Genomic DNA, 70,039 nt, shown 5'->3' with positions numbered 1-70,039 from the left:
CCGGGGCTCCCTGTGTCACATTCGGTACATGTAATGCCCCAGAGTGCGGCAAGCACACACACCCTGGTGGCCTTTCCTAGACTACTCAGTCTCTGTGTGTAAAAACCCAGTAGGGTTTTCAAGGAATGAGACGAACAGAGGTGGTTTTGCCATTGCCTTCCTCTGCATAGTGACCCTGGCATTCCTTGGTGGTCTCCCATCCATGTACTAACCAGGGCCGACCCTGCTTAGCTTCTGAGATCTGAGAGATCATGCTAACCTACCTAGCCATGTTGATATTGTCAAAGAAAGACATCAAAAATAATTTCCACAGTAAAAAGGTAAAGGTCCCCTGTGCAAGCACCTGCCCAGTCATTCCTGACCCATGGGGTGACGTCACATTGCGACGTTTTCTAGGCAGACTCTGTTTTATGGGGTGGTTTGCCAGTGCCTTCCCCAGTCATCTTCCCTTTAACCCCAGCAAGCTGGGTACTCAATTGACCAACCTCGGAAGGATGGAAGGCTGAGTCAACCTTGAGCCGGCTACCTGAAACCGACTTCCATCGGGATCGAACTCAGGTCATGAGCAGAGCTTTTGACTGCAGTACTGCAGCTTAACACTCTGCGCCATGGGGCCCATTGTATGACAGTAAGCTGAGATTCTGTAACCTTTTTGAGATTCTGCTTTGCTGTCTCTTATCGTATGACAGTAAGAGACAGCAAAGCAGAATCTCAAAAAGGTTACAGAGTCCAAGCCCATTCTATACTTCCTATAGATGAGCATTTCAGTAAGAGACAGCAAAGCAGAATCTCAAAAAGGTTACAGAGTCCAAACCCATTTTATACTTCCTATAGATGAGCATGCAAAGGGAAGGCAGCATGGTATTTTTGGAAGTAACAATGTCTAGCATGCAAAGGAACTGAGAAGAAGACCCAGCAGGGGGCGGGCAATTGGTCAGCTAGATAGGGCTGTAAAGTTAGAGACCCTTCCATCCTTTTGTGTCACCTCTTGTCTATCCTTAGACTGATAATCTTAGGTCTAATTTCCTACTTCTCGGAAGTCTCCTTTCTCCCTATCCTTAGCCAGTTAGACAGCTAGAGGCTCTCTGTCTCTCAGCTTTCCTATCTGAAATGTAGTTCCCTAATAAGCATTTAACTTTATCTTTAATCAGTGAGTCTGCCACTTCTCTGCGTAATTAGCACTCTGCCAACAGGTAAAGCCCAATATCGTCAGATCTCAGAAGCTAATCAGGGTCAGTACTTGGAAGGGAGACCACCAAGGAAGACTCTGCAGAGGATGGCAATGGAAAACCACCTCTGCTTCTCTCTTGCCTTGAAAGCCCCTGGCTGGGGTCACCATAAGTCGGCTGCAACTTGGCGGTACTTTACACACACACTCAGGTGGGCGTGCATAACTCAAACCTAAAAGTAACATTTTCCATTCTGGCCAGACTTTCTGCTAACTTTCTCAGTAGTTAACTTACACGCTACTTCAAATCAGTTCTTTTTAGTATACCCCCCATTGTGTTGCCTCTTCAACACAGCACGTTCCTTTTTTGCCTACATGACCTCTTCCATCCAGCCCTAGTGGAGACTTCAGCAGACTTAACATACCTGAACTCAGGCTAAGACAAAGTTTCTTCCACAATATGACAGTGAATGCACGCACATCCTGCCTGTGTACACGCGTTAAATGTAACATGAAGGTGATTGTAAGCTAGTTTGATTTTTCCTTAAGTGGTAGAGAAAGTCGGCATATAAAAACCAACTCTTCTTCTTCTAACTTGCGGACAGGGCTTCTGGAGCTTGCCTTCCTATGTGTTCTGACCTGATTTTCTATATTTTCTTTTCTGGCTGGCTCCTAGCCTCATGCCTTGGGCCTGATTCTGCAAAGACTCTGAACAGATGGCGCAGCCGTACCTCAAGGCATCTTACTGCTGTGTCTGGCTAGCAGCCATTTCTCCAGGATCTTCAGTAGGGGGAAGATCTTCCCCAGCATCTGCGACCTGAGATCTTTTAACCAAAGATGCTTTCCAGAGATGGGCCCCATGGCTTTCAGCACGTGATGTGCCCTAGAACAACATTTTATTTTTATGGGGTGTCATTTGGAGATGCTTTTAGAGGAACAGCAGCTAGCTCTGTTCCAAGAACACTCTCCTACACTCATTTTGTCTCTATGGAAAGACTGAATTAGGCAGATTGATTTGGAATAACTGCACAATGCAGCAGCTAAGAGACTCTCACAGAATAAGGTCTGCATGAATAAGGACTTCTGGAAGTAACAGCAGATCTCCAGCTAGTACCTGGAGGTTGGCAACCCTAGTCATTAGCCAGGTGAGAGCCAGAAGCCAAAGGAAGAGAGACAAAGTTCTCAAAGGAGCAGCTGATAGGCAGGAGGACAGAGGCAGTGAATACAATTCAGGTGGGCAAATGATGAGGTTGCCAAAATAGTAACTACTGAAAGAAAGGGAGGAAAGGAAGGAAGGAAGGAAGGTAGCTGGTGGCTGGCTGGCAAACAAACACCGCCTCTGGCCAGACATTCTTGGCAGAAGATGAGTAGTCTGACCAACCAGGGCAGAGGCTTTACAGACATGGGGGGCAGAGGGGTTGCAGATGGGGGGAGCAGCCTTTGTTCCCTGGGTCAGCTGACCAGAAGCTAAGTCAGCTGCTGGCGGGGTTGCCAACCTCCAGGTGGGACCTGGCAATCTCCTGGAATTGCAGCTGACCTCCAGACTACAAAGATCAGTACCCCTGGAGAAAATGGCTGCTTTGGAGCTGAGCTCCCTCCCCTCCTCAAACCCTGCCCTCCTGAGGCTCCACTGCCAAAATCTCCAGGAATTTCCTAACCTGGAGTTGGCAACCCTAATTACATCTTTCAAAATAGTGGTGGTGGAAAGCGCCAGCAAGTCACAGCCAACCTATGGCAACCACAAAAGGTTTTCAAGGCAAGAGACGGTGGTTTGCCATTGCCTACCTCTGTACAGCAACCCTGGACTTCCTTGGTGGTCTCCCATCCAAGTACTAACCAGGGGCAACCCTGCTTAGCAGCAGAGATCAGACAAGAGCAGACTAGTCTGGACCATCCAAGTCAGGGCAAGATTAATGCAAACACAATTTTAAAATAACTGCCAGGTTCTTGTCAATCATCCTAATGCCTTTGTATTCATTGGCCAAAATACTAGAAGGTGGGGCATCTGCTTCATACTGAATACCTTGATAAAATTCTGCCAGCATGTTTCCCCTTGTATTGTTGTCAAGTAAAAAGGCCAATTTCTTTTTAAGTTAAAGTTGAAAATCTAGGGCCTGGAATACAACTATGAGGACCAGCCCTGCCCCCCACAGCCCCTAATTCTTAGGGTTGCTCTTCACCCCCGGTGGGAAGTTTTTGGGGAGGAGCCTGAGGAGGGTGGGGTTTGAAGAGGGGAGGGACGTCAATGCCATAGAGTCCAATTGCCAAAGCGGCCATTTTCTCCAGGGGAACTGATCTCTGTCAGCTGGAGATCAGTTATAATGGCAGGAGATCTCCAGCTAGTATCTGGTTGGCAACCCTACTAATTCTGCATCCCCTCTCCAGGTTTCTAAGAATTAAAGGAATATGCAACTGCACTCAAAGTGCCAGGAAGCATGTCTCTCCTACTCTTACTGAACGAAGATGGGACAATGAGCCAGAAGCTAGAGAGGCGTAAAAAGAGGCGTTGGGAGTGGTGGGGACCTCTGCAGCATGTCTCTGTGTGTGGCAATCGTGTTTATCGTCAGCCTGAGTGGGAAGATCGGAAAAGGGAAGTAGGGCTTTTCTGTCATTGCAGAATAAGCCGTCCATGTGAGTTCTGGCAGCAAGCACATGTGGAAAAAACGTTTCCTCAGGAGCCACAGATCAGGCATGTCCCCCCCTTCACACCACACCTCCATCCTGCTTACGCATGGTCAGTTGTCCTTGGTAACTGCTCACTTTGCGTCATGTTAACCTTCAGGGTGTTTACACTAGGAGAATCAGAAGCTGGTTTGTGACGAGATTTGGGACCGCTAATAACATCAGAGCCCAGGCTAGCCTGACTTCGTCAGATCTCAGAAGCTAAGCAGGGTCAGTCCTGGTTAGCATTTGGATGGGAGGCCACCAGAGAAGTCCAGGGTTGCAATGCAGAGGAAGGCAATGGCAAACTATCTTTGTTAGTCTCTTGCCTTGAAAACCCTACTGGGTTGCCACAAGTCAGCTGTGACTTGACCACACTTTACACACTCACAATAAGAGCAGAGCTTCTAAACTGCATATCTAAGTGCTGTCAAGTTGCAACAGACTTATGGCAACCGCTGGAAGGGACTTTCAATGCAAGTGAGAAGCAGAGGTGGTTTGCCATTGCCTTCCTCTGCAGATTCTTCCTTGGTGCCCTCCCATCCAAGGACCCTGCTTAGCTTCCAGGCGCTGACGAGATCGGGCTATTCCATGCTGCCGTCCCTCCCAACCCCTTGAATACCCACCCATTATATCTGGGGGCATATGATACTGTTAACAGGAGCAGGATTATCTCAAGAAGGTAGAATACCCCATTCTATGAAACTGCCCAGTGACCTGCAAAAGGGGTGAGAATGAACCATACTGGACAGGGGAACGTAGAACAATTCTTTCATTAGGACCCAGGGATGTTTGCCAAATTGTATGCAATCATTTAAATGCTGCAGAATGCTTTTTAGGATCAGCGGAAGAGATTTATGCAACTTGGAAGCCTCTCTGTTTTCTGAACCGTGGTACTTTTTAATAAAGATTCCATTGCTCTCTGGGCAACCGGGCTGAAGCACCAGAAGCAGCACCTGAAGAAGGACCTACTGGCCAAACTGTGGGATGCCTAGCAGGATTATAAACTCCACCAGCTAAGGTTGCCAACTCCAGGTTGGGAAATTCCTAGAGATTTGGGGGGGGTGGAGCTTGGGGAACGTTGGGCTAGGGGAGAGATCTCAGCAGGGCATAATACGATACAGTCCACCCTCCAAAGCATCCATTTTCTTAGGGTTGCCAACTACAGATGATTTCCAGGCTACAGAGATCAGTTCCCCTGGAGAAAACGACAGCTTCAGAAGGCAAACTCTATGGCAGGGGTCCCCAACGTGGTGCCAGCATGGTATAGTGGTTAGGAGCAGCAGTTTGGAGCAATGGACTCTAATCTGGAGGGCCGGGTTTGATTCCCCACTCCTCCACATGAGCGGTGGAGGTAAGAGCGGTGGTTTAGAGTGGTGGACTCTGATCTGGTGAACTGGATTTGTTTCCCCACTCCTACACATGAAGCCAGCTGGGTGACCCTGGGCTAGTCACACTCTCTCAGCCCCACCTACTCCACAGGGTGTCTGTTGTGGGGAGGGGAAGGGAATGTGATTGTAAGCTGGTTTGATTCTTCCTTAAGTGGGAGAGAAAGTCGGCATATAAAAACCAACTCTTCTTCTAGGCACCATGTGCCCTTACCTGGACAGCACAGGCTAGTCCGATCTTGTCAGTGGAGTCGGCCCTGGTTAGTCCTTGGATGGAAGAACATGAAGGAAGTACAGGGTTGCTGCACAGAGGCAGGCAACTGCAAAGCCACCTCTGTTCATCTCATGAACACCTTTTCTGGTGCCCGCCAAGTGTTTTTAGGAAGTGGGTGGGGCCATGTCAGAATTCCAAATGTGCCCGCAGGTTCGAAAAGGTTGGGGACCCCTGTTCTATGCTATACCATAGATTTTGGGTAAAATCCTTCCCCAGACTTCCCCCTCCCTCCACTGGCACTGACCCCAAATCCCCAGGAATTTTCCAGGCAACTCTACATTTTCTCCAGGGGGACTGGAAAAAGTCATTAATTTAGCCCTGTTAACTTACTCTTCCCCAGCTACGCTTCTGTTCTTTGCCTCATCTTATGTTTATTATCTTTCATTAACTTTCAAGCACCAGATCAATACAGTTTGATTTGACCAGGCTTTAACTGTTTAGAATTGTTGTTGTTTTCAGCCTTTTGGCACGTGGGCCGTTCTTTTCATTTTGCTTTGGCTTTCATATTCTTTTACTTGCTCCAATTGTAACCTCATAATGGATTTACATTGAGGGATTGTGGTTGGTTTTAAATTATTGTGGTTGGGATTATATCTGCAGTGATGGTTTAAATTGTAGAATAACTTGTTTCTTTACTGTTTTTGCAGTGTTTAATTTCAACTTTCCCCAGCAGCTGTCAAGAGAGGAGGTGAAATAAACATTTTAAATGTGATACAATAATTTAGTGAGATAAAAAGAGACCAAATGAAATACAAATAGACATCAGTAACTATTTTAGTTGTTGTTGTTTTTTTACAAAAATCCAATCATCCCACACAATATATACCTGCCTCAAGAGGCATCCAAAGGGCAATGTTTTCTACAGGCAGGTGCCTCCCAAATGGCCCTTTATGCAGGGAAGATTTTGCCACTCACTAGGTGCATGGTTTTCTAAACCGAATTTTAAAAGCCCTATGCATGGGGGCTTCTTGCCCTGAAGAAATTCAAGGAACACCAGGAGTAAATGTCTGCCAAGAAAAAATCACTGTAAAAAAAGCGGAACGTCCGAGTCCATCCCCCCCCCCCGAAAATGCTACCTTGTGATTGGATATTGGGGTTTTTAGAATTACGTCGCCAGCCATGCCACAGTATTCTTTCATTGGATAAGATAGTGGAGCTTTTGGCGGGGGGGACCCTGCCCGTGGTTGCTGCAAGAGCTATGTGTGTTTGGTTTTTTGTAAACACTTCCTTGCACACTGTTCATTTCCCCCTTGCCTCCCTCACCTTTTTCATGGTTGCTTTCTCTCCTGCAAATTCCATTGCACATTCCTGGGGAGGGGGGGGGAGAACAGGCAGCAACAGTGGCCATAAAGCAGGAGGTCTCTGGCGGGGAGCTGCAGTGTTTTTCTTGTTGATGACGTTGTTGTTTTTTTGGTTTTACGGTGCTGGTTTATCGATACATCGCTACAACTCTAAAATATTAATAAATTGAGCAATATATCGATAAACCGGCACCGTAAAACAAAACAAAAAATGCTGCAGCTTCCCGCTAAAGACTTCCAACCCCATGGCCAACACCGCTGCCTCACCAGTCCAGCAGCAGTCTGCCCATACATTCCCAGCCCCCACCAGCCCAGCAACGGGATTCTTTCATTTGATCATCTTAGTTCCCAGAGATGTTTACACACTGCTGAAACTGACTATAGAAGATTCCTGTGGGTGGGGGGAGCTGGCTCCTTTCCAGAGATCCTTACGCCAAGCTCAAAAATGGCTTCTCTGGGAGAGCTTAAACGAGTGCAGGACAAGCGAGAATGGGCGGGAAAGAGAAAACCCAAAATTACAATGATGCATGATTTTTGCCTCGATCAGCTTCGTTTTGGGATCGAGGCAAAATTTAAAGTTGTGATAAAAGAGGTTTCTGAAGCAGCGGGGAAAGTGTGGGGTGGCCATGGAGTGATTCCTGAAGGAGGCAAAATTCATGAATAACTCAGAAAAAGCCACGGGGCAGTTCCGCTGGGGATTGCACAGCTAATAACCAAGTGTAAATGGCCTCTGTGTTCAAGAGATACTGCAGAGCAGGATGGTTTAGATGGAGAAACGGGGCCAAGGCCAAGAAGTCTGCCCCATAATGGCAAAAGTCAGCCTTCAGGAAGACCCACCCTGGTTGTCTGAACCCAACCGAGTTTGCCTACCTCTTCGAGACTGAAACCAAAGAAGAGGAAGAGGCAACCCCTGGCCTCCTGGCTGCTGCTGTGAAGCTTCTTCCCACAGAAAAAAATCCAACACTCAATCACCATAGCTACAAAAAGAAAAAAAACACCCCCTTCTATTTCCTGTAACAAAGGAGCTGTGAGAAATTGCATCACCTTTCTAAGCCCAGGCGGGTAATTACAACACTGACTCATCTCTGCCCAGCCACTGGCAAATTGTTTGATATTAACAGAGAGAGATCATGGCAGCTGTGGGGGGTGGGGGGGAGAGAAGTACAACACAGGGTCACAAATGAAAATCGGGACAGGCCTTTCACTCCCCTGTTCCCATTGCAAGTCATTGTACAAGCCCTCCACCTCCCAGGTTGCACACAACTGAGGGGGCTCTCCTCTGCTGACTCCACTATAGCCAAAATTTTATTTCCCCTTATTTAGTTAAAGATATATTAATAAAATATCGTTGTCCTGCAATTATGTTATCAGATGTTCAAAACGTACGGGCCATGGCAGTCTGATGCCTTGGTGTGCTGAAGACCAAATGCATCCACCCGTGCACGCTCAGAAGAGACTTTTTTGAGACTGGTAAGGTTTGCAATGTCCAGGTAGGGCCTGGAGATCTCCCAGAATTACAAGGGATCTCCAGACAACACAGATCAGTTCGCCTGGAGAAAATGGCTGCTGGGGGAGGGCGAACTCTATGGCATTATACTAGGATTGCCAACCTCCAGGTGGTGGCTGGAGATCTCCTGCTATTACAACTGATCTCCAAGTGACAGATCAGTTCATCTGGAGAAAATGGTTGCTTTGGAAGGTGGACTCTATGGCATTATACATTGAAGTCCCTCCCCAAATCCTGCCCTCCTCAGGCTCGAGATGGATAAAATCTCCAGGTATTTCCCAACCTGGAGATGGCAGCCCTACATTATACCCTGCTGAGGTCTCTCTTTTCTCCAAACTCTGTCCTCCCCTGGTCCCGTACCTCCCCCCAAACAAAAACGTCTCCAGGAATTTCCCAACCCGGAAATGAAAACCCTAGTCCCTAGGGAAATGAAAACCCTAGACAAAGCCCCGCCTGACAAAGGATGCCCCAAAGCCATCCAGCCTAGCAGAACTTCAGTGTGGACAAAAAATGAGGACAGTGATTTATCAAGCCAGGGTCAGAAACCCAACAATTGATTAATAAGAACTGTTGCAGAAGATGGGAGGGATTTTCTTACTTTGCTGTAACTTGGTGGGAAGATAAGTTGCTTAAAGCATGGTGAAATCTGGTTGGTTTTAATTACATTATAGTCGGCATGGTTACAAAGTTCAGCAAAGGATATGTTTGGTTTGTACCCCATTACTAAAATGTGTGCTCTCAATGTGGAGAACTTTACATCAGGAGGCTCTTCCCCGTCTTGGACGTGCCTTTAACCCCCATGCCTGCAAAGTGCTACTGTTATGGGAAATGAATCATCCTGTCTTGTTGAGAATGTTTACGCCATCTTCCAGAGAGTACAAGGCATCTCAAGGGGCATTTGCCTCAGGACCTATGGCTGCCCTCAACCAAACTCCACTTTCAAGGGCTGTGTTCCAGGTCAACTGTTCTCCTACCCAGTTTCCCTTCTCAATATGCCTCTGACACTCACCCTCACCACTGGGGATTTTTTACCTGTGGTGGAGCACACCTGAGACAGAACAACATCAGCACACTCTATAGTTTGTGGCACACCGTATTTCTCAGCAGATACTCTGACACTAAATCTAGCCCCCTGACCTGGATGACCCAGATTAGCCAGATCTCTTCAAATCTTGGAAGCTAAGCAGGGTCAGCCCCAGTTAGTATTTGAATGGGAGACCACCAAAGAAGTCCACAGTCGTTATGCAGAGGCAGGCAATGGCAAACCACCTCTGAACGTCTCTTGCCTTAAAAACCCTACAGGGTTGCCATAGGTCAGCTGTGACTTGAAAGCACTTTCTACCATCACCAAATCTAGTGCCTATTTCTCAACTACCAATATATCAATAGCAAATGGACCTACCAATTGGCAATAAGTCTCATAGAATTCTATAGTTTGGCTGGCCAGACCAAAATAGAACACAACTGACCGCCTAGATGGCATCAACTAAGTTCTTCACACAATCTGACAGAGCTTTGGCCTGGGTCCAGTCTTCTCCTCAAATTCATGGCCTTTCTATACACCATCCTCTGCACATTCTGGAATCATCTTCTGGGTTGGCCACTGCCCAGAGCTCAAGTTCTGGACAACATCTGATCTCAAGTTCTGGACGACATCTGTTCCAAGCTATAAAACCATATCTTGGCTTCTGGTTGGTTCTCTCTCCTGCCCTCTTTGATCAGTCTTACTCATTTGCCAGCCCTTCCCAAACACACTTGCTCCATATAACTTCAAAACATATTGTTTACATGAGTCATTTTTTTAACTAGGGGAAGGGCATATCCTGGCACAGTTATCATAGCGGAACACAGCTTGGCATATTCTAATCATACTTGACACTAGAATTAAGAGGCATTGTTTTATTAAAGCTTACTGAAAGCAAGTCACATATAATAAGCTGAGTTTCACATATTACTGCTTTGTGGTCTTTTCTTCTAGGGTATGGAGATTATTCTATGGTTTTATTCTTATCCCACATTTTGCAGCCGTTCCCATAATGTCTGCTCCCCTGCTTAGCATGTCCTCCTTGGCCTGTGCCAGTTCAAATGCTTTAGCTGAGCTGGGGATGATCAGAGGTCAGCCTCACTTATATATTCAAGCAGCCTTCCTACTCCCACTCTGTGATTTTTCCCATCTGCATGAGGTGGAGGTGAATAGAGTTCACTTATCTTTTCCCTCTCTTTTTTGCCCTGCTGAGAAAACAAAATGGCATCTTGGGAAAAGTGATTTTGAGCAGACCAGTGGCCGGAGAGCGGAGGAGGGAAGATCAAACAGCCCCTTCCCTTGCCTTCCCTCCCTTCCCTTTGCTGGATCAAGCAACCTTTCCTAGCTTCTTTTCCACAAGGAAGAAATTTGGAACACTGTTCATGTGTCCCCCACATAACATCTGGGTTAACCCTCAAAATAGGGTTGCCAGGTCCCTCTTCGCCACCAGCAGGAGGTTTTTGGGGTGGAGCCTGAAGAGGGTGGGGTTTGGGGAGGGGAGGGACTTCACTGCCACAGAATCCAATTGGCAAAGCAGCCATTTTCTCCAGGTGGACTGATCTCTATCGGCTGGAGATCAGTTGTAATAGCAGGAGATCTCCAGCCGCCACCTGGAGGTTGGCAACCCTACCTCAAAGTGTCAGACTCTGGGCCATGCTGCACCTTACAAAGTCCTCATTTTTTCCACAAATGACACAAAGACTTTCATCAGATGAGGAATGGGAGTTTTGTGCCTCCCAAATTCCGATGTGCTGTTCTCTTCATGGCATGCAGGTAGGAGCACCTTCAGCCTTCCCCCACCCCTCTGCACCATTTTTGTTTCCTCAGACTGCCCCATGGAGCCATTACTGGTTTCACTGAGAAGCTTACATGCCACGTAAGAAACATGATTGCATCTTGTGAAAAGTAAAGGGTATGCATGAGTCTGAGAGGCATAAAACTCCCATTCAGCAGCTGATGCCAGGGCTTATGTCATCCACCAACAAACACAAGGCCTTTATAATGTGTAGGGTTGCCAACCTCCAGGTACTGGGAAATCAAAGAAACCGCAGTAGGAAACCATTGCTTTGCAAACGTGTCAATTTCATTCACCAAAGAGCGTCTATAAGCTGGCAACGATTTGAAACAAAATAACAGTTGTATAAATATAACAATAATTCATAAGATGACAATACAAAAAAAGAATCTTGTTATAGCTGATGTAAAGTGCACTAGTTTCAACTGAATTGTCTTGTTTTTAGTCCCTTTTTAAGGAGACCATTGAGCATGTAGCTGTCAAACTTCTGCTTTTAGCTTGGAAAGAATTTTTTAGCTTGTAGCTTTATATCTTCTGTATTGCAAATATTATGCCGTGGTTCTGGTAATTGGACTCTATGGCATGGAAGTCCCTCCCCGAGTCTCCTCCCCAAACCCCGTCCTCCTCAGGCTCTGCCCCAAAAACCTCTTGCCAGTGGTGAAGAGGAACCTGGCAAAACTTCCCGACACCGCTAATGCAAGCAAGGCCTGGGCAGGGGTGCCTGCCCAGCACAAAGGCTGCTTTCCCTTGGTGCCATTTTGAAATGTGCGCTCGGGAATCTGCAGTATGTTCAGCTCCATATCACCTTTACTGTGATCTTCAGCTGCCCAGCCTTGCTAGAGCAGTGTGTTTAGCGTCTCTGAAAGCTCGTTTTTGGCATGCTGGTTTGTGCTTTTTAGTGGGCTGTAAATCAATATTTAACTGTGATGTTTTTATTGAAACTTTATTAGTGTTTATAATAATAATGTTAAGGGCTCTATAATAAAACATTATTTAATAATAATTTAGCTTCATCGTGGGCTATAAAATAAAATAAAAGCTTATCAGCTTGCAAATGAAATGCTCCGGCAACATAGCAGAGAATCTTTGTAGGAAAACCAGGCAGGAGTGGAAGAGATATGACAGTTCCATTCCTGGATCCAGGCCAGTATTTCAGAATGCCCCTGGGCTAACCACATACAGATTCACGCCAACCTCTACCTGGGATGACCTGAACAGTCTAAAGCAGACATCTCTGCTGAAATATTTATTTGTTTTGTTCTCTTCATTTATACCCCACCTTTCTCTCCAATGGAGACCCAGTGACTTACATCATTCTCTTGTCCTCCATTTTATCCTCACAACAACCCTGAGAGTTTGTGACTGGCTTAAGGTCACACAGTGAACCCCTTGTAGGGTTGCCAACCTCCAGGTACTAGTGGGAGATCTCCTGCTATTACAACTGATCTTCAGGCGATAGAAATCAGCTCCCCTGGAGAAAATGGCCACTTTGGCAATTGGACTCTAAGTCCCTCCCCACCCCAAACCCCACCCTCCTCAGGCTCCACCCCAAAAACCTCCCACCTGTAGCAAAGAGGGACCTGGCAACCCTAATCTCATGGCAGAGAGGGGACAAAATGTTTTTTATGATGTGGTGGCAAACAGGGCTCAGGCCGTGTCCTTAAACAGAAATCTAAATCCTTGGGTGTATGAATCTGACCCTTCCATGGCATGGGAGGGGGTGTGGTTGTAGCCCCTGAAGGCATTTAAAGTAGGGTTGCCAGGTCTGGATTGAGAAATACCTGGAGATTTTAGGGGTGGAGCCTGAGGAGGGCAGAGTTTTGGGAGGAGCCAGACTTCAATGGGGTAGAATGCCATAGAGCCCATCTTCCAAAGCGGCCATTTTCTCCAGGTGAACTGATTTATGTCGCCTGGAGATCAGTCGTAATAGCAGGAGAGCTCCTGCCACCACCTGGAGGTTGGCAACCCTAATTTAAAGGCACAGGGTAGCAAATCATGTTCTTCCTACACAGAACCAGAATTTGAGAGAACTCACCTCACTTGCCATGTTGCCCGTTCAGAGCTTTGGCCTGGATTAGGGTCGCCAACATCCAGGTACTAGCTGGAGATCTCCCGCTATTACAACTGATCTCCAGCTGATAGAGATCAGTTCACCTGGAAAAAATGGCCGCTCTGGCAATTGGACTCTAGGGAATTGAAGTCCCTGCCCTCCCCAAACCCTGCCTTCCCCAGGCTCCGCCCCCCAAAACTCCAGGTATTTCCCGACCCAGAGCTGGCAACCCTAGGCCTGGATGTTGTCAGGAAATGCTTATAAGCAGACACAGACTGATAGATGTTGCCTTCCCCTTCCAAATACTGGGACCATCAAAACTGGCATGTCTTTCCAAAGGACCCCTTATGGTTACCAGAAAGTGGGGCAGGATTTTGAGGGCTGCTATTAGGGGATTGTTCCCCCTTAGGAGCTCTGGGCACTCCTGGATTTAGGGTTGCCAGGTCCCTGTTCACCATCAGTGGGAGGTTTTTTTTTGGGGGGGGAGCCTTAGAAGGGCGGGGTTTGGGGTATTGGCAGAGTATGCTAAGTACACCGAGAAGGGTCAGACTGTCTGATTAAAGATAAAGTTGCCTTTATTGAGAGAACTACATTTTAGGATAGGAGAGCTGAGACACAGAGCCTCTAGCTGTCTATATAGCTAAAGAGGGAGAGAGTAGAATGACTTCCGAGGAGGAAATTGTCCCCTAAGAAAGTCTAAGAACAGACAAGAGGTGTGAAAAAAAGGGTGGAAAGGTCTCTAGCCTTACAGCCCTAACTAGCTGACCACTTGTCCGCCCCCTGCTGGGTCTTCTTTTCAGTTCCTTTGCATGCTAGACATTGCAACTCTTTGAACATGGGGAGGGGACTTCAATGCCATAGAGTCCAATTGCCAAAGCGGCCATTTTTCTCCAGGTGAACTGATCTCTATCGGCTAGAGATCAGTTGTAATAGCAGGAGATCTCCAGCTGGTACCTGGAGGTTGGCAACCCTACCTGGACTGGTCCCTGGCTGTCCACCCTTCCCTGAATTTGCACAGACCCTGTTGTGCCCCCTGCTCTTCACTGCCAGTAGCTTTGGCTTCCAGAGCAATCAAACTCCCTGGTTGCCCCATTTACTTAGAAATTGTATTGACTGCCTTTCCAGAGACCTGCTCCGGGCAGCTAACAAAATGAAAGAAACAAAATTGTGAAAACCGCATAAAACAAGAATCTATCAAATACTAAAAAAAAACTGGCATGAAAACTAGAAATATATTGACTAAGGACATAAAAGCAACATAAAACAGCATAAAATAGAATGAAAGATAGCATAGCTGCATTAAGGACATCAGTGAAACCATTCCAGTATAAAACAGTAGTCATAAAACAGGACTCCAGTGGGACATAGGCCATTAAAACAACTAAAATGATGGGATAAAAGCCTGGGTAAAAAGGAATGTTTTGGCCTAACATGGAAATGATAGTAAATTAGGCACCAGATGGGTTGCCAACTCCAACTTAGGAAATTCTTGGAGATTTGGGGGTGGAGAGGGTGGGCTTTGGGAAGGGGGAGACCTTAGCAGGATATGGCATATTCCACGGCAGCCATTTTCTCGTGGGGAACTGATCTCTGGAGATCAGTTATAATTCCTGGAGATCTTCAGGCTCAACCTGGAGGTTGGCAAGCCTAGATTCAAGGGTGAGATTCCACCACTGAAAAAGGTCTGTCTTAGTCCCTGTTCACCTCAGCTCTACAGGTGGGGGGACAGAGAGCAGATCTTGAGCTGAGGTAGATTGGACCATATAGAAGAAAGTAGTCCATATACCACATTACTTGTGTTCTCCCCCTCCCCAGTGTTTTCTTTAGACCAAAGCCGATGTAATAGAGTCAAGTTGAGAGAGGGGACAGTTGGGGCTTCTAGCAGCTTGCCCAATCTCAATTCACTTTTGGCAAGTTTTGGAAGGAGGATATTGAACCAAGTGCTGCTCCCAAGGAAGTTGGGTTAAATGTTTGGTGTGCTCCTTCCCGCCACCTATTGCTAGTCTAGGTCTGTGGTTTCAGTATCATATGAACCCATGATGCTGCCTTATACCAAATCAGTCCATCAGTCCATCGTGGTCAGTATTGCCTGCTCAGACTGACAGCAACTCTGCAGGGTCTCTGGTGGAGGTCTTCCGCATCACCTACTACTTGAACCTTTTAGCTGGAAACTCCAAGGATTGAACCAGGGACTTTCCACATGCCAATCAGGTGTTCTACCACTGAGCCATGAACACATGAAGCTGACTTATACTGAATCAGACCCTCAGTCCATTAAGGTCAGTATTGTCTACTCTGACTGGCAGCGGCTCTCCAGGGTCTCAGGCTGAGATCTTTCACATCACTTCCTTGCCTAGTCCCTTTAACTGGAGATGCCGGGGATTGAACCTGAGACCTTCTGCATGCCAAGCAGATGCTCTACCTCTGAGCCATGGCCCCTCCCCATAGATGTGGACCAAGGAAACCTGAGTTCCAACCCCTACTCAGCTGAACATGGCAAGTTCCGCCTGAGTTGTCTTCCCACTAGTTGGATCTCCTCCAGCTCCCTAGTGTGCCATGCACAGCAGGGGTCTGTTTGAAGGAGGGAGAGGACACCAGGCCACTGTCTATGGCCCCACGCAATTCAGTATGTCACATTGACACCAGGGAGTTTTGACAGACTGCTGATACAGACCTCCATTTTAGACTCCTCACCATGAAACTGCTCTGTGCACAAAGCAGATTTGTGCACCTAATGTGATACGGAGGTGCCCTGGCAAAGGTGAGCTCCGGTCTAGTGCTGGAAACCCCTAGAACATTGCTTCTCACAGATGTCTGAACCCCTGCTGAGGCTGCTTCAGCAGTTTATGCTCAGGTCACAACTTTATGGCTACCAATGACAACCCTGGGGCTGTCTCAAGTTACATAGGATTTAATCAGGAAGAACACCATCCCAGCCACGACAAATCCCTTGATGCCAAACACATTGTCTAAGAAAGGGCACAGAGTGTCGCAATAGGTTATCAGATTGCATCCCTGGCATTGTGGGGAGAAGAAGTACAAATGGAAGCCATCCTTTTGAAAATATAACAAGCAATAATTGATCAACTATCTCTGTATTTTCAATGGATTGTCTTCCATTTGGGTGCCTCTCCAGCATGCCAGGGTTGTGAGCTGATATCCCATAGAGTCATAGAATCATAGAGTTGGAAGGGGCCATACAGGCCATCTAGATCTTCCCTGACAAGTGTTTGTCCAGCCTCTGCTTAAAGGCTGCTAGTGAGAGGGAGCTCACCACCTCCCTAGGTAGCCGATTCCACTGTCGAACAACTCTTCCTGTAAAAAAGGTTTTCCTAATGTCTAGCCAGTACCTTTCCACCCACAATTTAAACCCATTATTGGGAGTCCTGTCCTCTGCTGCCAACAGGAACAGCTCCCTGCCCTCCTCTAAGTGACAGCCCTTCAAATACTTAAAGAGAGCAATCATGTCCCCCCCTTAACCTCCTCTTCTCCAGATTAAACATTCCCAACTCCCTCAGGCTTTCTTCGTAGGGCTTGGTCTCTAGGCCCCTGATCATCCTCGTCACTCTCCTCTGCACCCGCGCCATTCTGTCCACATCCTTTTTGAAGTGGGGCCTCCAGAACTGCACACAATACTCCAGGTGCAGCCTGACCAATGCTGTGTACAGCAGAACTACGACATCTTGCAGTTTGGATGTGATGCCTCTGTTGATGCACCCCAAGATGGCATTCTCCCTTTTTTTGTCACTGCATCACACTGGCTGCTCATATTTAACTTACGGTCCACCTTTACCCCAAGATCTTGTTCATACACACTGCTACCCACACCTTGCAGCCACACCTTGTGCCTATTCCAATCAGCCAAGCATCCAACTAAGGTTGCTAACATCCAGGCAGGGTCTGGAGTTCTCCTGGAGTTACAACTGATCTCCAGACAACAGACATCACTTCCCCTGGAGAAAATGGCAGCTTCGGAGGGTCAACTCCATGGCATCACATCCTTGCTTAGCTCCCTCCCCTCCCCAAACTCTGCCCTCTCCTGACTCTGCCTCCAAATAGAATTTACCAACTAGGAGTTGGCATCCCTACTAGGGTTGCCAACTGCCAGGCAGTAGCAGGAGATCTCCTGTTAATTCAACTAATCTCCAGCCGATGGAGATCAGATCACCTGGAGAAAAATGGCTGCTTTGGCAATTGGACTCTATGGCATTGAAGTCCCTCCCCTCCCCAAACCCCGCCCTCCTCAGGCTTTGCCCCAAAAATCTCCCGCCGGTGGCGAAGAGGGACCTGGCAACCCTAATCCCTATGCCTACAGACATTCTATGGAATGCACTTGAATTCTAAAACTTTTAATAGAAATAAAATGCTGACATGAAAATGACATGAGATACACATGGCTAATATAAGATTCCCTGTGAGACAGCTGGCAGGATTGGAGAAGAAGGCAATGAGGACTAGTAGCTTATCCTTACAGTCCAGGCCTGGTGGGAACTTTCCTGGCTTTCAGTAAGCCATAATGCCTAATCCCGTAATAAACAACCCCGTTGTGCAGGATGTGATGCCATTCCTAATGTCAGAAAAGGCGAGTGGCATTGTGCAATATGCGGATGCTTTCTCAACTGCACCCGTCTCAGTGAAGTAAACACCCTGCTCCGCTGACAAACAGCAAGGGGGCAGCACCAGCAAATAACATTCCAGCAGCCAAGAGCTGCACGAGCTTTCGGGCTGGTCATTTGGTGAAGCCCCCCCCCCTCCTAGCCAAACAACCAGTCCTGCCAGAAATACTCCAAATTCTTTTGTGTGCGCAATTGTTGCCCAACGTGCAAATTATACAATTATACCTAATTCAAGTATACTTGGAAGGCTTGAAGAGGCGAGTGGACATGTTCATGGAGGAGAGGGCTATCCATGGCTACTAGTCAAAATGGATACTAGTCATGATGCATACCTGTTCTCTCCAGGATCAGAGGAGCATGCCTATTATATTAGGTGCTGTGGAACACAGGCAGGAGGGTGCTGCTGCAGTTGTCTTGTTTGTGGGCTTCCTAGAGGCAACTGGTTGGCCACTGTGTGAACAGACTGCTGGACTTGATGGACCTTGGTCTGATCCAGCAGGGCCTTTCTTATGTTCTTATGTTAAAATAATCCTGAATGTTAAATTTCATCATCATCATCATTCCTTTATTGGCATACAAACACAATTCAAAAGGTTACAAAAGGAATGGAATGTTAAATTGCTAATCCTGAACCTTCAGCAGGAACAATCAAAAGTTTTTTTAAATCTTTTCAGAAATGATGCCTAGATTTTAAAATGTGTGTAATGTATTGGATTTTAACTGTTACAAAAACATGATCTAATGAGACTAAATACTGAAAAGAGATTTTCCCTCCTGGTCTTCCTCCCCCACCCACCCACTTTGTACTTAGGAACTGAAATGCTACCCAGCATTCTATAGCCAACTTTCTCCTGAGAAGTTGGGATGTTTGTGATCACAGCAGAGATGACATAGAAAATGCGAGTCAATCCACAGCCAGGTTGGGGGACCTATTAAATAGAGTGACTCTGTCTAGATTTTTCATAATCCACACTTAAATATATTAGCTGTGTGAGAACTGTTCCAGAGCTTGCAAAAAGTGTAGGTTCTACATCTGGATTTGGTTTGCCGCATGGTCCAGCCCGTCACTTCATGTTTCCCTCTCCCCTAAAGGACATCTACGTAGCTCTGTCTCTTCTGAGAATCCCAGCGTGTAACAGCAAAGATGAGGATTGCCACACTGCCGGGGCTGTGTAAGGCCCCTATAAAACAGTGTGTGTTGGGGAAGTTGAGGCAGGGGCCGTCTATCTCGCACAGTGCCGCAAGGCGAGGGTGCCAGCCACAGAGCTTCCTGCAAGGCACAGTTGGTCAGATAACGCCTCTGAGGAAGGCTTTTGCAATCACCTTGCTCTCAGTAACACACACACACACACAGAGAGAGAGAGAGAGAGAGAGAGAGAGAGAGAGAGAGAGAGCATGCAACGGAGAAACCAACGGCCCCATCTGGGTGGGTGACCTTTGCTTTTCATTCTGAGGAACATCGGGGTGGGTGGGAGCACATTGATTTGCTTCTGGTCGTCCGTGTGGAGCGTTCTCGTGGCGTCGGCGGATACTGAGTTGAGGTGAGTTGAGGGCGGGAGGAGATCCTAGTCCTCATGGTTTGGTTTCGTGACCGTAGAATGGGATGCAGGCTCATGCCCCTCCAAGCTGATGTCCAGGCAGGCAAGTGCCCAGGCAAGCTGCTAAACTGTGCGTGTATTTTGTACGCTCCAAGCCTTTTGGTGTTGAATGGGGCCCTAGAATTGTCGACAATTCTGAGGCAAATGGATTGTTACTTCTCTCTCAAATGGGAAAAGAGGGGGGCTGTCTAATGTTTTCTTCTATTGCCGTCGGTTTGAACCATCTGGATTGTTGCGTATGGGTTTCTCTAAAGGGTCAAACTACAAATTGCTCATTTTTCAACCACAGAAACAGCCACTGGGGATGTGGGGCAATTTGGTTCAGTGCCCTGGCAGTGGGGCGGGGGGAGTCAATCCTGTTCCCTGCACCATTTTCAAGAGAGAAATCCACATGCACACACACTTTGCTGGGCTGCTATTGTGTCCAGTAAGGAAAACAAGCACTTACATTATCTTCCACCCCCTTTCTAGGGGTGGATATCTGCCAGGATGAGTAGCAGCTGAAAGGGTGGACATCTGCCAGGATAACAGGATGGGGAGGTATGGATAACCCCCTCCGTTACCTGTCATTTTAGCCCTCCATCCAAATTGGACTCTACAGCTAATAAATACTTTGGGTGATCCAGTCACAGATTTCCTACATGACATGCAGTTCAAACCCAAAAGAGCCCCCTGACCATTTTTGTGGGCTGCCAGAAAAGACCATGCATGTTCTTTCATGAGTGGAGATACTTGGAGGAAATATTTGTGGTCTGAATTTGGGGAAAGGCAAAGAGAACTTCCATTTCCTTTCTTTTAATGGTGTGGCTTTATTGTTCAAAGCCTTAAGCCTAACCACCCTAATATACATGCATGCATGCATGCATGCATGCATGCATGCATGTACAGAGAGCTTAAATTGGCTGGCATGAGCTGAAACTGAGGTGCAGTAGACCAAAAATAGTGGCACTTTTGGACTCTGACCCATAATCTTGCTGTCTGATCCAAGACAATTTGCTTCTAATATACTCTGTTTGCAAAATAAATATATATATATATATATATGAGAAAGACCCCAGAAGTCTCCAAGGCTCCCTCATCCATGGCACAGCCTCTGCCTGAGCATTTATCTTCACTCAAGGAAGTGGGAAGAATACAACCATAATTGTCTGCTGTTCTCTACTTGTTCACATGAAAAAGATTAATTAGACAGATTGTATGTGAGTTAAGCCCCAGCACCACTTTCATTTCAGTTTTTTGCTTCCAAGCCCTGCCTACGTGGGGTAGTGGTTAAGAGCGGTGGTTTGGAGCGGTGGACTCTGATCTGGAGAACCGGGTTTGATTCCCCACTCCTCCACATGAGTGGCGGAGGCTAATCTGGTGAACTGGATTGGTTTCCCCACTCCTACACACGAAGTCAGCTGGGTGACCTTGGGCTAGTCACAGCTCTCTCAACCCCACCTACCTCACAGAGTGTCTGTTGTGCGGAGAGGAAGGAAAGGTGATTGTGAGCCAGTTTGAGTCTCCCTTAAGTGGTAGAGAAAGTTGGCATATAAAAACCAACTCTTCTTCTTCTACTACCTTGAGTTACTTCCCAGTTCTTATTGAGAAGCAGCTGGCTTACCTGGGGGGAAATTAAATGCTTCACACAGGGAAAGAAGAGGCAGGAAAGTGCAAACTTTAGCTCCCTTTGTTCATTTGTGTAAAAACACACACACCTTCCCACCATAGCATGGCATGTGGAAATGGGAATGGCTGGCTAATCATGAGAAAAGAGCAAGAGTCCAGTAGCACCTTAAAGACTAATGAAATATCTGGCAGCTTTCTGAGCTTTCGTGAGCCACAGCTCACTTCTTCAGAGTTAGACAGAGCTAATGGGGATTACTTTTAAACAAGACGAGAGAGACCTGATCCTTCTCTCAGCTCACCTGTCTGCGTGTCTCTGCAATAGACAAAGCGAGGAAGAGCGGAACATGGCAAGACCACTCTGAATTTGGGGAAAGGCAAAGAGAACTTCCATTTCCTTTCTTTTAATGGTGTGGCTTTATTGTTCAAATAACAATTTGGCTCTTGGGCTGCCTCTCCTGTCCCTCCCCCAGCCCCTAAGCATGGCTGCCCTGCCATCATATAGAGAATGCATGAAAGCAGGCATTTTTCTCCTGCCCAAAAGTGCCAGGCCTGCAGTGGGCTTCTTTCATTGTGCCACCAGAAAAATGGTCATGTGTGGCATAGCTGGTTTGGCTTCATGGGAAAGTCATCTGGATTAGTTATCATCTGATGTTGACGAAAAGAGCTTGCTAGGCTTGGATTTTGATTCCCCATTATCCTGATGCCTCTCCCTTCAATTTTGTCCCATCCTGTTGAGGAATATTAATTACCTTTCTTTGCATGTTCATAAATGGATGCTGTATTCAATGAAAAGGACTGGGCAACTTGCGTGCATTATTAGATCAACTCTGTCTTCGCCTTTAGGGCTGGGTTTAGTACTGGTTGGATTCATGGCCACAACAAAATGGCCCTTCACAATCACCAATTGCTTCAGAAAATGTCCTTGTGTGAATTGCAGGAAAGAAAAATGTCTTGGTGCCTCTGGATAAATTCCAGGTAACTCAAGACCTCCCAACTAAAAGCATGGCAACAAGAATGAAGCTCCCGAGGAGGCATCTAGAATGCTGCATCATCTTCCTTCTGCTTCCAGGGGGTATGTAGCCTGCTATGTCCTACTCAAGCCAGGCCCAGCCCAATAGCAAGACCACCTCTGGAAACAGATTTAGGGCACCGCTGCAGAATTGTCAGCAGAGGCTATTTTGTAGTTACCCTTGCACTCTGACGATTGTGGGATCTAAAAGATAGTTTCAGGTGGGTAGCTCTGTTGGTCTTAGGGTTGCCAGATCCCTCTTCGCCATTGGTGGGAGGTTTTTGGGGTGGAGCCTGAGGAGGGTGGGATTTGGGGAGGGGAGGTACTTCAATGCCATAGAGTTCAATTGCCAAAGCAGCCATTTTCTCCAGGTGAACTGATCTCTCTATTGGCTGGAGATCAGTTTTAATAGCAGGCGATTTCCCGCTAGTACCTGGAGGTTGGCAACCCTAGTTGGTCTGCAGTAGAAGAGCAAGATTCAAGTCCAGTAGTACCTTAAAGACCAATAGAACAACAAAGGGGGGGGACTCAACCAGATATGTAGAGGGAGCTTCAAAGGTTGAGCTAGAAACTATAAACTATAAGGCCAATACGATGTATCTCAGGTTGATGTACCCACATCTGGAAACACTGTTAATTCTGTACCAGATTGTGTGAACAACTGTCCAAGTGGCAAGACCCACAGTTTGGTTTAAAAGTTTACATCAAGCCACACAAGATATTAGATTTAAAAAATACCTCATAAGGTGTATTTCCAGATGTGTTTTTTAATTAGTTTCTGTATTTATGACCACTGAGGAAGGCCTATTCAGGCTGAAAGGCATATGGTCCAGTATTGGTCATTTATATTGAATGTATATCAACTGTGTACAAGAATTTTGCAACAGATAATTTTATATATAGCCTGTAATACAGGCCCTGTGTTTTTAACCATTTTATAGTGTACCCCTTGTAATAAATATAATTATTTTGTTGTACCTTAAAGACCTACAAGATTCCTAGGGTATAAGCTTTCAAGAGCAAAAACGTATACCCTGGAAATCTTTTATTTTATTTTATTCGATTTATAACTTTACTGGTGGTGGTGGTGTTTTATACCCCCGCTCTCCCCGGGCTCAGAGCTTCTTACAGAGAATAATAATCCATTTATCAATAAAAACATTAAAACAACATTTAAAATAGCCCTAAAATATGTAAACCAAATATTCTAAAACTACTTAGGCACCTCTAAGTGTAAAAAGTTACAACTAGGCAAGCAAATGGACTAAAGACAAGAGTGGTGAGCCAGGTTCAGGGCGGCTTGGTGGTGTAGTGGTAAAAAGCAGTGCTTTGGAGCGGTGGACTTTAATCTGGAGAACCGGGTTTGATTCCCCACTCCTCCACATGAGAGGCGGAGGCTAATCTGGTGAACTGGATTTGTTTCCCCACTCCTACACACGAAGCCAGCTGGGAAAGTCACAGCTTTCTTAGAGCTCTCTCAGCCCAACGTACCTCACAGGGTGTCTGTTGTGGGGAAGGGAAGGTGATTGTAAGCCGGTTTGAGCCTTCCTTAAGTGGTAGAGAAAATTAGCATATAAAACCAACTCTTCTTCGTCTTCTTCATCTTGTTGGGCAGCTTGTTGGTCTTTAGGGTGCTACTAGAGTCTGAAAGAGAAGCTGCCAATGGCTTTAACAGCGTGTCCACCACATGATGTGGATTTGTGTGCCCCACGGTTTGGAGAGGACTAGGGGCCTGGGGGAGGCAGGGTGGAAGTATTCAGGCCAAGCCCACAAGCCCAAGACTGGATCTCTGAATATACGGTAGATCTGCTCTCCCAGCCTCTGGATGCAGGCTGTGATCTTCTTGGCTTCCCTTGCAGGAGCCCTTGAATGTAGCAACCTAGCAGTGGACTCGCCCGTTGTTCTCTGGGGAGCAACAGTGACGGCTACTTGCACCATCTGGAGGAACCGCTGCCCCTTTCTCAAGGATGGAGAAATCCAGATGATGTGGAAACTTGATGGCCAGGTTCTCCATGGTGTCCAGTACAGCCCTGGCAATGGGGTGGAATTTTCCAACATCACCATTGGGCCCCTCAACAGGACCATGGTCAGTCTGGGCTGCTATGTGTTGAAGGACGAGAAACCACACCTCTTGAACTTGAAACAGATCCACGCTGGGTGTAAGCATTGGTCTACTTTTGTGCTAGGACTAGGGAATTAGGATTGGTTTAAGGTTGGCAAAGTAAGGGAGATTACAGATGTGCCCCCAAAAGGCACCTGCCAAGGAAACAGCGCCAGATGCCATTAGCAAATGAGCCAAGCTGCCCTCTTCAGAGGAAGGGAGAAACTAGGGACATTGATCCCTTTGCTTTAGGGGGGCATTCTCTCCTGTCAGAGCTGAAATGAAGCTGGACAGGATTTGCAATAGCTACATCCAACTCTGCTGTGAACACTGCAAGCTTCTTTGCTTCCCCACATACATCAAGATGAACAAGAATTTTAAATCTCCTGATATGCATTTAATGATTTTTCTGCTTTTATTTCTTGCTTTTATTTATTTTTCCTTCTTCTTTCACAAGCTTCCCCTCCACCCAGTTCCATACTCTATTTTACTCACGCCCACACCAGCGGAGAATAAAACCAGTGGGCATTAGAAATGCTCAGCTTCTCACCATGGTCTCAGTTATGCTGAGGGTGGGCAGAAGCAGAAAATTCTGGCAGTTAGGCTAAGAATGTTCATAGCCTATTAATTTTTCATAGCTTATTTATTTATTTTATATATCCCCTGCGGCTTACATCGTTCTCATCTCCTCCATTTTATCCTGGTTAGGCTGAGAGCGTGTGACTGGCCCAGGGTCACACAGCAAGCTTCCATGGCAGAGTGGAGATTTGAACCTGGGTCTCCCAGATCCTAATCTGGTACTCTAGCCACTACACCACACTGATTCTCTCTCTCTGTTAGAGTTGCCAGCTCCAGGTTGGGAAATACCTGGAGATTTTGGGGGTGGAGCCTGAGGAGGGCAGCGTTTGGAGAGGGGAGGGACTTCAATGCCATAGAGTCCAATTGCCAAAGCTACCATTTTATCCAGGGGAGCTGATTTCTGTCACCTGCAGATCAGTTGTAATAGCAGGAGATCTCCACCCCCACTGGGAGGTTGGCAACCCTACTCTCTGTGTATTTGTGTGTGAGAGAGAGATGTACTCTGTTCATGTGCAGAGGCGTTTCCTTTTACATGTCACACATTATAGCTTTCCAAGTTTGATCTTCAAAGTAAACCCTAGGGTGTAGCCCTAGCTTGGACCAATTAGAGGTCTAGAGAAGGAACACAGGCTCCACCCTTCACCTTCTGCTTTTGTTCCATGTGATCTTCATTCAGATCCTCCATCGCAGCCCCAAAATTTCACTTGTATCATGAATGCCACCACCAGGAACCTGAAGTGCCAGTGGGACCCTGGAGAAGACAGCCTCCTCCAAGTCCATACTATTCTGAAGGGCTTCAGGTAAAGAGACGGAATTGCTGGGAAGGTGGGTGCCAAATGAAATGTTTGTGTGGGGCGGGGGGGAATGGGCCATTTTGCAGAACTTCTTGTGTAAAAGCCAAACGCTTGGACTGCTTGCCAGCATCTGTTCTGATTTAGACTATGCGGGTATACATTTTCACTTTGCATGTCCACTTGAACTGTTCTTGCACAGGCATGCACACTAAGACTGTGATCCTAAGGACACTTTCCTGGGAGTAAGCACCACTGAATAACATGGGACTGACTTCTCAGTAGACCTGCTTAGCCTTTCTCCTTAATTTGTTACAAATTTCAGTGAGTCGGGTGCATGCACAGAATACTGGAAGTGCGACTCCAAAGTGGAGCAAATTACTCCCCCCCAGGCTCTTTTAGTTCTGGGGAACAGCATGGGGGGTAGATGCGCCTCCTTCCTCCATCCCATCATCCCAAGCTGACTCAGGCCCCTAGACATTTTGAGCATTCCTTTCCCTGCAGGTAACTGCTGCATGACTGCATGAAAAAAGCATGTCGAGTTTGGGTCTCCATCACCAGAATTCATAACATTTAGTTACTAACATGCAGGCAGTGCAGCAGTGTAGACATAAATAATAAAATGCCTTTGAGCACTAGCGGGAATGAGGTACCTTTTCTGTACCGGGCATGCAGGGTTCATGCGAGGACCCCACTTGATGGCCTACCACCCCTCTGCATGCATACACTGGGGCACAGGTGTGGAAGGTTTTCCTCCTTCCCATTTCCTTTAGCAGTTAGTTTAAGGGGTGGAACTTCATGCTATGTGTAGTTCTGTGAAATTTATTTTGTTTTGCTGAATGCAGCCACTGGGGCTGCAGCACCATTTTGAGAACATTCCAATCGTAAGGCAGTATATGTACTGTTTAAATAAATTAAATGTATTTCAAGGAGGAAATAGGCATGAGGAAGATGGGCTTTCTCACCCTTTCCTCCCATCACCACACCCAACCTGCTTTTACCCCACACCGGGGGTAAACTATTTGTATCTCTATGTGTCTGGACTCAGCATGGAATGCTGGTTATACAATGACTTGAGAGACCCAGATTTAAATCCCTATTCAGCCATGACACTCGCTGTATGACCTCTGGGCCCATAACCTGTGAGAATGCAGAGTGCGTACGGCACAGTGGAATATATGTGCCATATACACTCTGCATTATTACAGGTTAGGGGCCCAGAGGTCATTCAGTGAGTGTCATGGAGGGCTCTTTCCCACCCACTCACCATTGTCTTTCCTGAAAAGTGCTAACTGAGTGAGAAAACGTAGACTATTCCAGTGGTCGCAGCACATACCACAACCTGTGGAATACGATATCTTCCACACTGCTCAATCAGTTTGGAGAGTTGAGGTCCACAAATGCTGGAAGGCTGAGGCTACGATGGCCCCTCCCCACTGACTGCCTATTCTTTTGGTCATGCAGGAGTCAAAGTGGGTGTGCTGTCCTCCTGGATCCCATCCCAGACTGCATCCCAGAGGCAGACCCGAATTCTTGCACCATTCTTCGCCCAAACCTCCACCTCTACCAACCCATGGCTTTCTGGGTGATGGTGCACAATGGCCTGGGAGTTGTACAATCAGAGCTCCTTTGTGCAGACCCAGTGGACTTAGGTAGGTGATAGTGGTACACCCAGATGGGGTGCATGCGAGAAGAAACAAAGCATTTTCATTTAATTTGCAAGAGAGTTGAAATGAATTGTGGAAGGGGGAAAACGGCGAGCAACTTTTTTAAGACTTTAATTTCCCCATGACAAAAATAGAATGTAGGTTCTCTTAGTTCAACATTTCAACAGCTCTCCCAATTAGGAATTACCGTATTTTTCACTCCATTAGACGCACCAGACCATAAGACGCCCCCCCCCCAGCTGGCCGTCGGGGCGGGGAACGCTGGCTTGCGTCGTTCTGGAGCGCCCAGCCGCTCTGTTCGCCCTCCCCCCCGCCTCCCAGCTGGCCGTCGGGGCGGGGAACACCGGCTCGCGTTGTTCTGGCTCGCCCAGCTGCTCTGTGCGCCCCCCCTCCGCCTCCCAGCTGGCCGTCGGGGCGGGGAACGCCGGCTCACGTCGTTCTTGTGGGCAGGGCGCACAGAGCTGGGTGCGCCAGAATGACGCGAGTCGGCGTTCCCCGCCCCGACGGCCAGCTGGGAGGCGGGCGGGCCCGCTCTGTGCGCCCCCCCGCCTCCCAGCTGGCCGTCGGGGCGGGGAACACCGGCTCGCGTTGTTCTGGCTCGCCCAGCTGCTCTGTGCGCCCCCCCTCCGCCTCCCAGCTGGCCGTCGGGGCGGGGAACGCCGGCTCACGTCGTTCTTGTGGGCAGGGCGCACAGAGCTGGGTGCGCCAGAATGACGCGAGTCGGCGTTCCCCGCCCCGACGGCCAGCTGGGAGGCGGGCGGGCCCGCTCTGTGCGCCCCCCCGCCTCCCAGCTGGCCGTCGGGGCGGGGAACGCCAGCTCGCATTGTTCTGGCGCACGGGGTGCACAGAGCTGGCGCGCCAGAACGACACGAGCCGGCGTTCCCTGCCGATGGCCAGCTGGGAGGCGGGGGGCGCACAGAGCGGGCCCGCCCGCCTCCCAGCTGGCCGTCGGGGCGGGGAACGCCGGCTCGCGTCGTTCTGGTGCGCCCAGCCAGCTCTGTGCGCCCTGCCCGCCTTCCTTCCAAGCTAGAATGTGCGTCTTATGAACTGGGCTAGGGTCCATAAGAGCACATTCACTCCATAAGACGCACCCACATTTCCCCTCCTTTTGGAGGAGGAAAAAAGTGCATCTTATGGAGCGAAAAATACAGTATGTCAGATTTGGTTTCAGGTGGATAGCCGTGTTGGTCTGCAGTAGAAGAGCAAGATTCGAGTCCAGTAGCACCTCAGAGACCAACAAGATTTCCAGGCTTTTGAAATTCAAGGCTGCCTTCATCAGATTTGGCTTAGAAATGTGAGATGGATTGTTTGGCCTTTGGAACTAGAAGAATCTATGAGTGATAGGAACAAGGGCCCCTAAGCACTCCCTCCCACACAGAGAGATGCCCAGTGTCCTTGTTCTCTTGAAAACTGAGGGACAGGGGGCATCAGGGGCAATGGTTAGAGCAACAGTGTGTGGAGGGGGGAGTTGAGCCAAATACAATTTATTGTTATTTAGAAGATTTATATTCTGCCTCTCCAGAGAACTTGCTTGAACTCAGTTTATAGCCTACTGTGTGGTAGCACCAAAAATGGATTTGTTTACTACTGCGGTGTCCACACAGTGTCATCCAGCTATGCTGATCTGAGCTGATTTGAGCTGAAGGAGGCTTCTTACATCTGCGTACCCAGGATCTAATAGCTGGTGTCTCAGAACCCCATGATGACTAGTTTGCAGAAGGCTTTACAGACTGAGTTGATTGTGTCCATTCCAACTTGGACTCCACTTTAACTGCAGGGATTCTAGATGTTCAGAGGCTTCAATTAATTTTCTATTATGGATGGTTTTCAGTTCTCCAACCTCAGTGAAGGCAGCCTGAGGATGTAGGCAGAATACATGGGGACTCATATTGGATTCCTGTCCCTCTTGGTTAGTTAAGTGTGTGAGGAATGGGTTATCTCGGTGGATGGTTAAAAAAATTAATGGTCCATCATTTGAGGGGCCTTTGGTCTTAAAGAGACAGTGTAAGGCCTGTTCTGGGGGGAGGGGGGGATCCCTGGACCCTTTGGTGATGAAAAGTACCATCAAGTCACTGCCAATTTATGATGATCCCGTAGGGTATCCAAGGCAAGAGATGAAGAGAGGTGTTTTGCCATTGCATGCCTCTGCATAGTGACCCTGGACTTCATTAGTGGTTTCCCATCCAATTACTAACCAGGGCTAGGGTTGCCAACTGCCAAGTAGTTGGACTAACAAGTATATCAAATGTACTAGAATGTTAGTTGAACAAAATAAAAGTATGTGCTCATATGCAAACAAATTTTTATCAATGTATCCAAAAAACAATGTTACAAACTATATAAGGTGAGACAATACCTAAACTAACTAGTCTACTGTGTCTTACAAACAATCACATACATGAAAAATAGACAATATATACAATATTTACAAAGGTGAGAAGCCTCTTATACAGGAGAAACCAAGGTTTACTTGAGGTATTATGAGCAATACATAGAGAGTTCATTCAATACCAACAGCGCGTGGAGCGCAAGAGGCAATGGGTTCTATGGCGTGCACCAAAGTGCTTCAGCTCAGCAAACATAAGATGCAAATGAGGTGCGATAGGCACAGAGCTTGACAGGATGCAGTGAAGCATTGGGCACCGAAGACACAAGACAAAGAGGATGCAGGTGAGTTGCCGTGGACACAAAGCTCAATAGGGTGCAATGAGGCGCTGGGCGCAGAAGACACAAGGCATGGAAACACCTTCCGGATAGTGAGCATTTTCACCAAAACAATTGTGGCTTCGTCAGCCGTATTTCACCTTCCTGGTGTTTCACTATTCTTATCCATGAATTCTGAATGGCTTATTCGCATCGGTCAGGACTGCTTTGACGATGAGGCTCACCTTCCCTACTACCTGATTGAAATGGCTTCCCTTAGACTTTGCCATTTGCTTCTCCTTCCAGTCAAGCTGGACCCCCCAACCGTTCAGTCCGTCCAGTCCATCCAGTCCATCCCCGAGGAGACCCACTGTGTGTCTGTGGCCTGGGATGCAGCCGAAGACAGCGCGCACATGAAGCAGCTGTGTGACCTGCGCTACCGCAAGGATGGTGACCAGGAATGGATGCTGGTGAGTGGCAGCTCAGAGCCACTTTGGCTTTGCCTGGATGTTGCTCCAAGTGCCTCTTTGCAACCCTGCAAGGCAGGCTTTTCTGTACTAACACCTTCACACCTGTCCAGACTTTAGTGAACCCATCTTGCTACCCCCACCCACGCATCCCTCCCCCAGTACTTCACTGTCCAGCATGGTGTAGTGGTTAAGAGCGGTGGTTTGGAGCAGTGGACTCTAATCTGGAGAACTGAGTTTGATTCCCCACTCCTACACATGCAGCCTGCTGGGTGACCTTGGGCTAGTCACAGTTCTCTTCGAGCTCTCTCAGCCCCACCTACCTCACAGGGTGTCCATTGTGGGGAGAGCAAGGGAAGGTGATTGTAAGCCAGTTTGATTCTTCCTTAAGTGGTAGAGAAAGGGAAGGCGATTGTAAGCCAGTTTGATTCTTCCTTAAGTGGTAGAGAAAGTCAGCATATAAAAAACAACTCCTTCCCAAATCATTCTCTGGCAACTTGCAAGCCAGGAGGCATGCAGCTGCACACTTCCAGGGGCAGCAAAGGCAAGTCCAGCCATTATCCTATGATCATACCATGGTGGTGGTGGAAAGGGTCATCATGTCACAGCCGATTTATGGTGACCCCATAGAGTTTTCAAGACAAGAGGCGGAGGTTTTCCATGGCCTTCCCCTGCATAGCAACCCTGGACTTCCTTGGTGGTCTCCCATCCAAGTACTAACCAGGGCTGACCCTGCTTAGCTTCTGAGATCTGACAAGATCAGACTAGCCTGGGCCATCCAGGTCAAGGCTCACACCACTGTAAGCCAGGTTAATTTGTCCTGCATGGCTGCCGCTCCCCAACTCAGTTTGGAGCTCGCACCTGACCAGCGCATGTGTTCTTGGAGGAGAACACTATTGCCTAAACTCCAAGGTACCCCTCCAGTTATACTAGAACCCAAGGGGCTGAGGAAGCAGTGGCCAACCTGGGACAGGCTGCTGGCAATAGACAGGCTGTGGTACAGACGGACTGTTTTATGTGTTTTGCCACCAGGTGCAGAATATCACCAGCTCCACCAGGCAAGCCCAGCACTGTGGATTCCTCTTCGGCATCCCCTACCAATTCCAGATGCGCTGCCAGAAACTTGGGGCCAGATACATGAGCGATTGGAGTCCTACGAAGACCTTCACCACCCATGAGGACAGTGGACATGGTAGGCGGGGCTCCAAAGCCCAGTAAAGGGAGAATGGGGCAGACCTGCATATGCCATTACTCTTGTCGAGGGGCTATATCACTGACAGGATTGCCAGGTCCCTCTTCACCACAGGTGGGAAGTTTTTGGGGTGGAGCCTGAGGAGGGCGGGGTTTGGGGAGGGGAGGGACTTCAATGTCATAGAGTGCAATTGCCAAAGCGGCCATTTTCTCCAGGGGAACGGATCTCTATTGGCTGGAGATCTGTTGTAATAGCAGGTGATCTCCAGCCACCACCTGGAGTTTGGCAACCCTACTCACTGACCCGCATTTTTTGTGTGTGCTATCAAGTCACAACTGACTTATGGTGACCCCAAAGGGTTTTCAAGATAAGAGGCACCCGGAGGTGGCTTGGCATTGCTTGTCCTTGCATCACAACCCTGGTGTTCCTTGGAGGTTGCCCATCCAAATGCTAACCAGGGCCAACCCTGCTTAACTTCTAAGATCTGATGAGATCAGGCTAGCCTGGAGCTATCCAGGTCAGGACAACTAGCATTACTACCTTGGAAGGAAAAGCCCCCTCCCATTGTTTTGGACACTGGAACATAGTGAGGATGCCAGGCTCCAGGTGGGACCAAGGGATCCCCGGAATTACAGCTCAGCTCCAGACAACAGAGATCAGTTCCCCTGGAGAAAATGGATGCTTTGGAGGGTGGGCGCTGTGGCATTACACCACACTGAGGTCCCTGACCTCCCCATGCTCCACCCCCAAATCTGGATCTGGCAACCTTACCCCCTAGGGTTGCCAGGTCCTTCTTTGCCACCAGCAGGAGGTTTTTGGAGCAGAGCCTGAGGAGAGCAGGGTTTGGGAAGGGGAGGGACTTCAATGCCATAGAGTCCAATTGCCAAAGCGGCCATTTTCTCCAGGGGAACTGATCTCTATCGGCTGGAGATCATAGCAGGAGATCTCCAGCTAGTACCTAAAGATTGGCAACCCTGCTACCCCCCCCATCCCCTGCCTGTGGCCAGGGGGGTGTCTGGCAACCCTGCATAGTCCTGTTTTTCAAAGCTGTTGGAGGTAGCTTTTCCCAGGAGAAACTATGCAGAAAGTGGCTGGAGCGGTTTTTGAGGCTGAAGCCTGCCAGTCTGGACAGGACAGTCACCGAAGCCCCCCCTTTCTTCTCCAGTGCCTTCAGGGGAGCTTGATGCCTGGTGGAAGATGAAGCCCGGGGAGACTGGACAAGGAACACAGGTGCAACTGCTATGGAAGGTAAGCCCCTCATCCCCACCCCTTGCAAATGCATCCATGGCAAGGGAACCCCCATTCCATGGATTTATCCCACAATCTTTACAGTCCATGTTCAAGGGCCAGACAAACAGCCGCGCTGTTCTACAAAATTTTGGCAGTGCGCTTTTCTTTTTAAACAAAAGCAGTTTTGTCGAAGCAACGTTGTAGCCCTCTGGGGAGGACTGGAAACGGTGTGTGGCAGCAGTTCACCAAACATTTTGAGTCATGGAGCACTTTTCAGGAGAGAAATTTGTGACAGAGCACTAATTTTCACCTAGCACCTATATATGAAACAGAACGACAGTAGTATTTTTCTTTCCAATCTCTTCAGGGAGATGTTTCGCGGAGCACCAAGTGCTCCGTGGAGCACAGTTTGGGAACCGCTGGTGTGTGGAAAGGGGTGGAATATAGGATTCTCAGTAAGTTGCAAGCAACAAGACTTCTTCCACGACAAGCAGATAAAATGTCAGCTAAGGCTTTCTGCCTCTGCCCTTCCCCCCCCCCCCCGGCATCTGCACCACAATGGAGACCCGCCCGAGTAATCGCTAGTATGATACCAGGTCCCGCAGAACAATGCCTGGGAGCCCTGGAGATCGTCTAGCTATTGCACGCATTAAATTCTTGTATGCGTTTTCTTAAGTAGTTACCCGCAGTTTACTTCCATATTGTCTCCTTGTATCTGAACTATCAAGACAACTCTGCCGCTCCTCGTCCTTTTGTATTGTACCCTGAACATAATCAACCCCATTGTATGTACCCTATAAATGTACCAGTATTTCCCCATGTCTGTATTCTAGCCTTAAGTTTCTATGACTTGCTGAACTCGCTGGCTTTCTTAATAAAACTTTAAACTTGCGACTACGTCTGGAGTGAAGTTCCCTATGCAAGAAACGAGACGAGGTGCTGAGGTCTGACATAAAATCAGGCAATGAAACCACCTCTGGATAGTTTATTTGGGTTGCAAAACAGGGATTTTATGGGAGTAGAATTTGGGTTTCCCTGGTGTAATCTGACCCAGATTCAAGTCCAGTAGCACCTTAAAGACAGAAAAGATTTTCAGGGTATAAACTTTCAACAGTCAACGCTCCCATTTTCAGATATCAAGGAACTCTGGGAGTGGGGGGGGGGAGCTGGGAGTCTCCAACCTCAAAGTCCCAGCACGCTTAGCAAATGGCCAAGATCCCTTGGAGGAAACCATGGCACCAGTAGAAGTTAGTGAAAGTGGTATGGCTGTAGATCTGCACCACTGGTCCACCCTCCCTGGGGTTGACAGGTCCCTCTTTGCAACAGGTGGAAGGTTTTGGGGTGGAGCCTGAGGAGGGTGGGGTTTGGGGAGGGGATGGACTTCAATGTCATAGAGTCCAATGGCCAAAGCTGCCATTTTCTCCAGGTGAACTGATCTCTGTCGGCTGGAGATCAGTTGTAATAGCAGATCTCCAGCTAGTACCTGGAGGTTGGCAACCCTAACCCTCCCTCTGTCTTTTGGGTTCTGCAGAGTAGTTTTTTAATCATTTGTAGCCAATTAGCACCCTTTTCTCGGGTTGCCAACTCTGGATTGGGAATTTCCTGGAGATTTGGGGGTGCAGCCTGGGGAAGGCAGAGTGAGAGGAAGGGAGGGACTTCAGTGGGGTACAGTACCATACAGTCCACTCTCCATTGCAGCCATTTACTCCAAAGGAATTGATCTCTGTAATCTGGAGATGACTCGTAATTCCAAGAGATCTCCAGGCCCCACCTGGAGATTAGCAACCCTATCCCTTTCCCACTGGTGTTTTCTCATCTTTGTACAGCCTATGAACCCGAAGGAGGCCAAGGGCAAAATCCTGGGTTATTGGGTCACCCTCAGCCCCCAGCAGAACAGTGGACAGCTGCCAACCCTCTGCAACACCACAGAGTTGTACTGCAATTTCTCCCTGCCATCCGGATCACAGAGGATTTATCTCATGGCTTACAATGCAAGAGGCACATCTCCGCCTACCGAGATCTTGTTTCAGAAGAAAGGTAGGTGCTTGCTTGGTTTAGGGGCAGCCCTTTGGCAAACCCCTTGAGATAGTTCAACATCTTTTGCCCTGCAGTCTCTGTCCCAAGAGAACAATCGTGTTGAACACATGAACAGATGAAGCTGCCTTATACTGAATCAGACCCTCTGTCCATCAAAGTCAGTATTATCTACTCAGACCGGCAGTGGCTCTTCAGGGTCTCAGGCAGAGGTCTTTCACATCACCTACTTGCCTAGTGCCTTTTAACTGGAGATGCCGGGGATTGAACCTGGGACCTTCTGCATGCCGGTCAGATGCTCTACCACTGAGCCACGGCCCCATTCCCCTTCATTACCAGGGCATCTTGGTTAGCAGTCAGGAGCTGGGCAGATCCCCCAAGCAAGAGTCCTGGGCCTGGCTGCCTTGTGGCAGCAGTGGGATTCTTTGCCCTATCCAGGGAATAAACTGAGCATGTTCCTTAGGCCATGCGGGTTAATGCTGAGGTCATGCAGGCCCTGCCACTTTGGGGCATGGGAACTGGAACCACACAAAACATGTCCCAAGTTTGGGATTTCACATACTTATGATGATTTTCTAGCCCACAGACTACAAGTGGACTTAGGATAGTGCTGTTTCCGGGGAAGTGCCGGTTCTGGTGTAGCTGTTTTGGGGCCAGACTTTCAGAATCCCTCCCTGGTCCTTTGACTTCTGCCCTTGCAAGCAAGCCTGCTTTTCTGTCTCCTGGGTCTTTCATCTCACACAGGGCCGGATTTAGGTTTGATGAGGCCCTAAGCTATTGAAGGTAATGGGGCCCTTTATATGTCCAGCTGTCCTTTGTCAACAACAAATTGTTGCTGTTTTTTGTGTTGAGTATATGCTATATGGTAATTTATGGACCTAATAGGTATCTAAAGTCATTTGCACATAACAAAATATGTATTTTATCAAAGTAATTGTTGAATTGAAATACAATTAAGAAGTATATTAATTGTGAAATAATTATTATTTCCTTTAAATTTTTTGGGGGGGCCCAAGAGAGTGGGCCCCTAAGCTATAGCTTGTTTAGATTATACGTAAATCCGGCACTGATCTCACAGTCTGCCGATATCATTTTGCAGATATTTCTGTGCCCAAGATCCAAGCCTCTCCTCTGGGGGAAAACAGCATCTGTGTGAGCTGGGATCCTGTGGGAGAACCAGCCACTGGCTACATCATTGAGTGGCAGAGGCTGACATCTGTGGACCCCTCGGATGATGCTGAGACTAGCTGGACAAGACTGCGAAATGGAGAGGAGAAACAAATCCTGATCCAAGGTGGCTGAGGGCGTGAGTCTGGAGAGGGGGGGCAGTCTCTTTTCGGGAGGCAAAGGGCAGCTCTGCATCTGGGGAAAAGCCAGTGCTGAGTTTATGTCCAAGGCACCCCCTACTCTTTGGTTGCCACTTCCATAAGCACGATAGCTGTTCCAAGGTCCGTCCAGACCATGAGAAGTATGAGGACAGCCATGTTTACTGCAGCGAGTTGGTTTGTACATCAAAAGGGGGTGCTGGAGGGAAAGAAGAAGAAGAGTTTGTTTTTATACCCTCTTTTCTCTACCTTTAAGGAGTCTCAAAGCAGCTTACAGTCCCCTTCCCTTCCCCTCCCCTTGTGAGGTAGATGGGTCTGAGAGAGTTCTGAGAGAACTGTGACTGGCCCAAGGTCGCCCAGCAGGCTTCATGCGTAGGAGTGGGGAAACCAACCCAGATCTCCAGATTAGAGTCTGCTGCTCTTAACCACTACCCTCCCCCTTCCCCCCATTCCTGTTCCACTCCATGTTTTCAGTTGCTTTTCTTCCTTGTGCTATAAGAGCCAAGTGGGAAGGAAAATGCCTGCTGTGAAAGAGCAGCAGGTAGCAAAGAGAGGAGAGCTCAGCACCTCTGGCCGGAGCACACTTTGTGTGGTGAGAAGGACCCACATTCCATATACCTGAATGCCTCAGACGCGTAAACAGCACCTGTGGCGGTTGCCGCTGAGTGTGTGTGCTTTGGCTCTCAGTTTCTTTTGAAATGGTTTCTATTTTAAGGTAAAGGTCCCCTGTGCAAGCACGAGGTCATTACTGACCCATGGGGTGACGTCACATCCCAACGTTTCCAAGAGTTCATTGTTTCTATTTGTTTACAAGTTTGCGGGGTGGTTTGCCAGTGCCTTCCCCAGTCATCTTCCCTTTACCCCCAGCAAGCTTGGTACTCATTTCACCGACCTCAGAAGGATGGAAGGCTGAGTCAACCTTGAGCTGGCTACCTGAAACCTGAAACCAACTTCCATCGGGATCGAGCTCTGGTCGTGAGCAGAGTTTTTGACTGCAGTACTGCAGCTTAACACTCTGCGCCACGGGGCTCCTAGGTTTCTATTTTGGTCCTAGAAAATGTTACACCTCTGACTGTACCTCTTTTTCCCCACATGGCGGACATGCGCTTAGGCAGTCTTTAACCAGAGAATGAAGTGAGTTGTTAAACTTGATTAATGTGAACATGTCATGCGAGTTGGCCCATTTTGGAACGTTCACCCAGACCAACATTGGTGGGAGCCTTGCCTTTGATAAACCACCAGATTTTTATAAGTATTTGGCAAAATAAATTCCCACATTGTCGTTGTACCCAAACACAAGGGAGATACCAGGGCTGAGCTGCTATTTGTGGATTCCATTGTTGGTACCAGAAGTTGCTATTTTGACAAGACTGGCCATCAGCTGCCTAATACTGAACACAGTCCAGTAAGCCAGACTAGGTCTAAAGAGTATGATCATATTATCTACAGTATCAGAGGAGCATGCCTATTATATTAGCTGCTTTGGAACACAGGCAGGATGGTGCTGCTGCAGTTGTCTTGTTTGTGGGCTTCCTAGAGGCACCAGGTTGGCCACTGTATGAACAGACTGCTGGACTTGATGGACCTTGGTCTGATCCAGCAAGGCCCTTCTTATGTTCTTATATTCTTACATATGACTTGGCTTTGGAGACCAAATGGGTTAACTTAGAGGCCTTCTACTGCCTTCCTGCTGCAGCATCTCTACCTTGTAAGACCACCTCTTCCTTGTGGCATTTTCCTTCCCGTCTGGCTCCAGGTCTACATCCCCCAGACAACTTCGCTCTTCTCTCTTCCAGAAAACATTGAGCCTTACCAGCTGTACAATATTTCCATCTACCCCCTCTACAAGGACGGAGTGGGGATGCCCCAGAATACAGAAGTGTACACCAAGCAGAAAGGTATGCTGATGCCCTGCCACACTGGGGATTGATGGGACATAGCTGCATAAAACTATCATTCAAACAAGCTTTTTGTTGGCAGGGTAGGATTCACCATGGAGAGAGTTCATTGTTTCTGTTTGTCAAAAAGGGCAAGAGTCCAGTAGCACCTTAAAGACTAACAAAAATATTTTCTGGTAGGGTATGAGCTTTCGTGAGCCACAGCTCACTTCTTCAGATACAGCTAGAATGTGAATCCATCGGTCTTTAAGTAGAGGAACAGTATGTAAATGTGAATAGCAGGCTTGATGGTATTCACATTTACATACTGTTCCTCTACTTAAAGACCGATGGATTCACATTCTAGCTGTATCTGAAGAAGTGAGCTGTGGCTCACGAAAGCTCATACCCTACCAGAAAATATTTTTGTTAGTCTTTAAGGTGCTACTGGACTCTTGCCCTTTTTGACTACTGCAAACAGACTAACACGGCTACCCACTGTGAATTGTTTCTATTTGTTTACAAGTCCAGGGTTGGAACCAACAGATCTGTTCCACTGAATAGACCTGAATAGTCCAGGCAAGCCTGATTTAATCAGATTTCAGAAGCTAAGCAGGGTCAATCCTGGCTAGTATTTGGATGGGAGACCTCCAAGGAATACCAGGGTCATGGCAAACCACCTGTGAACATCTCTTGCCTTGAAACCCCACCAGGATCGCCATAAGTCAAATGTGGCTTGACAGCAACAACAAAAAATCCACTAACAGTAGCACTTTTCCCTTGGTGCAAAGACATTTACCCAAGCCTACTGCATCCTGTGAAGGCTCCTTTCACCAGAGAAAGTGCCTTTGTCAACAAAAAGGAACCATGACATCCAATCCCTTGATCATATTGACACTGGAGTGGGAAGTAGAGATACCTAAGAAAAAGATTCTCCCACGTGCTGTTTTTGGGTCCCAATGCCTAATGTTTATAAGGAGAAATTCTGGGGATAACCTTTCCTGGATGCCACATCCACCTGTGGTTACCCAGCAAGACACTCTGCACATGCTCAGACACTCTCCTGCATCCCCACATTTTCTGAGCTGTGGACCTAAGAGCAGGTTCTGTAGGTAAGCCTTTGCCTCGCCGAGCCTCACCGCAACCACACTTCCCCTGCTCCTGCGGTCTGCTACTAACAACCCTCTCTCCCTACAGCGCCTTTGGACAGCCCCAAACTTTGCCTAGGGAGTATCAGCAAGACAACAGCTCAGCTTCACTGGGAGCCCATCCCTCTGGAACTGCGCAATGGCTTCATCACCAACTACACCATTTTCTGGATCAGTCCTGATGACAACATGAGCAGTGAGTCCCTCTGTATGTCCATACAGGTTCTTCCAGCCTTTCCCCCCAGGAGCTCAGAACAGCATGCATGGTACTCCCCTTCTCCATTTGATCCTCCCAGCAACCCTGTGGAGTAGGTTAGGCTTGGCTAAGAGCGGCTGCCTTCGTTTTTAGGTGCCGTCGTGAACTCCTCTGTGAAGACGTTCACCATCACCGGTCTCAGGCCTCTGACCATGTACAAAGTGCACATCATGGCCTCCACCGTGGGTGGGAGCACCAACGGAACCGTCCTGATGCTTTACACCAAAGCAATGGGTAAGGAGGGCCCTGGGAGAGGAACTGGAGTTTGGGGTGAACGCTGCCAAGCCATGAAAAGAGAGAGATCAATGAATCGGGGCCAAGCGATGTGTTTTGGAGTGGTGTGTCTGGTTTCCTTAGCCGGGCGATGAATCAGTTAGTCACAAGCCAATCCCATTGTCCAAGAATATGGGGCCCCAACATTTTGGGGGGGAGGGGCTGTGGCTCAGTGGTAGAGCATCTGCTCGACGTGTAGAAGGTCCCAGGTTCAATCCCCGGCATCTCTAGTTAAAGGGACTAGACAAGTAGGTGATGTGAAAGACTTCTGCCTGAGACCCTGGAGAGCTGCTGTCAGTCTGAGTAGACAATACTGACTTTGATGGACCAAAGGCCTGATTCAGTATAAGGCAGCTTCATGTGTTCATGTGTAGATCAGGACCGTGGTACACAGAGAAAAGGGGCTGCATGTGTAGTGATGGGCTACTTCTGCAGCCCCCCTCCCCAACAGGACAAACAGCATCCCCAGAGACATTTTTGGGTCAGGAAAACAACACCAGAGGAACAACACCCTTCCTCCCCATACACCATAGTCCAGATCTGAATCAGGGCCCCATGCGCTTGTGAAATGCGTTCCTAGTAGGGAACTCGCAGCTGATGAATGACTGACTGATTCAAAAACAGGTTGGATAATTCTGATACATCATGTTGAAAATCACAGTGTGTAGCTTGGACCTTAGTGGCCGTGACTTTCCAGGACTTGCCGGTGTTTGTTTTTTCCTGTCACCCCACAAACTATAGGTCCAAAGCAGAAAGACCTGATTTGCAGAAGGAGAGCAGGTCTCTGCAAATGAATTCAGTCTTTTGGAGGGGGGGTGTTATATTTCAATTTTTAAGTTGTAAAATCTTCACATGGTGCAATATTCAATTCTGATGTCAAATACAGATTGCATGCATATATACGAGCCTTCAATAGGGCCTAAGACTTAATTGGTAGAGTTTCTGATGACATAAAGGTTCTGCCTATGATAATTCATTCACCCTTACAGCATTTGAGGCTACATTCAAGAAACAGAGGGCATGCATGTGTTAGCCAGCTCGGTTAGCCCAGCTCTTCCTCCCCATGGCACCTACTGAGAGAGCTAGTGTTGTGTAGTGGTTAAGAGCGGTGGTTTGGAGCAGTGGACTTTGATCTGGAGAACCGGGTTTGATTCCCCACTCCTCCACATGAGCGGCGGAGGCTAATCTGGTGAACCGGGTTGGTTTCCCCACTCCTACACATAAGGCCAGCTGGGCGACCTTGGGCTAGTCACAGCTCTCTTGTAAGCACTTGTAAGCCGGTTTGATTCTTCCTTAAGTGGTAGAGAAAATCGGAATATAAAAACCAACTCTTCTTCTTCTTCTTACCCTCTGCACTGTTCCAGACGACATGGACATCTCGTTTGCATATCTGGTTATTGGTCTGCTGTTGATCATGCTCATTGTCCTGGTCGTCTGTTTTGAGAACAGCAAAAGGTGAGCATGGGAAGGCGCTAGAAGCTGCAGGACTCCTGTTGAAGATCTGAGTGCTCGGTGCTGTGTAGACATAGAAGAGAGAGAGACAGTGCCTTCCCAGCATGCCTCTGACAAGGAGAGGCTAAGGATCACCACATGAGTCATGAGGGTGGGCCAGAAGAGACTTCAGTGCAGCAGAGCAGGAAGAAAGGCCGGCTACTGTGCTCTGGTTTTGTTTTGCCGAAGTAGTGCATCTCAGGCAGGAAAGCCCTGACCTGGATGGCTGAGGCTAGCTCAATCTTGTCAGCTCTCAGAAGCTAAGTAGGGTCGGCCCTGGTTAATACTTGGGTGGGAGACCAGCAAGGAAGTCCAAGGTTGCTATGCAGAGGCAGGCAATGGCCAACCTCTCCTATTCATCTCTTGCCTTGAAAAGCCTATGAGGGGTTGCCATAAGTCAGCTGGGACTTGATGGCACTTTCCATCAGGCAGGAAGAGGAATAAGGCCACTGAGGACAGAGAGAGGGAAGAGTTTCCCAGCGCATCAAAAGTGATACGATGCTGGTGCTGCTCCCCAAGGGGTGCATGTGGTTATCACCTCTGGGCAAACAGGGTGTCATGGGACTTTTGGAGGACTACAGAACAGCAGGATGAGCATGCTTTGGCTTGCTGCAAAAACTGGTACAGAGGGGAAGATGCTTTGGGGCAGGGTGGGGGAAGAAGACACAGATGGGAGCAGGAGAAGGACCAGTGGTGGAGAAGGGATGAAGTGTGAGAAGGGTGGTGGAGGGGCCATCTTTAGCTTCAGTGCATCAATAGCCAGAGCTCAGCTTTAGGAACAGCCCACAGATCAATGACTCCTTTGGTTGCCCTCTTGGTGGAGAGGCCAGCGATCTTTGGGGATGCCCACCCCCCAAGTCTCAGTTGGTTTTTCTCTCTCTTGTGACCCACAGGATGAAGATGCAGTTCTGGCCCAGTGTCCCCGATCCAGCCAACAGCAGTCTGGGCAGATGGGCTCCAGCAGTTCTGCAAGAGGTAACTATAGTGGCATGAGAGCCAGTGTGGTGTAATGGTTAAGGTGTCGGACTATGGTCTGGGAAACCCAGGTTCGAATCCCCACTCTGCCATGGAAGCTTGCTGGGTCACCTTGGGCCAGTCACACTTGGGAAAGCTCCAAGGAATATCAAGGATGTGACGCGGAGGCAGGCAGGCAATGGCAAACCACCTCTGAACGACTCTTGCCTTGAAAACCCTACGGGGTCGCCATAAGACGGTTGAGATTTGATGGCAAAATATACACACAACAATGGCGGCTCCTGCTGCTGCTCCCTTTCCAATCAACAGGCTGCCATTTCAATGTTCTTCTGGTCTACAGTTCAATGCCTCTGCTGGTGGAGGTATAGCTGGGAAAGGGTGCAAAACCCACACTGATGCACATTGTGATATTTCCCACCGGTGACCCCCCCTTCAGCCCATAGATGAGACACAAAACCCCAGCAGCCCCCCACCAGGGAGACTGATGAGAATGGGCCTCGGATGTGAAATGCTTGCTGTGCTAGTCCAGTTGAACAGATGGGGTGTAAGTATGTCAGTGGCTGTTGCTCAAATCCTCCACATTCAAAGGCAGTCTACCTCTGCAGAATTTGGGCTCTTAACACGGGATGAAGAATCCCCATCAATCGAGCTAGCAAGGGATTCTCCATAAGGAACCTGAGCTCAGCCACGATAGCACTTAAACAGGCTCCTGCTCTGACCTTAGCAGGCAATTCTGTGCTACAAGTTGAGCTCTGGGCTGCTTTCTGTAACCATGCCACTTCTTCCCATTTTCTCCCCAGGAGGCCCTCCTGGATAGCAAGTCCGGGGAACTTAGTCCCACCATCATACCTGCTATCTTAGTGCTTGAAAAGGATAGGAAGAAAGGCCTTTCCTGCGAGAAGAGGGAGGCTTCAAAGCCCCTGCCGGATGGGCCACGGTCGGATGCTTCGAATGCCGATGCCGCTTTGCTCCCTGGCAGCCCAAAGCCAGCCTCTCACGTGAACGGCTCAGAGCCCGTCCAGTACGCCAGGGTGTTCTTGGGCAGCTACCACAGCCAGCGGGGAGCACCGTCCTCTCTCTACTTGCGCTCCAACTCCACACAGCCACTTCTGGGTGACACGACTCCCAGCCCAGAGCCCTACGAGAACCTGTGGTTTCATGGCGACCGGCCAGCTGGGGCGCACGGCTGCAGCTTCCAAGAGGATGCCGTCTTCCTGGACGGGACCCTGGTGGATTTCCCGTTACTGCAGGGGGTAAAGGTGGATGGGGATGACGGTCTGGGCGACTTTTGAAGGCCGTGGCCCCCTGGCTGGCATCGGAGGGGTGCGAGGGGCCACGATCCAATGCTGTCCCTGCTTGCGATTGTAGCTCTCCTTCTCCATGAAGGAAGTACTGTCTGATTCCCATCAACGCTTCAATCTCTGGGAGCTCAAGGACATGGGGTTGGTGTTCCCAAGGGGGTACCTTCTGCTCCCCCAATAGTCCAGCAGAATAGATGCTCCAGACGCAGCCATGCCTTTGATTCTTCTTGTTCCCCGCGTCTCCCTCTCCTATCAGAGGCCACGAAACTCAGCACTGATGGTGAACGTTCCTGTGCTGCTTCCTGCTGTCAGGAGCTCAGGCCTGAATGGGTGACCCAGAGGCCAGTTCTTTCCCCTGTCGCCTCCATCATCAAAGTCCTGCTGTTCGCCACATCCCAGGCACCACGTTTCTCTAGCATCGCGCACATGCAGATGTGCTTTGCGTGCAGAAGGTCCCAGGTTCAATCCCCGGCATCTCCAGGTAAAGGGACTAGGCAAGTAGTTGATGTGAAAGACCTCTGCCTGAGACTTTAGAGACAATACTGGCTTTGATGGACCAAGGGTCTGATTCAATATAAGGCAGCTTCATGTGTTCATGTGAAGGAACCTGGAACCCAAACAGGGGCACTAGCCACAACAGGAGGTGTGCAGAGGCCCAGCTGTTCCCCTGGGAGCAGCTCAGAAGGACAAAGGCAAGAAGAAAGGCTGCATTTGAATTAGGGGGCTTGTTCTCTTCTGTCATGTTGGCTTTTCATGATTTTTATTCAGATTGAGGCTCCCACCCCATTCTTCCATTTTTTTCATGTATTGGCCCACCCTCAATTTACTTGAGCAATGTTGCGCCATGCCAGAAGTCACAAAAACAGAGCTCTGCTCTGTGCCAGGCGTGTGCCAGCTGCTTTCCCCAAGATCCAGCTTTACTCTGCAGAGCCACCAGTGCTTAAGAAGAAGCAGAAGCAGAAAAAGGGTTGGTTTTTATATGTCAACTTTCTCTACCTTTTAAGGAGAATCAAACCGGCTTACAATCTCCTTCCCTTCCTCTCCCCACAACAGACACCTTGTGAGAGCAAGGAGAAGAAACCCAGAAGGGCAGAAAGAAGCTGCAGGAGGCATTTAAATGATCCAGGGGCATGGCCGGGCGGGGGGTGGGGGGAGAGAAGGTGGATGGTGGTGGTGGAAGCTGCTGCCCGCCACAGCAGAAGTTAGGTGCATAAACAAGGTGGCCAGAGTGATGCTGGTGCTTCCTCCTTCCCCAGCTCAGCCTCCACCTGGGGCAGAAACTGGACCAGTGAGAGGAGGGAGCCTATGACGGCACAGGTATAGTTTGCTACTTCTTCCGGTTCACCAGATTAGAGTCCGCTGCTCATGTGGAGGAGTGGGGAATCAAACCTGGTTCTCCAGATTAGAGTCCGCCGCTCCTAACCTCTACACCACACTGGGCTGCCCCAATCACGACAGCAGCTTGCATAACTGCAAAAGGGCACCCCAATTCCAGGGGTCCCTGCCTCCGAGAAGCAAATGTCGTAGAGTGTAGCCCTGTCCACAAGTTACAGTGAACGCACATGTAAGTCGTATACAGTGTATACTTAATTGTTCTTTGCACATCGAGTAATTCTCATGTTACAGGCAACACATGTACAGCTGAATGTGTCATACATACCCCGCATATACCCAGGTATCGGTCTCGTTTCATTCATAAAGTGAATGCGCGTTGGCTTTTTCTTACAAACAGATGTAGGCATGAGCAGGCAGTATGTATGTGCGTTCACTATCAGAGAGCCGGGGAGAAACGAGAACCGTTTTGTGCATTTCTGGTGGAGGCTACAGAGGCTGTTGAGCAGTAGACCGGCTCTATGTAGCCCATGTTCAAGAGCTGCCCAGAGCACAGACAGAGCGTAAAGGGAGGAAGTCAATAAATGAACAAAAAAAAAAACCACCCTTCCTCCGTCAGTTCTTAATTATTGTTGTGCTGCTCAGCATTCTGGGGAAGGAGAGAGGAGGCGCAACGTGCCCAGTTCAGCCCAAAGCCTTGGGCTGGCCACACTAAGGTTAAATAAGAGGATACCTTAGAAGCAGGGCTGGTCTTGTCTCAACCTGACCAGGCAAAAAGGCTAAAATGGGCAAAGGTTCTTGGGCAGGAAACCCTTCAAGATGTTGTTTTTCCTGCCACCAATACTATTTATTGTTGTATATAAAATGTTACATATTAAAGGCACTTCAAGATTCTTAACGGTGTGTGCAGTCACAGTTAATCTTGTAAGGAAGGTCCTCGTGCATTCCTCTGCTTCAGGGGTCCCCAACCTTTTTAAGCCTATGGGCACCTTTGGAATTCTGCCACAGGGTGCTGGGCGCAATCACACAATGGCTGCTGCGGGAGACGGGGCCACACACACCCAGAGAAAGCCCAAGTGCCGAGGAGAGATGTAATTTAAACAACACACTGGGAAACAGGAATGAGAAAAAGAACACAACCAACACTGTAGTTAGTGGCAGCTGCCACCAAAGCAACTTTATTTTAATCTGCACAGCCAATTAGATTTTCAGTAGCCAATCAGAAGCCATGCTGGGCAAGAGCCCCAACTGACCACACCAATTTTGAAAACACTGCGTAGATACCAATAAAGGTGTCAATGGGCACCATGGGGCCCACATGCACCACATTGGGGACCCCTGCCCTACTTGTTTGGCATGCAGGAAGTTGCCCTTAACATGCCAGCGATGTGCATACTCGTTGGGTGAAAAGTCCAGTGCTGCCCCACGAACTCCAGCAAATTTCCTGTGCAAAATGCTGGTTTCGTTGTGTGTTGGGCACCAAGGCAGCAGGGGTTGGCAGGGTCCTGCTTTGACTCTCTTAGCTATTTCCTTCGGGGCCAGTCCAAATGGCAGGGTGGGGCAGCCATATTTTCCAGGGTCTCAATGAAGGAGAGCACAGTCCAAGAAATGTGACCCACTCCAGGATACTTCACACGCTCACAAAGAGTGCAGCTTTTGCACAGATGACATGCAAAAATGTAAGGCAACTCCTTGCTGTATTAACAGTCAAGACTGTCACCCCATCTTGTTTAAATGCATAAATGGGAAATTTGTATTTTTTTATAAAAGTGAATTAGGGGGTATAAAAACAAATCTAAACAAATACCGGTAAGCCTGAGTTTGAGAACTGGCTCCAAACCAGTTTCTGTAGCTCTGTTCAGTTTCTGAAGGAGTTTCTCCTTTAAAAACCTGAGATGTATGTGGTGGAACTTGTGTGAAAGGAAGAATCTTCAAGCACCATTTAACTCCCCTCAGATATGCCATATGAGATCCAAAGACCCCGGAGCAGAGGCTGGCCCCAGCTTCCACCCTGGCAGGGGTGCCACTAAACTTTACAAATCAGTCGCTCCAACCACAACTGTGGCGCAGTAGCTCTGCATGTAGTTTTGCACACAGAAGGTCCCAGGTTCAATCTCTGACAATGAGCAGATTCCAGGAAAGGGCTTCTTCTGCAGGAGAGATGCTACTGCCACCCAGAGCAGCTAATCCTGGGCCAGAGCAGACAGTGGCAAAGGCCTGATGAGGTGGCAGGTTGCAGCGCAGGTGGAATGGACTGTATTGCTGCAAGCACAGGGTCACCTTATGGAATGGCTCTACACGTTCAGTGCAAACAGAAACACAGCGCAGCAAGCAAACAGAGAAAAAGCAGGCCCTTTCTTCTTGCTGTGCTATTTTTCATGCAAAGAGGGAACTGCCGGCAGTCGGAAGAGGACCATTCTGCATGTGCGGACCAGGCACCATCTGGTTCACCCATGCAAAGCCGCCATGAGGCTACAGAATAGATGGCAGGTAGTAGGTTTCACCCTGTGCGGAGATAAAGGGGACCATGCCAGGAAGGAAAAGCGCACCTCGCTATGTTCGTGTGCTGATTCCACTCCCAGGGATCCAGTTTGACCTCGGGTTGACAACTCCGGATTGAGAAATTCCTGGAGATTTCGGGGCAGTGTCTGTGGAGGGGAACATTTGGGAAACAATTTCTCCTAGAATCTACAGCGTACTAGAGTGTTTGCCCTCGGGAGCAGCCGTTGCCTCCAGGGGAACTGATCTCTGTCGTCTGGAGATCAACTGTAATTCCGGGAAACTAACAGAATACATGAAAGATAATACACGAGAACAGAATCATGAGAGATGGAAATCCTTTTATGAATATATTAAAAGCACCAGACAAAAGAGCTAGTCAAATCAAATTACTATTATGTTATGAAAATATGGAAGACGGTATTATAAAGAGGGGTAGAGATTGTTAGATACCAACAAAATGAAATGTAAATAATATTATTTTCCCTTTCCCTATTTTTTCCCTCTGTATATCTACTTATTAATGAAAAAAATAAAAACATATGCAATGAGAACTATAATTCCGGGAGAACTCCAGGCCCCACCTGGAGGTTGGCAACCCTACCTATGCCCTCTCCTTTCCCCCCCCCCTTCTCGCTTCACTCACATCTTTGCAACGTTTCCATACAAATCAATGGACATTCCTTTGCACGGGCTCCTTCCACGCGCCCCTCCTCCTCTTTCTCCAGGAGGCGGGGCTCCCTATGCAAATATAGTCGCTTCTGGAAACGCCCCCTCGGGAAGCCGGCGAACCAAGTCTTTGGAAAGAGGCTGCCAATCATTGGAGTGGGCGAGCCACTTCTTCCGCCTTCGATCGATGCTCTCGGCACTCCCCGCCTTCTGACGTCGCAAGATGGCGGCGCCCACTCACTGAGCGGCGGAGTCGCGGTGGCGGCGGCTGCAACCAGCGTGGGGCGATGCTGCGGGGGTTGGCGACGGCGGCGCTGCGGGGGTGGAAGGCGACGGCGGAGAGGGCGGCGGCAGGGATCCCCAGTAAGGCGCTCGGCCCCGTGCAGCTCGGACTCAGGGCCTAGGGATGCCAACCTCCAGGTGGAGCCTGGTGTTCTCCCGGAAGTGCAGCTGATCTCCAGAGTGCGGAGATCAGTTCCCCTGGAGGAAACTCACAGTGGGTCGCCGTGTTAGTCTGTCTGCAGTAGTAGAAAAGAGCAAGAGTCCAGTAGCACCTGAAAGACTAACAAAAAAAAAATCGTTAGTCTTTCAGGTGCTACTGGACTCTTGCTCTTTTGTACTCCTGGAGGAAACGGTAGCGTTAGAGGGTAGAGTTTATGGAACCACACACCCACCGAGATATCTGCTCTCCCCAAACTCTGCCCTCCCTAGGCCCCGTCCCCAAATCTCCGGGACTTTCCCAGCCCAGAGTTGGCAACCCTGCGGTTTCGAATCAGAATTGCCCGAATGTCTTGTTTACGATTATCCGCCAGAAAACCCCTTTTTCTCTAACACGAGTTTTAAAATGTCTAAATCGGGTTTTTTTAACAGCCTTAATATGAGCAGATGACATTGAGGTAGCGACAGGGTGGGTCATCCTCTTGGAGGCGTGATACGTAGTGGATGTTTGGTGCTCTTTGCCCCATTCTCAGTCAGTTCTGCAGCAGCGTTACACAAACATGAAGGGAATTAAGGAAGCAACCCTATTCCTTGCATTAGTAATGTCTCAGTGCTCCGCCTGGTGAATTTCTGCTTGTTACATTGGCACTGCAGGGAAAAAAACCATGCCAGCCCAGGACAGAAATAGTCACCTTAATAAGCATCCCTTGATGCAGTTAGCATCAGAAGGAAGATGATGGAGCATCCCAACAGCTTCTTGGCTGCCTCTTGCATCGTCTGTTGGAATTCACAGCAACCTCTTGATGCTTTCTAGCTCAGGAACATACATATTTATTTATTTCCTTTATTTATACCCTGCCTTTCTCTCCAATAGGAGCCCAAAGACGCTTACATCATTCTCCTCTCCTCCATTTTATCCTCACAACACCCTAGATTGAGAGTGTGTGTCTAGATTGAGAGTGTGTGACTGGCCCAGTGTAACCAAGCAAGCTTCCATGGCAGAGTGGCGATTCACACCTGGGTCTCCCTGATCCTACCCACCCATCAAAGAAATGCTCACAAAGAAAGCCATAGACTGAGATCCTGTCTTCATCTCAGTTTGTATAATGAATGCACAGTGATCTTGAGTACTATGGTTTTGTATTGTTGGCGGGGCAGTGTGATTAAAAGTGCATCAACAGCCATTAAATGATCTTGCAGTCCACTTCTTACTTCCCTTTACTTGGAAATCTTTTAAACTGTAGAATACACAATCCATTTAAAGTCTACCCTAGGGTACCAAAAAATAAAATAAAAAAGAACAACTTCCAAACTGATACACTCTAGTTCCTTCCTGCCACCAAACTCTTCTCAACAGATGAGCCATGCCTCCTGGTGAGCCAAGTTTTACGAATCTACGTAGAAATATTACTGAAGCCAAGATGGGAAGGAAAGAATAGGAGATACGGAGGAGAGGATGCAAGGGGTGTGTGGCATACAGAAGAGAGACGTTCCTTTGTGTATACAAGCATATTTACCAGCATGTCATGAAAACGATGCTATTCTGTGGTTTAGAAACTCTGGCCAAGCAATTCCTACAGTGTTTTAGCTTGAACTGGGCATTGTGAGTGGGAGTGTCATACTTTTAAAATTAATGGTGCATGGGAACTGGGTGCTGTGAGGGAACAGATTCTGCTGGAGAGGCTCAGTTGCTGATAGAGGCTGTGTTTACCTGGCAAAGAGAGGAGATGGCACGGCCAGCAAGGTGTGAGAGTGGATAGGCTCAGAGCAGGAGAAGCCATTCTTCGTGTATGCGAACTGTGAAGGGCTTTAACCAGCCCTTTGAACTGAACTTGGACTTTGATCAGTAACCAATGGCATTCTTTCAGCACTGGTGTTATACACAAAGACCAAATCATCCCAACTAGTAAGGGGAGCTGCATTTCATACTATCTGAATCTGTTTCGAAACTTAAAAACAAGCCCCTTAGGGGGATGGTGTTCTCAGAAAGGCAGGGCTGTTTATGCTGTCTAAAACTCAAGAAAGAGAAGATACATGGAGGTGCAGCTCTGTTGTTCAATAACTACCCAGAAGGAAAATGCTCCTCTTTGTATTGCATTGAAAATATTCTGGAGATGTGTGGAATGTCACAGTTTATAACAACTCTTCCCCTCCCTGCCAATCTTTCTCTGTTTAGGAATGTCACCGTTTAAAACAACTCTTCCCCTCCTTCAAACAGCAAGGAGTTATGCCAGGCCAGTCCGGAAAAGGAAGCCAGGTTTGTATTATGAATTATTCTGCGGATGTGTTCTGTGCCATTCCAAAAGCTTGCTGTCGTGTTCTATTAATGCCATAAGACTAGCGTAATTTGCCATATCACCTTTTTGGGGTCGAAGTATTCTCCTGTCCTGGATATCATTAATCTGTCTTCCTGAGCCTTAGTAGAGAAGTGAAATGTTCTACCTTTTGAAATGTTGCTGACCAGACTGACACAAATCTGCCATCCATTCTGGTGTCCTGTTGGCTCAATAAGAATGTTGAGCTGGTTTCCTTATGACTTCTGAGCCACTAAAGCTTTCTCAGCTGGAATCTCTCTCTACTCTGCAAGGCACTTCCCTATTCTATTTCTGCCAAGGGCCGAAGAAAGCTTTCGTTGCAGTCTGTTCAAGCACCAACTTGTTAGGTCCAGAAATATCAAGCTGGTGGAAACAGAAAGCTAAACTAGAGTGATTTTGGTCAAAGGCAGAACTTAGGTTTATATATTCTGTTCTTTGCAGAAATCCCCAGCCAATTGGATGACATTCCTCCTACGATGTTGTTGAAAAATTACGCCCAGGTCCCAGTTATCAACAAGTAAGGTTTATAAATCCAGAATTGTGTCAAAAGAAGGTGGCGGGGGAAATGGTAAAGCTAGATGGTGCTTGTGCTGCACTATGTTGTCCTTAACTCTGCTACCTCCCAAATTATTGTTCAGTGAAGCATGGAGAAGAGGGTACTAAGGTCCCATTTTACTGGGTGGGATAATGATCATCATGATCTCCTGATCCTATTAAAATTGTCCCTCCTTTTGCATGCTTCTTGTTTGCTTACACTAACATTCCAGGATAAAAGAAGGTTCTCGAGACTGTAATTTTTATTCTAAATCTCAAGGGACATGATTTCCTTGACCTTAAAATTCCTTGAGGCTGCTCTCAAAATGCTAAGCTGTCCAGGGGACAGAAACAAAGGAACTCTGTGCTTTTTCCCCATAGGGTGGATGATGTCGTGAAAAGATTGCTGTCACTGGAAATGGCAAGCCAGGTCAGTTTTCCGTTATGTGCGTGACTTAGTTTTTTTGGAACAGGACTATCCAAGCTTTATTTATTTATTTATTTACAAAGTGTATACCCCACCTATCTGTTGTTGTCAGGACCACCGAGGGGGCTAACATTAAAAATATACATGCATGCCCCACCAAACGGTTAATTAGATGGCAGTATCAACAAACAGCGCTATTTGATGTAACTTTCTTTTAACTATGCCATAAAGGGCACTTTTTAATATCTTCATTCCTTTTGTACCCTTTGTGTATTATGTTTTTATGCCAATAAAGGAATGATGATGATGATGATGATGATATACATGCATGATAAAAACCAAACAAAAACACATAATTAAAACCAAGCTAAAATGCTCATATAAAAAAATAAAAACAGTAGTTCTACTAGTTCTATAGCGCTCTAGAGTCCTAAAAGCACAACTCCTACCTATGCTGTAGGCTGGGGAGATGACCCTTTGACAAAAGAGTTTCCATCTAGACGTTAGGAAGAATTTTCTAACAATTAGAGCGATTCCTCAGTGGAACAGGCTTCCTTGGGAGGTGGTAAGCTCTCCTTCCCTGGAGAGGGTAAGAAGAGGTAAGATGGCCATCTGTCAGCAATGCTGATTCTATGACCTTAAGCAGATGATGAGAGGGAGGGCATCCTGGCCATCTTCTGGGCATGGAGTAGGGGTCACTGGCAGTGAGGGGGGAGGGAGTGAGTTGTGAATTTCCTGCATTGTGCAGGGGGTTGGACTAGATGACTTTGGTGATCCCTTCCAACTCTATGATTCTATGGTTAGAATATTTCCTACAAAAGCTAGATCAGTTTCTTGCCAGGCCCTTCACAGTCCCAATGGGCATCATGGAATTCATGGTCATTGACTGCAGATATGTTTTGTGCCTTCTCCTTTTGCTTTCAGAGGGAGAAACTGAAAATAAAGAAAGAGCAGCTGGCTGACAAAGTGCGGAGGTCCCCCAAAGACTGTGGTTCTATTGAAGTTCGAAGTAAGCAGAAACAACCACAGTGGAAGCTACCAGCTGTGTTTCAGTATCCCATACGAGCCCTGCAACATTGATCAAGGGGAAATCAGAAAGGCCTCCTTTGGGCTTGAGGGCACCTGGCCTACAAAGCAGTGTTGATCCCAGTTCAGATGGTGAGGTGTCAGCTTTCAAAAATGTAATGTTCACAAATTGCGGTGTTGCTCAAACCGAGGGAGCAGGTAAAATGACACACACACCCAAAAAAAACTAGAAAAAGAGACCCTGTCAGAGATGAGCAATACCCAAACTCATGCACTGGCCAATTCAGGAAGAAATCTCCCCATCTGTATTACAGAGAGTGTGGGTGCTTGGACTGGAAAAGAATTATCTCCTACCCCCAAATTTCATAAATATGTCCCTCCTTGTGGATGGATGCTGGTAGCTATTCCTTTTTTTAAAAAAGCATGTGAGGCCTATATTTTCTACCAGAGTACCCAGCTAGCCCAATATTGTCAGATTTCAGAAGCTAAACAGGGTCGGCCTTGGTTAGTACTCGGGTGGGAGACCACCAGGGAAGTCCAGGGTTGCTACACAGAGAAAGGCAATGGCAAACCACCTCTGTTTGTTTCTTGTCTTGAAAACCCCACGGGTTCACCATAAGTCATCTGTGACTTGACAGCACTTACCACCACCACCTAATGCTGCTTGCTGCTGTTCATGTGGGAACAAAGCAAATCAGACTGGCCTCGCCATGAAGCAGTTGCTTTGGGTAGACATTTGCAGAGGATGCTCCCTGGTGTCAAAACAAACTTCAGTTTGTTCAGTTCAGAGAAGGTTTTGGCATTTTTATTTCAGAAGGAGCCCTTGAAAACTTCCTTGTGACAGTCACACACTTTGTTAGAACAAAGAAGCCAGAGATGTCAGGATGCTGCCAATTAATCAGAAGGGAATGACTTCCTTAATGGAGCCCCGTGGCTTTCCCCCCACCCTCACCCCACCCTCAGGATTTCAAAGCGATTTTTTTTTAGCTTGTCAAGACAAAGAAAAAGTGTTCTTGGCACCAGGTTGGCACCAGCTGGAACTTAGTTTGTCTTTCTCAGCAGTGCTTCTGGCCTCACAGAGTCTGTCCTGCCGCAGCCTTCAAGACTGACAAGGTTGGAATTGCCAGTTAGCTCTTCCCATTTGGATAGCTGCTATTGGTGGCGGCTGCTCCAAAGTAGCAGCCCTCCATTCTGCCAGGTCTTCTGGCGGAGGCTGGACAGCCGCCTCTTTGGCAAGCGCAAGCCGTTTCCTGGGCTTGATCCCACCTCTGTGGTTCTACCAATGCTAGAAGCTTCACCAAATTCTGAGGCTGAGCATCTTTTTAAAACGTTTTAACATCTTTTGGGTTGAGTGTTGATGAGTGGGGGAGCTTAGCTTTACATTTTTATCTGTTTAATTGGATGGAATTGGGCCCCAATGGAATTTAATTTTTTGTTGTTGTTGCTACCTAGTCCTGAGCATTCCAGAAGGAAATATTGGTGGTCACCTCCCATTTGCAACCTGTTATCATTGCATAGAGACATCCGTTTCTGCTTGCACCTCTAAGCTTCTTGCAACTCCAGGTTTCGAAACCACAGTGAGGCAATGGTGCCAAGAGGGCTGTGTGGCAGGAAGTAGCGCTGTCGGAAGAACATTTTTTGCGCAAACGGCTGCAACTGACTACTGCACGGCAAACGCCGGTGTTGGGTAGAGGCTGCTCAGGATGGTGTCTTGGCACTTAGAGGTCCTCCTTCAACCCCTGGCCCTGGATAGAGCACATTAGTGATTCTGGTGTTGGTGTCCCTGCTTTCCCTCCTATATAAAAAAGCTTGAAGTCACGGACACAGCCTCTTTGTCCCTTTGTGAACAAAAGCAGCCCCTTAACCATGCCCTCTGGGCCCAGTCAGGACAGCCAGGATTTTATTTGATTTCTTGCAATGTTAGCAAGTGAGCATTTGCACGTACCCATTCACCTGTCGCACTTTGGTACCATTTGCATGGCCTGTTCAGCGAGGAGCAAACCATTGCCGTTCCCCTTCTCTTTTGCCTGCCGCTGAGAAGTAGTGGCTGTCCCGTAGTCTCTTGCAGTGAGGACTGATTTAAACATGATGCTGGCTGAAGCAAGAGCAGTCTTCCATGGGACTTTGCACAGGCAGAGTGTCCTGTTTAAACTGGGCTGCTTGGCATGGCTAGAAACCCAGTTCAGGTGAGATGCCAGCCACGTGCAAAGGCCCACAGCTGAGTTAATTTGCCTCACCAGCACCACATTTAAATCAAGGCAAAAATCCAAGAGGATGAAGGACACTGCTTCCCAGAAGGATATGCTCACCAGTTACTTCTGCCCAGGCACCTATGGGTCATTACACTTTACTCCCAAACTGCTCACATTGTCTCTCGCAAGCTGCCATGGGGAAGCACCAGTAATCTATTGCTGGACCTTTCTGTAGTAATACAAGACCAAACTGGCTTGGGTTAAGTGCAAACCCTAGAGTGACAGCGGTACATCCACCAGTGACTTGGGGATATAAATCCCTTGATGAAGACACCCAAAGCTATGTCTTTGACCATTTGCTGTTCAAGCACAATTTTAAAAATAGGAGTAAGAAAATGTTCCATCATAAGCACTCCTATATTGCTCCGCTTCCTACAGTGACTTTTGTTTGTCATTCTAGTTGCCTACTTGACAGCCAGGATCCGCGCACTCCAGGAGCATCTTCATAGGCACCCCAAGGTGATTTTCTTTGAAGCAAGTTGTTTATGTGTTATTACCTATGTAAGGGATGTGTGCCCTGACCCGGAGGGCCCAGGCTGGCCAGTTCTTGGAAACTAAGCAGGTTCAGCCCTGGTTAGTACTTGGATGGGGGACCACCAGGGAAGACCACAGTTGCTACGTAGAGGCAGGCAATGGCAAACCACCTCTGTTCATCTCTTTTGCCTTGAAAACCCTAATGGGGTCACCATAAGTCAGCTGCGACTTGATAGTACTTTCCATCACCAAGAGATGTGTCTCCAGTGGTCCCCTAAAATTGCTGTGGCTTCCGTTGAACACAAGCACTTGAAGCTGCCTTATACTGAATCAGTCCATTGGTTCCTCAAGATCTGTGTTGGCTACTCAAATTGGCAGGGGGTCTCCAGAGTCTAAAGCAGAGGTCTTTCACATCATGCACTGTGTGGTCCTTTTAACTGACGGTGTTGGGGATTGAACCTGGGGTCTTCTGCCTGCCATACAAGATGCTCTACCACTGAGCCACAGCCTCTCCTCTACTGCTTCCTTCAGATTAAAATGCATTTTTAAACCTGGAGGGAATGTGTGGCCCAATGGCAGAGCTCCTGCCTTGTGGGCTGAAGGCCCTGGTAGCAGATGTTAGGACAGATGTGCTTCTCACTGGGACCCTGCAGAGCACTTGCCAGTCAAGAGTGGAGACTGATGAGCGTGGTGGACCATATGCTCTGATCTGGTATACAGCCAAAGGAAAAGCCTAAGAAAGTGCGATCAAATACAAAAAATAAATCATCAATGTACCTCTTATATGCCACCATGTGTTCTAAGTATGGGTTATTATAGATGTGTTTCTTTTCCAATTCTATCATATAAATATTGGCAACGGAGGGTGTGCATGCTGACCCCATTGCTACGCCTTTTGTTTGGATGTAAAACTGATCCAGGAATCTGAAAAAAATATTCTCTTGGTTGTTTATGTTGTATTGCGGTGTTGGAATGATGAGCTGGGTATAATTGGATTATATAAATAAGCACTTAGGCTTTTCATTTGGCTGTGTGCTGTAATATGTGTTTCTCCTTTGGTCACAGCGTAAGTTGTATTTTGTTTGTCTGATCTGGTATACAGCAGCTTCAGACCTTTGTATATATAATAAAGATGGATGTTCAACTTGTTTGTTTTGGAAGCCACCCTGAGATGCAGCTGTTCATATTCCCAACCACAGTGAAGAATGTCCTTTCCTTCCACCAAGGAAGCCACAGCTGTTTATATTCACTTAAATCTTTTTCTGGAGAGACTGCATCCTTCCTTCAGCACATTGCCTTCAGTGAAACTTTGCAATATGTGAATAAATGTAAAAGGTAACGGTAGTCCCCTGTGCAAGCACCAGGTCATTACTGACCCATGGGGTGATGTCGCAGACTGTGTTTACGGGGTGGTTTGCCAGTGCCTTCTCCAGTCATCTTCCCTTTACCCCCAGCAAGCTGGGTATTCATTTCACCGACCTCGGAAGGATGGAAGGCGGAGTCAACCTTGAGCCGGCTACCTGAAACCGACGTCCGTCGGGATCGAACTCAGGTCGTGAGCAGAGTTTTTGACTGCAGTACTGCAGCTTACCACTCTGCGCCACGGGGCTCTATGAATAAATCTAAGCAGTACATTAAGAAAACAGTTCAGTAACTATCAGCTGATAGCCCTGTATGTGCCCCCGACGGCAGCGAATAAACCTCTGCCCCTTCCCCAGGACAAAGCAAACCGCCGCCTAATGCTGATGATCGTCGACCGGCAGAAGATGCTGCTGAAGGCCCTGCGCCACTCACAGTATGACGTCTTTGAGAATACATGCAAGCAGCTGGACATTGAGTACACCGTTCCCCCACCGTACCGCCGGACGCCCACCAAGCGCTGGCTGGTGAAGAAAGCCTTTTGCATAAAGGTATGGGGACAGTGCCTGGCTCTGGTTCCCCAGACAGCAGCCTCTGGAGCAGGGGGGTCCCCAAACTCTTTGAGCCTGCAGGCACCTTTGGAGTGCTGCACAGGGCAGCAGGAACAGTCACAAAATGCCTGCCACAGAAGGTGGGGCCAGTCACAAAATGTCAGGGGAGGGTAAGGTTATATGTTAACTCTAGCCAGCGTGGTGTAGTGGTTAAGAACAGTGGACAGTAATCTGGAGAATGGGGTTTGATTCCTCGCTCCTCCATATGAAGCCTGCTGGGTGACTTTAGGCTAGTCACACTCTCAGCCTCACCTACCTCACAGGGTGCCTGTTGTGGGGAGGGGAAGGGAAGTTGATTGTAAGCTGGTTTGAGACTCCTTAAGGTAGAGAAAAGTGGGGTATAAAAACCAACTGTTCTCTTAATAGTACCTCTTCAACATTTCAGGTAGGAGCTCTGTTTAACAATGCCTTTTAATCTTCCCAGTCCATCAGTAGCCCTGCTGGGCAAAAGTCCCACCTAGCCCCACCAACTTTCTAAAAGCAGCTGGAGGGCATCACGTTGGGGACCTCTGCTCTGGGTTACTGGAAAGCTCAGCTCGCACATAACAGAATGTTGGCTGGAACAGACAAAATAGTCATGCAGAGCATAGGAAGATGAATTTAGGAAACAAATTAGGAAGGAATTAATAGGCAAGCAGCTAGATTTGCCCAGTGACCTATGGAAAACCAGCTAGCATGGTGTAGTGGTTAAGAGCAGTTGTTTAGAGTGGTAGACTCTAATCTGGAGAACCAGGTTTGATTCCCCACTCCTCCACATGAGTGACAGACACGAATCTGGTGAACCGGGTTGGTTTCCCCACTCTTCTACATGAAGCCAGCTGGGTGTCCTTGGGCTAGTCACACTCTCTCAGCCTCACCTTCCTCACAGGGTGTCTGTTGTGGGGAGGGGAGGGGAAGGGAAGGTGATTGTAAGCTGGTTTGATTCTTCCTTAAGTGGTAGAGAAAGTTGGCATATAAAAACCAGCTCTTCTTCTTCTAGCCCCTTTGTGAGGTGATGGAGAAACTGTCCTACCTGTCAGTTTGCGATAACCTGAATTTGACCATTAATTAGGAATGGGTTCAGAGTCCAAATAACAAATGCATTTCTCTTTGCGGAGCAAGGGAGCACTAATTAATATGGGTGCTAGACAGGATCTCTTTAAAGTCCTTTTATATGGCTAGCTGTAGTTCAACATTCCTTAGCAAAATTTGGCATGTTTGTTTTGGGTGAACAGTATCGTAAATGCAACATAGCTTCTGGATCTGGGGGTATTAATAGCCTCCCTGATCAGCACTTAAAGGCAGCAGCAGGGGGTCTTTAGCCCTGTCAGATGTCCCTGGAAATCCAGGGTGGCAGTCATGGCTGGGAAGCCATGAGCCATTAGGGGCCAGGGACAGTGGCAGAGGGTTGACACTGGGGGGAAACCCTCCAGTATTTCTTTTTAAAGATTTGTGCCCGTCCTTTTGGTTAACTTATAGTCAAGAGGGCTCACAAGAAACAGATTAATTGCAACAGAAACATGACCCGAAGTGTTGTGCGTTATCCCGGTTTACAGCAGATCATCATTTCTCTCCATTTCTCTTCCTCTCGCTCATTAACCCTTTCAGGTCTTCGAAGAGGTAAAGAAGCGGAAAGCTCTTGAGAAATTAAAACAGAGGCAAGGGCGCGCCAAAGCAGCAAAGGATCGAGCGCTGCCAAATGAAGGAACCCCAGTATAAGCAGAGCTTACACTTCTTTGTAGGATCCTGACAATAATTACCAATAAATGGTTTTACTCCCAACATTGTCTCTACTGTAGTGTATGTGTGTGTAAGGGGGTGCATACACGGCCCTCTTTCAGCCTTGTGATCCATTCAGAAACTTCTGTCATCACTGGGTTAGTTTAGTAGAGCATAGCTTGACTGGTTTTAACTGGTTTACTCATTCTCTCCGGGAGAGGCATGAAGCAAGGAGGGAGGAAAGTAATAGAGGGGGGAGCAAAGTAATAGAGGCCTCCCTTCCTAAATCATTCATCCATGTGTCCTGCAACATTGGGTCCTGCTTCCACACCCTCCACTCCAGAATTCCTTGTTTCTCCATAGAGAAGAGCACTCTTTCTTCCTTGGGAAGCAGAGCAGAGACTTTGGGATTCTCTAGCTTGACTATACTGAAAATGAGCCTTTCTGGCAGGCGGGGAGGGCATGGGACCAAGGAAGCTGTTCCTGTCCATAAAGTATTTATGCACACTCTCTTGAGTAACCTATATAGAAATGCTGAAGGTGTGTCTGTGAGTGAATGCAGTCTGAGGAGCAAGAAAGAGGGAAGATCCATCCCAGATAGCTTTGTCTGTCTTACCTCATAACATCTGTAACATGACAATATTGCACTGCTAGTCACAGAGGCCAAGTTTATTTCAAATTTAATTCCTGTTTTAAATATCAGTATATCCTGACCTGGATGGCTCTGGTTAGTCCAATCTCGGAAGTCGGTCCTGGTTAGTACTTGGATGAGAGCCCACCAAAGAAGTCCAAGGTTGCTATGTCGAGGCAAGCAATGGCAAGCCACCTGTTTGTCTCTTGCCTTGAAAAACCCTTTGCGGGTCACCATAAGTGATGGCACTTTATACACACATACACAATTACCTGAAAGGGGTGCCAGAAATTCTGACTCCCAGCATGTTCCACATCAGATCTAAGCACTAGTGCCGTTCTACTTGGCATCCTCCTCGACTACCAGCAGCGCTTGCAAAGAATATTTCACAGAGAAATCATCATAAGAAAAGGCATGCTGGATCAGACCAAGGTCCATCAAGTCCAGCAGTCTGTTCACACAGTGGCACACCAGGTGCCTCTAGGAAGCCCACAAACAAAACAACTACAGGAGCACCATCCTGCCCGTGTTCCACAGCACCTAATATATTCAGAATGCTCCTCTGATCCTGGAGAGAATAGGTATGCATCATGACTAGTATCCATTTTAACTAGTAGCCATGAATACTCCTCCATGAATACGTGCACTCCCCTCTTAAAGCCTTCCAAGTTGGCAGCTATCACCACATCCTGGGGCGTTGAGTTCCACAATTTAACTATGCATTGTGAAGAAATACTTCATCAGTTTTGAATGTCTCACCCTCCAGCTTCAGCAGATAACCCTGCATTAAGTATTATGAGAGAGGGAGAAAAGCTTCTCCCTGTCCACTCTCTCCAAAACATGCATAATTTTATAGACCTCTATCATATCTCCCCTTAACCGCCTTCTTTCCAGGCTAAACAGCCCTAAGCGTTTTAACCGCTCCTCATAGGGCACTTGCTCCAGTCCCCTGATCATTCTGGTTGCTCTTTTCTGCAGCTTCTCAACCTCTGCAATGTCCCTTTTTTAGGTGTGATGACCAGAACTGTACACAGTATTCCAAGTGTGGTCTCACCATAGATTTGTACAAGGGCAGTATGATATCAGCTGTTTTATTCTTTATTCCTCATCTAATTATGGCCAGAGGAGGAGATTTTTGCATAGCTTCAGTTTGATAAACAGTAAAAGAGCTCCCATAGGCAGTTTCACTTCACTCATCCCTGTGTAACTTTGACTATGTCTTGAGCGCATAACTCTCCTCCCGCCCCTTCCTCAATTTCCCAATGTAGCCCAGGAACTGAAGTCATGCTTAGCCTTGGTAAAGAGTCTCTTGCACACAGTTTGCAAGGAACTTGTGGCTGCAGCTCAGTTTCTCTGGGTCGAACAGCTAGGAAGCTCTAGGTTCCCTTAGCTCAAACCATGACCGAGCCGGTGACGAGCCAGCCTGTTGCCGATGTCTCCCCTGTGACCAGATCCTCCGAAGGCAGCTGGAGCACAGGCAGATACGACTTCTGTGCAGACTGCCCCATGTGTAAGTGGGCACTTTGTGGTATTTATTCTCTGGGTTAGTGCTGCTGTGGGCAACTTTTATGTGGGGGAGGGGGGCTTGCCACCTTGCCCCACCCTCGGCACATTTTCTCGGGGTGTGTTTCTTCCACATTGCCTCGTTTCAGGCCAATGTGCTTGAAGCAACAAAGCTGAGGCAGACGTGCTGCTCACATTTGCGGCTTCTTAAAATCTGATTTGTGTTCAGTGGGGACTTTTGCATGGGACTGTAGCCGTAGGAATATTTGGGAAGGGGGGGGGGAAAGAGAGCAAAGCTGTTTGGGGTCAGAATGCGGTCAGATTTATGGTGACTCTTAAGCAATTGCAAACCTTGGGGTGGGGGGAATTTTTTGCAGGAGCTGGGATCCAAAGACCTACTTTAGGCACCCCGCTGGCTTGGGTGTCAGCAATGGCTGTTTTATCCATATTTTCTTTAAACTATAGAGTCCCCAGGCTGTACTTGCAGCTTATGAATAGGGTTACCAGCTCCAGGTTGGAAAATACCTGGAAATTTTGGGGGTGCAGCCTGAGGAGAGGAGGGTTTGGTGGGGAAAGGGGCTTTAATGGGACATAATGCCATAGAGTCCACCTTCCAAAGTAGCCATTTCCTCCATCTTCCACCTGAAGATCAGTTTAATAGCAAGAGATCTCCAGCCGCCATCTGGAGGTTGGCAACCCCTGGGGTACGCAGAACTAGTTGCCTAGTTCTTTGGTTTGGGGGTAACGTTTCTATATGCCTCTGGCAGGGGCGGGGGTTCTCTTCTAGATCTGGCATCAGATAAAGATACATTTAAAATCTATGCAGACTCAGCTTAACGTTTTCCCTTTTTTTCACTTGCCTTCCGAGAACATTATTTTTAAGTCAGCTGAAATTCCACACGTACTTCCTTAAAAAAATTAAATGCACTGGGGATATGTTTGTGACAAACGTGATTACCTGCACATAATTTCCATCTTGCTACCTTGACCAAGGAAAGCTGTCAAAGAGAAGATATTTGAACCACTGTGTAAGTTCCTATTGTTTTTTGGAAGGTTTATCTATGGATTACTCCACGCAGGGATGTGTATGCTTCTTTTGGCAGGCTGTGTGGGATATCTGTGCCCACCAATCCTAGCCTGTTATGTATCGCACAAATACGGAGAGAACTGTTGCCTCGGGATGGTGCCTGGTGGAATGACGGCATTACGGACTCACATGCGGCTCTCTTACGGCATTCCGGTAACATGACTATTGAACATTTTCAGGGTTCTGCAGAACTGCAGTCTGCATCATGATAGCAAGGGGGGAATCCCGGCAATATAAAAAGTCCAGCGGCACCTTAAAGATTAACAACATTTATTTCAATATGAGCTTTCGTAAGCTGTAGATAGATATTTAAGGGGAAATAGTTCAGGGAAATTTTATGGGGAAGGAGGGGGACCAAAGTTTGGTCTGCTATATAACCGTTACTGTCTAAACGGCAGAATTAAACGCAATGAAAGAAACAGGAGGTTGGATCCAGCTAGTTTTTCTCCTTCGTACCCAGTTCCCTGCCTTACTACAGCCTCCATCCCAAATGGCTTTTGTCCATAGAGGTCCCAGGATCTCCAGCATAACCTTTTGAGTGGTTAAGAGATGCCATTCTCCCTTGTTTACCAGTGGAAAAGCTAGTTGGATCCAACTCACAGTGCGCTTTAAGAAATCACGACTTATTACTATAAACCTTGTTATGTATTGCACGCCCTTTCTAATGGGGATGAATTTGCTCAAGACCATCCTAAAATTGCCTTGCCCCTATTGCAAAATGGAACCAGTTCCGTATCACAGATAATTTCCCGTGGGTTACAAAAAGTCTCTTTCTCTGAACAGGTTGTCCTTTTCAGACAAAAAACAAAAACTGGAGACATTTCTTTCACCATGTTGCAAAGAAAGTTGGAAGATATACTAATAAGACAGGGGTCCGCCACCTTTTTGACCCTGTGGGCTTATTTGGATTTCTGACACAGCGTGGTGGGCACAGCAACAAAATGGCTGCCACAAAATGGTGGCTGCAGGAGGCAGAGCCAGCGACATGACCGCCACAGCTTAGCTTCGGTGACACTGTGCAGATCCTTGTGCTGTGGTGGCAGCTGCTGCCAAAGCAATATTTTTTTTAAAAAAAATCTGCACAGCCAATCAGAAGCCTTGCTGGGCAAAAGCCCTACCTGGACCCGCCCACTCCCCCAAAATATTTGGTGGGCGCCAGAAAAGGTGTTGGCACCCCTGCTATATGTGAAACAAAAAGAGCAGCTCCTCAGTTGGAACCGTGTTTCTGAGTGGTAGAAAACGGGCATGGGATGCTATCTAAAAATTTCCTTAGGGTAGATATTTCCGCACTGCCTGGCAAACATTACTATCTGTTGTTTTCTGATTTATCTTGTATTATGGTGCCATTACTATCTGTTGTTTTCTGATTCATCTTGTATTATGGTTTCCACTGGCTTACCTTTCCCCTAATATTAATTTAGACAAGCTTTGTATGTATAGCAATTGTTGTTAAACAGAGAACAGTTAATCACATCAAAGAACAAAGCCTGCTGAGGGGAAACCAGCATAGCTTCTGCAAAGGGAAATCCTTACAATTTTTTGGAGTTCTTTGAGGAGGTTAACAAGCATGGGGATAAAAGTGATCTTCCTGGAGCTCTTTATGATCCACCTTGATTTTCGCCATCCTGAATAATTTGGTGTCATCCACAAACCTGGCCACTACAATGCTTACCCGCAGTTCCAAATCATTTGTGAACAAATTAAAGAGCGTCAATTCCTGAATGAGGCATGAATGAGTGGGTATAGCAAATTTGGTACTGTGAGCTGCTCTGAGCTGTGGAAGAGCAGAATATAAACTAGTGGTCCATGGATGTTTTGGCTCATGGGCTCAGAAGCAGGGGCCCACAAAGCAGGCTGTAGCTTTGCACTGGAAGCATACGATTACCATAAAAAGTTGGGCCCCACGAGAACCTAGGTCCAGAATCTAAAATGATCTAACTGCACCAGTGACATAAATATTTTAAAGTATTTTTTAATGAAATGGGAGGCTGAATATAAGCTCACAATCTCTCTTCTTGATCTGAATAACATAGGGTACCGTTTGTCAGGATGCACTGTCCATGTGCTGCTGTGGCTGGTGTGAACTATGCCGCATGGCTCGCGAAGTCCATACCCGCTCCCAGGGTTCCTAAACGGAGACTTGCCGGAAACTGCACTACTGCAAAGATGCAGAAGAACAGCTTGGACTGATGTTTTTTTCTCTTTAAAAAAAGTCATCCTTTTGTTTTAAACTGTGTTAATAGCACTGTAAACCACTTGAGTGTTAATATTGGCAGAAAGGTGAGGTACAAATTCTGTAAATAAATAAACTGAAGATACAGCAGCACAGGCATTTCAGTTCTCAAGGACATAAATTGCCAGCAGGGTTCTGAGGGTCTTTAGGAACCACAGTTAGCCAGATCTTTGGCTATACTTAATTGCTTAGGAAATCAGAGAATTCACCATTTTTGTGCTCTTGAAGTTGTTTCTGTTGTGAAAATGAACAGTATTCTAACTCCTTTGAGAAAACTGTCCATTACCCATGGTGAGAAAATGTTTAGGGTATGTCCTTGCATTTCAATATTATGCACACAAAATAGCAGAATCCTGCATTCCTCTGCAAGTTACAAAAATGAAATTTTGGTCCGAAAAGGCAACCCTGGGACTACTTCAAACCATTTTCTTTGGTCTCTCTGAAGTGAGACAAGTGTTGCTTGGGGGGGGGGGAGCTGAGGCAGTAACCACATTCCCAATTAGTTTTAAGTGAGTGCAAAAGTTACCAACTTTGGGTTAAGAAATTTCTGGAGATTTTGGAGGTGGAGCCTAGGAGATGGGGTTGGGAAAGGAGTTCAGCAGAGCATAATTTCTCCCTTCAAAGCAGCTATTTGCTCCAGGGGAAATGATCTCTGTCATCTGGAGATGAGCTGCAATTTCAGGAGATCTCCAGGCCTCACCTCAGAAGCTTCTGCCACAAGAAATGGTCAAGTCTTTATGGCACCCTAAGCCGATGTGGCTTCAGTAGGCTGTGTGCCTGCCCCTCTGGACTTTGGTTTCCATGTTGTCTTTCTCCTTTCTCCTTTCTCCTTTGTCTCCTTTGACAAACTAATTGTGACCAAAAAATGGGATGTACCTCTAATAGATAAAAAAAAATCTTCCTTTTCTTGCCTCCCAACCCTACAGCCCATGCTTAAGTATATTGATAGAAAGAGATTGTTGAGTTTGTGTTTTTTTCTATGGAGTGTAATCATTTTATTGGCTCTTGCCTGGAGAAAAACTAGATATATCTTGAAACACTGGATTCTGCTCTGTACCTAGCACACAACACAAGATTGAAAAGATCAGCACTATGTCCAGAGGCATTTTTCTCTCCCAGTCCCCCTTTTAATACATTTTGTTATATCATTCATTCTACACACACGGTGCTGTGTGTTGTAATGTATACATAATAATGAATAATGTATAATGATGTATAAAGTCTGCTTTGCATTTCTTTTAGTTTTGGCCCTGCAGGGCTCCTGTATGTTGTTGATTGTTGGAAGTAGCTAATGGAGAGAAGGCCAAGCCAGAGAGAGAGCAAACTAAATAAAACTCTTCTTAAATTAAGCAAAGCTGCTGTGTCCTTTGTTCACGATACTACACTGTGTCATTTGGTTGGACCTAATAACATGCGCAGACTTCTTAGTTTCCAACAATCCCATTCCAGCCAGACAAGCAAGTAAGCAGGGAGGGCTGGACCCTGCGTTGGCCTTCGTTCCTCCTAATCTGCACCTGAAAGCTGATGGAAACGGTGACATGGTGGTGCCCAGATTGGGAATGAAGCTTTTAGCAGGCAGGTGGGAGCCTTTTATGGAGTTCAACCATGATTTTGTAATTGCGCGGAGAACCAGCCTTGATGGTCAATTCCTAGGGTTGCCACCTCTACATGGCACCTGGAGATCTGCTGTTACAACTTATCTCCAGACTACCAAATTCGGTTTCCCTTAAAAAAATTGCCTAATTGGAGGTGGACTCTATGGCATTATACACTACTGAGGTCCCTCCCCAGGCTCCACCCCCAAAATCTCCAGATGTTTCCCAACCCACAGCAGGCAACCCTGTAGTTCCCACCCTCTTTCACTTCAGGAAGGCTGTCTGGGAAATGCCTGGCGATTTGGAAGTTGGGCCTCCTATGGGACAATTTGCAGGGAAGCTACCCTTTCCTCCAGGGGAAATAATCTCTGTAGGCTGGATTTCTCCAGGCCCCACCTGGAGGTTGGCAACCTTAGGAGAGCCGCCTGAGCCGCCGGGGAAAGCTTGACTCCGCCCCCTTCAGCGCCTGAGCCGCCGGGGAAAGCTTGACTCCGCCCCCTTCAAGCGAGAGCCAGTGAGTCGCCCACACCGCGCCTGCGCACAGAAAGCACAAAAAACCCCTCCCTCCTCGGCGCTGCTGTTCTTTGCCGGGAGTGGGTGATGTGGACGCAGCCGCGGAGAGCGCTAAGTCCCGCCCTGTCACCAAGACGCCCTGTGATTGGCTCGTTCCCCGTCTCCGGTCTCCTAGCAACGGGGTCGGCGTCGCCAAAGCCGCTCGCGGAGCTCTGTCAGCCAGGCCGAAGTCGGGCACCATGTCGACGCGGACGCTGCCGCTCCTCTTCCTGAACCTGGGAGGGGAGATGCTCTACATTTTGGACCAGCGGCTGCGTGCGCAAAGCATCCCGGGAGAGAAGGCGCGCAAAGGTCAGCTGGACGTCCGCAGGAAAGGCCCCGCCCCCTTTCACAGCGGGTGGGAGGGGGAAGAGAAGCGCCGGTCAGGACGGGTGCGGGCCCTGGCTGACACGTGTCGGAGAATAAGGTGGTGTAAAGAAGGGAGGCCCTGATGCAGTAAACCAGCGGTCCGTGGGGGAGAAGGAGACCCGAGACCGTGGTTTGCAAGAAAACAGTTATTTATTCGGAGCAGCTGCTGCCCAGAGCACTCTACCGAGTAAAAATCTCTGAGCCCCCATCATACTGAGGGATATTTATCCAAATTCAAGATATGACAACCCATCAACATTCAGGGTAAAGGTGATAGCACAACAGACATGGAGGCGGCAGTATAGTAACAGTTTCACCCAGTTCTTGTTATGGTTCATTGTAACCCTCCGTGACTCTTGCCCCAATTCCTTAGCACACAGACACCTAGGAGATATCCCGCCCAGCAACAAGCTATTCCCTGGCTGACCTAATACATTTCAATACATTTTACCGAAAGGAAAAGAGATTATTGCTAAATCAGTGGATCTTCCATAGTCAGGGGAAGTCTACCCTGCTGTCTCAGCCCGCATTACGGAACGGGTTTTCTCTGTCAGAAACTCTGGGCAAGCAGAAAACCAGCACAGCAAACAAAGGTTTGGTGAACCCCTTCAGCCTGCAGGGCTAGTTTTCTACTTGCAAGGTTTTTTTGGTTTGCGTGTGCAAAAAAGCATTCAGAACTTGAGTCTACACTGACGCAGTTCGTTTACCTGCTCTGCTGTCTCTTCTTTCTATGGCATGTGTGGGTTAGATGCCAAACTCCCACTCCGTACCCTGTGGGAAGCTGCTTAATTCTGAAGCCACAGCTGTCACATGCAGTAAAGTGAAGTGGTCGGATCCTGAGGTGGTGGGATGAACTGGAACTCTTCAGACTGAAGGCTGGGGGAACCACATGCTTCATGCTCTCTCACCTGAAAAGTCTGCCAAAATTTAAAAAGTCATTCATAGAAAGGTGTTATAAATGAGGTACTAGCTTCTTGCTTAAAGGGAAGTGTAGGAGATTAGTAATTCCCTTTATTTATTAAAACAGTAATCTAGAACCTTTTTGAAAATTAAAATCCCTCCTCTTCAGTGACACAGGCCATTCTTCCCTCATCAGTCTGCCACTGAATGCTGCTGCATGTTTAGGAACGGGGTGGGCAGCCTTCATGAAAGACTTGCCTTTTTATTGTGGCAGAAGTTCTGTGTGTGCTTATATTTACAGCTAACTATGATTCCAACTCCTGCATCTGGCAGAGTGGCTCTAACAAATGAGAGTCTTCCAGATGCAACAAAAGTTCCTTTTTTATTTTATTCTCAAACCAGCTAAAGTGGCAGGGAAGAGGTGAGCTCTTGGTAGCAACTCTAACTCTTAAAAAGCAATTAATCAAGCCCTTTTCTACAATTGTTCCAACTAACTGTCATAGATAAAGGCTCATCTAAGCAACAGGTGTATAACCTCTCAGTCAATTTGCAAACTAAGCAAAAGGAATGATATCACTTCTACGATGACACTGCCTGGTCAGGGGCAGAGGAGCGATAGTTCTGGTCTCTTCGAAAGATCTAAGAAAGGCAGCCTTGGGTGTGGCATGTGTGAAGCAGATCAGGGGATACTTGAGAGTAGTGGCATAAGAGAAGGTGGGTTATGGACCAGTGGTAGGGTTGCCAGCTCCAGGATGGAAAATACCTGGAGATTTAAGAGGTGGTGTGGGGGCCCTAAAGATATAGCCCCTGTACCTGGGGGTGGGGAGGGGGGGAGATGGCACAGTCAAGGCAGAACATTCATATTGCTCGGTTCCTAGTTCAATTCTATGCAGAGTTACTCCAGTCTAAACCCATCGAAATCCATTGGCTGATACTGGAGAAACTGCAGGAGACTGCATTGTACCACACCAGCTGTGACCCTTTTGACAGGCACTCCCTCACACCATTCACCATTTATGTCCATTTGAGTCCATTCAACTGTAGAGTGAGGGGCTGCTGCTTACCCCTGGAGAGGTTACCAGTTTGGGGCAAGAATTTATTTCCAGTGGGTATTCAGATTGCCTAAATGGGAATGATAATGTTTTTCTGGGATGCAAGCTCCCCGATTCCTGGCTTTCAGTGTGTGCACAGACACACATTTTCTGCAGAGTACATTAATTGTGGCTTGATATGTTTTCCATGTTGGGTTTGCAAGCTTTTTTTGTGTGTTTGTTGAGGCGGGTAGACCACTTACTGATAAGTACATTGACACATACAGTTAGAGACTGGGAAAGGGATGTGAAAATCCCTCTTCACACAAAGGTCTAAACTGCCTCCATTCACAAAACCAATCTACATTCTATGTCATTAGTTCCACTTCGTTGCTGTATTATTTGTCATTCTTTATTTGCTGGCTCTTATTGGGAGCCATTTCAGACCAAAAGCAGCTTTTACTAATCTTACTAAAGCGCCAGTGCTGTGTAGTGACTAGAATGCTGGGCTAAGATCTGGGAGACCCAGGTTTGAATCGCAGAAGCTTGTTGGGTGACCTTGGTCACATACTCCCAGCCTAACCTACCTCACAGGGTATTTGTGAGGATAGAATGGAGGAGAGGAGAATGATTTAAGCTGCCTTAGATTCCCAGGAGAGAGAAGGACAGGGTATAAATGAAGTAAATAAATAATCTGATTTCGCAAACACACTGAGCCAAGATATTGTACTTGGAGCAGTTCTATTGTTTTTCAATGGATCTTTCTTCCACCAGTCATCATAAGGATCCTGAATTCTTGGGTGTGTCTGTTGTCACATACATTTTGAACCAGAAACTTTATACAAGAATAAAGAGATATCAGTTGTTTATGCATGGGAATTTTACCTGAGGTTTGTTGCTCACTGGAACCACACTTTCCTGTTGTGAATCTATGCACCAGCAGTCTCCAAGCTCAAATCAGGTGTCATTTGAGTCCCTGCCCCTTGAAACACTGCTTTGTAATTGGCTTTAGTGCTTACTGTGAGAAAAAAGCCCCCCCCCCAGCAGAAACCCAACTGCCATGTTAAAAAGCATTAAAAAAATACTGAGCTCTCTAAAAGGAACGGGGGGGGGGAGAGAAACCCAAGCCTTGCTTTTAAATTCCTTTCTTCTGCT

At 47.7% G+C, this 70,039-nt stretch overlaps 4 protein-coding genes across 5 annotated transcripts in view; all 4 read left to right on the top strand.

The window, feature by feature from the left end:
• The first annotated feature begins 21,992 nt into the window (after positions 1 to 21,992).
• CSF3R (colony stimulating factor 3 receptor) lies at positions 21,993 to 43,340 on the top strand. Its single transcript, XM_056847471.1, has 15 exons — positions 21,993 to 22,062; positions 23,859 to 24,158; positions 25,356 to 25,479; positions 26,935 to 27,122; positions 30,087 to 30,250; positions 31,280 to 31,439; positions 32,605 to 32,687; positions 34,496 to 34,706; positions 35,803 to 35,997; positions 37,825 to 37,926; positions 39,103 to 39,249; positions 39,403 to 39,543; positions 40,947 to 41,037; positions 41,967 to 42,048; positions 42,849 to 43,340. The coding sequence occupies exons 1-15, from the start codon at positions 21,993 to 21,995 to the stop codon at positions 43,338 to 43,340; spliced, it is 2,550 nt and encodes an 849-aa protein (XP_056703449.1).
• Positions 43,341 to 48,136: 4,796 nt separating this feature from the next.
• MRPS15 (mitochondrial ribosomal protein S15) lies at positions 48,137 to 58,983 on the top strand. The gene is made up of 8 exons (XM_056847549.1): positions 48,137 to 48,219; positions 50,489 to 50,544; positions 51,044 to 51,119; positions 51,518 to 51,566; positions 52,488 to 52,572; positions 55,242 to 55,300; positions 57,034 to 57,225; positions 58,873 to 58,983. Exons 1-8 carry the CDS (start codon positions 48,137 to 48,139, stop codon positions 58,981 to 58,983), a joined length of 711 nt encoding a protein of 236 aa, XP_056703527.1.
• A 2,029-nt stretch (positions 58,984 to 61,012) lies between these two features.
• On the top strand, positions 61,013 to 64,377 carry LOC130475074 (cornifelin homolog A-like). Its single transcript, XM_056846797.1, has 3 exons — positions 61,013 to 61,124; positions 62,221 to 62,357; positions 64,238 to 64,377. The coding sequence occupies exons 1-3, from the start codon at positions 61,013 to 61,015 to the stop codon at positions 64,334 to 64,336; spliced, it is 348 nt and encodes a 115-aa protein (XP_056702775.1). The 3' UTR covers positions 64,337 to 64,377.
• A 2,396-nt stretch (positions 64,378 to 66,773) lies between these two features.
• Positions 66,774 to 70,039, top strand: part of OSCP1 (organic solute carrier partner 1) — a 15,912-nt gene continuing 12,646 nt past the window's right edge. The window contains exon 1 of one of the 2 annotated variants that reach the window (XM_056846796.1): positions 66,774 to 66,896. In XM_056846796.1, coding sequence (XP_056702774.1) covers positions 66,785 to 66,896 — 112 coding nt within the window. In that variant the 5' untranslated portion in view covers positions 66,774 to 66,784. The remainder of the gene's footprint in view (positions 66,897 to 70,039) is intronic. The other variant, XM_056846795.1, reaches the window with a different exon arrangement.

This window comes from Euleptes europaea, chromosome 3 (genome assembly GCF_029931775.1).
Source record: "Euleptes europaea isolate rEulEur1 chromosome 3, rEulEur1.hap1, whole genome shotgun sequence".
NCBI classification, from domain to species: Eukaryota; Metazoa; Chordata; class Lepidosauria; order Squamata; family Sphaerodactylidae; genus Euleptes; species Euleptes europaea.
Note: the sequence above shows the minus strand (reverse complement) of the source record. Positions and strands in the feature narration are given on the sequence as shown.

What these genes read in the sequence shown, in the direction of transcription:
- CSF3R (XM_056847471.1), top strand. Translation starts at nt 21,993, where the DNA reads ATGGCAACAAGAATGAAGCTCCCGAGGAGGCATCTAGAATGCTGCATC. An exon ending in GTGACCAGGAATGGATGCTG is followed by an intron (nt 30,251 to 31,279) that starts GTGAGTGGCAGC and finishes TTTTGCCACCAG; the next exon opens with GTGCAGAATATCACCAGCTC. An exon ending in TGTTTTGAGAACAGCAAAAG is followed by an intron (nt 41,038 to 41,966) that starts GTGAGCATGGGA and finishes TGTGACCCACAG; the next exon opens with GATGAAGATGCAGTTCTGGC.
- MRPS15 (XM_056847549.1), top strand. Translation starts at nt 48,137, where the DNA reads ATGCTGCGGGGGTTGGCGACGGCGGCGCTGCGGGGGTGGAAGGCGACG. An exon ending in CAGGTCCCAGTTATCAACAA is followed by an intron (nt 51,120 to 51,517) that starts GTAAGGTTTATA and finishes TTTTCCCCATAG; the next exon opens with GGTGGATGATGTCGTGAAAA. An exon ending in ATCTTCATAGGCACCCCAAG is followed by an intron (nt 55,301 to 57,033) that starts GTGATTTTCTTT and finishes CCCCTTCCCCAG; the next exon opens with GACAAAGCAAACCGCCGCCT.
- LOC130475074 (XM_056846797.1), top strand. Translation starts at nt 61,013, where the DNA reads ATGACCGAGCCGGTGACGAGCCAGCCTGTTGCCGATGTCTCCCCTGTG. An exon ending in CTGTGCAGACTGCCCCATGT is followed by an intron (nt 61,125 to 62,220) that starts GTAAGTGGGCAC and finishes TTCTTTTGGCAG; the next exon opens with GCTGTGTGGGATATCTGTGC. An exon ending in GGCTCTCTTACGGCATTCCG is followed by an intron (nt 62,358 to 64,237) that starts GTAACATGACTA and finishes TGAATAACATAG; the next exon opens with GGTACCGTTTGTCAGGATGC.